The sequence below is a fragment of the Limanda limanda genome, chromosome 19, assembly GCF_963576545.1.
Source record: "Limanda limanda chromosome 19, fLimLim1.1, whole genome shotgun sequence".
NCBI lineage: Eukaryota > Metazoa > Chordata > Actinopteri > Pleuronectiformes > Pleuronectidae > Limanda > Limanda limanda.
Window position 1 is genome coordinate 11,194,459 of NC_083654.1, and position 69,363 is coordinate 11,263,821.

Genomic DNA, 69,363 nt, shown 5'->3' on the forward strand with positions numbered 1-69,363 from the left:
ACTTGTCACACATGTTTTATAAATTCCTCGGGAAAGGGTATGCCAAGTTATGTGTGATTTTTGGTCATGTGATACATTCAATATCAATAGAAATTGAATAAACAGAAACCAGTGCTCTGTAGCAGCGGCGAGGTGGCCTCTGTAGTCTGTGTACCTAATTAACATTTCATGTACATTCTTAGAAATAGTCCAGCAGTGGTTGGCAGAAAGGAAAGGAATTTCAGTTTCCTTTTGTATAAAAAACATTGGCGATAAAATCTTCACATGCAGATAAACCAGGTAGGATGAACACAACGTTTTCTAACTGTGAAAGTTTTTTATAAAAAGACCTGAACACAACATCCAGCAGATACACAATAAAAAATTGACAGTAGGTTGTAGAACGGTTTCAGGAGGACTCAGGAATAACATCGATGAAGTAGCTCCAGAACGTTAACGCAGGCCAAACAGACAGCACAATAAAAACTGGCAGGTATATAACTAATTCCACATTATTTGACATTTGTTAAATTTGAATATATTCCTGCTTAATTCTAGAGGATAAACGTCTCAGCCTCAGACAGGGAGGGAAGTCAGAGAGTGTCAATTGTCCTTTCCAGGGATTTATTGACAGAGACGAAAATAGAACAATTTCACCGAACGTCTCCATTAATGCACATGCACACACCCTCACACAGATAACGTAACAGGTCGCTCTCCAAGTGTCAAAGGTCACACAGGAAGGGAAGTTTACTCAGTCTCCACTTCCCCCTTCATTCCCCCCCCCCACTCCGCCCCACTCTCTCTTTACTTCCCTCCTTCAGTCCCTCTCCCTTGGTTTCCATATTGATTTACTCGACGTCCCGTGGTCACATTCTTGTGGCGAAGGTTTCCGGCTGAAAACCGCTGACATTTACCTCACAGTCACAACACGGCTCATTTAAGCCCCACAAAATGATGCGAGCTTTTAAAGTGCAGGCCTGCGCCCGTGAAAGTTAAAGGACCATTGCAAACATTGAGAGCATGTTATGGTGCGGTGAACCCCTTTGTGTGTGTGCGTGTGTGTTTCCTTTCCTCTTTTTCCTTACAACTTCTCCGTTCCTCAATTGGTCCTTGTTTCTATGGCGACTCGGATCCAAAGAAGGATGTCATTGAGGAGAAAGACTGAAAGCAAAATTGGAAGGAAACGAGACTAATTCGCATAGGTAAATATGCACACACACACACACACATACACACACACACACACACACACACACACACACACACACACACACACACACACATACACACACACACACACACACATACAGACACACACACACATACAGAGTCGTGTCTCTATGTCTTCAGAGGACATTACATTAACTTACAATAATGTCCTTTTCCACTACTTGCTTACCCTAAACCTAACGTAGACCTTTATCTTAAAATTCAACAATTTACGTTATGGGGACTTGCTTTTGTCCCCTTAAGGAAGACAAGTGTGCTTAATGTGACTGTTATCGGATTAAAGTCCCCACAACCTGCGTAATACCTTGACACACACACACACACAACACAGCTGAAGGCAGGATGAGACCACCTGTGGAGAGGAAGGTGGGGACCTAAAGGCTACACCCTGCCCTCACCCAGTGGTGCTGGAAGGAAGGAACCCAAATTTACCAACATGGGTGGGAGGCATCACACTCACACACACACACTCTTTCTCTCATGCGACGCAGGTGAGCACATTTGGGAGGGGCTCTGCACAGCGGGACCACCGGCAGAGAGGCTTAGGGGGATGTGTGGTGACAGTGGTGCAGTGGTGAGATAACTAGCAGGGTTCTTCTTTGCACACTTAGCCTTTATAAAAGGCCTTTTATTCAACTGAATCATGATAAACAACATAAACACTGACATCAATATTGAATAATGACTTCCTCTCCTTAAAGCTGTGAACGCATGTACGTAATTTAAGAATTTGAGTCACCGATCCAGTTTTTTACTGTCAGAAGAATGTGAGGTAATAGACCTCAAATGTCACTGGGACACCCACCAGTGCAGACTGGGATTGTGTTCAGCCTCATAACAAAGGGCTAATGTGTGAAATAGATTTCTCATTATCTCATTTCCCTCTTCTCCCCCCGATTAGTGACTCGCTCCTGACTCCTAACTGGCTGTTTGACTGAGGGAGTTAATGTGTTCAACAGCCAGCTGTCCCTCAAATAACACACTCAATAATTCATATTGCTGGGCACACAGCACCACTCACTCACACACACACATGTGTGTGCGTTTGTTAATGCGCAGGTTAGTCCAACACTTTTTGTGCAAGGAAGTGGCAACATAAGTGCTGACCAGACTTGGATAAAGCTTGCGTAGGAGGCTATAAAAGAATGTGTGTGTGTGTGTGTGTGTGTGTGTGTGTGTGTGTGTGTGTGTGCAAAGTAATCGGGGCTGGGCATGTGTATGTGTGTGTTTGTGTGCGTCCTCTTTACTAATGGATATCCGATCTCTCATGTGTTGAGCCAGCAGAAGTAGAGCAGTAGATCCATCATGTCAGATCGGCGTCACAATCACAGGCCGACCTTCACTCGCACACACACCAGTAATTTCCTGCAAAACATTTAGACTCAAATATAAATGCATAGATACTAAGAGAGTTTGAAAAATTAAGAATAACGGGTGGGCGGGGTTTTGTGGCAGTACTTAAACATTAAGATTTGCAAACTTCTTTGTTTTCCACTGAGCGTTAACTTCAGCTTGGCCAAGCAGTGTCTCGCTCCCACTGCTCCACAACTCATCTGCATCTTTTGGTCAGAAAGACATTGGAGACAAAATATGTCGGCTTGGTCTGTGGGAAATGTTTTGTCTTCAAATCTATTGACAAACAATTGATAAGTTAATTAGAAATATAATTAGATAATCACCAATCAGAATAATTGTTAGTTGCAGCCATAAACCGTAGATAAAGACGACATGACAGCTCTCTAAATGTGAAGCTAAACGTTTTTCAATCTTCATCTGGTGGCCAGATACAGTATAGATCATACATCCCATCTCCATGTTAACAGATGGGACATGGAGCGGAAAAGAAGTATTTTCTCAAAAAAGGTTTCTATCATTTAAGGAGCTTCTTATCACACCGATGTTTGTCCAACTGTTCATTTCTGCACTAAGTTTGTTTTTAATTACTTATGTGATGCTCTATAGACAGGTTGAAACGTCATGATTGACAGCTGAGACTGACTCACCATTGGTCTAGTGGGTGCATCGGTGGGACTTCGGTTTTTACCTGACCGCTACTGCACAGATGCCCAAGATGGCGGCGTTCATACCTTGGATATTTTAGCTCCATTTGTGGAAAGTGGGAGGAAGCAGAGTTTTGTCCTCGATCTTTATTTACAATCTACCTTTGCAGCCCCGGCTGATTACAATTCATCTCAAAGCAATATTCAGGGATGTGTCTCCACAAAGCCTTTATGTAAGGATCCCCTGACATTTCCTCTAGTGCCACTTTGATGATGACATTTGACCTTATGACCCTGGGATATGTTATCCAAAGCCCCTCGGATGTGGTAAACCAGGCCATGCTGTTATTTAAAAGCTTATTTAAAACATGCATGCATGCTTTACTTCGATCCGTTCCATTTAGCTGGAGTGCCATGTTGAAAACGGGCTCACCTCCTGGGTTGCTCTCCCATGTGAGCACACAGTACACACACACAGTGAGTTCACGCTCCAGCACACCCGCTGCTCAGCTGGAGTGCGAGTCTTATGAAAGTCGGAGGAGAACAGAAACAAGGCTGAGGTTCGCCGTCTTTCCTTTTCTGCTCTGCTGCTTTAACAGGCGATGGCTCCCCTCCTCACCCGACATCCCCTCCCTGCTCTCCCCCCCGTCCACCCCCACAAGAGCCTGATGATGTGCAGGCTCCACAGAGCAGCACTTTGAAACGATATCATTACCATTTCAAAAGAACCTGCTGCTGCTGCCTCGTGGACCTCAGGATACGAGCCGTGGCATGTTGGCTGGAGCGGGACGTTGTTTGCCACAAACTGCATCACCACCTTACATCTCTCCATCCAAATGACAGCCAACGAGTGCATGTTGCTCTTTCCCCGGGTAAACCGGTTGTATCAATTAGGGATAAGGCGCTGGTGCGGTGTGAGCGTGTGGTGTTGAAGGGTTTCCTTTGATGCGTCAGTGTTTCAAACAGAAGCCCTGTTTCTGCTGCTGTCAGTTTCAAAGCAGACAGGGACTGGATAACAGGCAGGGTGAAGAGGATGAAGAGGATGAAGAGTAGAAACACTTTGGAGGTCACTATTTATCTATTGGGAGTTGTCCACATGCACGGTCTGGGAAGGGAGGGGTGGGGGGGGATTTGTCAGCCCCATCACAACAGCTTGAGGTTCTCATTTAAATACTGCCAAACCCCAAACACACACACACACAGACTTAAGTGCCCAGCGGATCCTGCTGCAACATTAATATCCTCATTTATCCTCTTATGCACAAATGTCAACCTTTGTCAGCCTCCCCCTCTCTGCCCTCCTCACCTTCACATCACTACCTTTCCCTCCAGCTTCACACTCCCTTTTGTGTTTGCTTCCGTTCTGTCAATCCCATTCATTCCTCCACCCCTACCTACATATACCCTTTTCCCCCCGTCTGCATTCCCCTCACTCTTTTCACTCTGCTTTCTGCAATTCATTCTATCCAGCTTATCCCCCCCCCTCCTCCTTCTCTTCTCTTCCCCGAGTCCTGCACAGATATTGCACAATTTCTCCACCATATCTGCTTCTCTCTTGTTTTGTTTCATTGCTTTTTTTTTCCCCACCCTTCCTATTTCTTTCTCTCTCTGCTCGGGGATCCTCAAGTGACATCACCAGTCCTACAGTTACCATGGTTTCGGGAGAAAGGGACCATAATAACTGTTTGGAATCAAATAGAAAGGCTTGGTACTGTTATATGAAAAACACACACAAATAAGAGAGGGATCAAGACTTCCAAAGGAATTGCTTTTTATTACAGGATTCAGATACAGTTTACAAGTGTAGGTGTGGATGTGAAATGTGTGCGTGTTGTGTCGGTCAGGTCAGTGCTAACGACGGGTCTGTGTGAATGAACAAGTTCTCGTCGTACAGGTCTTCTTCAAGTTCGGCCTCTTCGGTGAAGTAGGTGGGGAAAGGAGGGTCGAGCAGAGTGGAGCTCCTGTTGGGCAGTATTGTGTCTCTGATCTAAAAATACACAAACACACACTTAGAGTAAATGCAATGAGGACACAATTGTCTTAATTAGAGCTGAAACAGTAAAGCAAATGTAATCACTTTAATAGTCCCTGAGAGTGAGAATGCATTTTACAGGTGTGTAAATGTGAGGGTTTATTGTCGTCCTCCGTTTTCTCGCTGTGGGAAATGTCACCTTCGAGGCTGGAAAATGTGTCACCGGCATCTGCCTCAATTTCCAGGAGTTTTTTTGGGAGGTTCTCCAACTTTGTCATGTCCCCATTTAGAGGAAGAAGATAATTCATGCAGCGCTGTGTCCAACAATTTCTGCAACTTTCCAAAACTGCCAATCTGACATTCACACCCATTCCACGACTGGCAAGCTGTGTGGAGCTGACAAACAGCTTTTCACGTAACCTTTATTAACAGATTTGGAGTGTGAATATGTAGAATTTGTAGAATCTGTAGGCGGGGGGGAGACACGATTTTGGAGCCGGAAGTCTTCTGGTTTCCGTTTCTAGTGTGGCCGATCGTGTTTGAACAAGTTTTTCGCTGCAAAACAGTGCTTGTGGACACACATGGACCATAATGAATTGGCACATTGCTTTTTTAATTGTCGCCTGGACCTAAAACACCTACGAAAAGTATCGCTGTTTTTTTCTTTAGTGTGAAGACTTGTTTGACGTGTGATAAAAGAAACGAACGGAAGACAGAGTCTGCATTCCCCAAAGTATTGGCAGAGCCTAATTCATCTTAACACAATAGCTGCACTGCTCTTATATTAGAACTGCCTTTACCATCAATCAGGACTGGAATCTGCACTGCAATCACATCTTTAATCAATGATTAACAACTCTGAGCCACTAAAACAAGCCATTTTATTGGAAGAAAAAGTTTAGTGTTTGTTTAGTGGTTCCACATTAATCACATTGGTTCTCTGCGTGCCCTCCTCCCTCCTCCCTGGTCAATGCTCCTGGTACCGGGCTAAATAATTAATTGATTTACCACCAAAACAATCAACACTTTAATCAATAATATAAATTGTTATTAGTTGCAGCCTCCGTCATAAATTTAATAAATAAAACATAGCTGTTCCTCATCAGCAGAAAGGACATTACGGCTCTACAGGATAATAAAACCAACTATAATAAAGAAACATTATAAACCTGCATGTGACCTCTCTAGGGTGCGTGTGTGTAAGACAGCTGAGCCGGTGAAATGCAATGCACATTTGTATTCATTATCGCGTGTCGGCAAAACAAATAATAGGCTGTGTGTATCTTCGCACACACACACACACAAGAGATGAGCACAACATGCTGAGTGTGAAGATGGATGCTGTGGATGTTACTAACATCATTAAAGTGCGCGCTTTCATTGCCGCACAGAGTAACACAGAAACACACACACACACACACATTGCTGATGCAGCACAGTGTCATTGAAGATGGATCACACCGTCTTGCAGGTGTGACGGTGTTTAACAGGTGCAAGGTCACTGGTCTCCATCAAGAAACTAAGCACGCTGAGGTTGACTTTCGACTTCAGTATGTTTGCCTCTTCAATTTGTGTGTGTGTGTGTGTGTGCGTGCATGATTTTTTTTTTACCTTCAGTAAGCAGTTTCTGTGGCCGGGGACGGAGCCGTTAACGTACAGCACATTGAACTTGGTATTGACCCTCCATATCTGAAGGGAGAGGGATGGAGAGGAGGAGGAAGAGATAATATTGACATGAATTACGTGTCAAGGGCACAAAAGTTCGAAGCCACAACTCTGCATGTGTCCTTGTGAGTGTTTGTACCTTCAGTCCGAAAGCTGTGACGAAGATGTTCCCCATTCGGCCGGGCATCTTCTTCCCTTTGAAAACCTTGGCTGGATCCTAGATAAAGAACGAACACACACACACACGCATTACTTCATTATGGGAAGCAATCTGTTCATGTCTAGATCGTGGGTGAGCTTCTTACACAGTAAGAATGTGTGTGTGTGTGTGTGTGTGTGTGTGTGTCTGTGTGTCTGTGTGTGTGTGTGTGTGTGTGTGTGTGTGTGTGTGTGTGTCTTACCCCTCCAGGCCCAGAAGCTCCAGGTCTACGGTGAGTTTTGGTTTGGCCGTGGGTTGCTGGCTGACCCTTGAAGCCATATCGCTTCATTACACCTTGAAAACCTTTACCAATGCTACACACAAACACAAGAAAAATACTATTTACAGGTTGCATTCAAATATGTTTACTAGTGGCCTCAGAGGATAATGTTATAAAAACTGATCTTTCTTGGGCACCCAGTAGGAAAAGAAGCCAACAACAGAGGAGGGATCGCTGGCAGAGCAGAAACTTACGATTTGGCCGTGACGTCCACGTACTGGCCTGGACGGAAATGTGCTGCATACAGAGGAGTGCCTGAACACACAACACAAGAATTTATAGAAACATTTGTAACATCATTACTAAAGCGCATACCTCCGAAAAAAACAGATAACAATAATAACAATATTAATACTAATAATCCCATTATGAAACCACAGTCAAATTAAATAGATCCAGAGTAGTATTTGGATCTACACTAAAATTGCACACAATCACAGACATCAGAAACCAAAACATGTTTGATTTTTTCCTAAAGATCCATGAATTATTCTCGGAGAAATCAACAAGATGGATCCGTCCCCATCCCTCCACAAACTTTCATGGAAATCTGTTTAGAAGTTGTGCGTAACAAAAACACGAAAATGTAACCTATTTGGCATAGATTCTAATGTGTGACGTGTATACCTGGCTTGATGAGGGCGTTGTCTGTGACTTTAAAGGTGACCACTTTCTGTTTGGGTGGCACTCCTGCATTCCTACACATCTCCATTTCTGCTTCGGATCTCTGTCAGACAAGATGATGGAAACAAATAACTCTCAAGGGAGGGAAAGTGATATACGAAGTAGAAGCACTGAGCAGCAGCTGGACTTTGACATTTGAAAATCAACCATACGACAGTGACAGGCTATAAGCGAGTGGAACACACGCTCACAGACGCGTGCGCTTCGCAGCGAGTGTGTCTGACATTTGCTTTAACGCGGCTCGCTCTCATCTCAGTCCCAAAGTCCCTCGAAAGTCTCCTTCTTCCCTTCTGTTGCCTGAAAATCAGTCTGCCAAAGCTCCTCACTCTGACCATCTCTGCCTCTGACTGAGGGGTAAAACAGCTGAGTGAGAGATTCAAAACAACTTCGCCAACGACAAGTTAAACCTTGACTCTGATCCGTCAAGCATCCGTCAAGACTCAATGAATAAATTACACTTTTATTCAATCCTTCTTCTTTTGATTTTTTTTATCTCAGAAGGATGAATGTGACATTTGAAGAGGGAAATATCGCCTCGTACATACTAAAGAGGAGATTTAGTTAAAAAACACTTCTTTAAACACCGTCTTCAGAGGTTCAGAGTGATCCGAGGAATTGAAATGCTCACAGTCACCTCACTTTTCAGTGTGTCACTTCTGATAAGCATCTGAAGCCAGAATGAGACCCTCGGGCTTATTACTATCATGACAGATTTTCTTTTAATGAAGTCAATATGGGAAATAGCAGCTATCTAAAGCCATTTATTTTGACACCTGAGATGAAACGTAGTTACTGATGCCGAGTGGGCGAGTATAACTTCCTGAATTATGGATCTGTATTTACTAAAGGTCTTTGCACTGAGAGGCCTGACATGAGCTCATTCCTGCAGGGAAATGACACAATCTCTCTGTAACATTTGCACATTTGATTTTTTCCCCTCAAAGATAAGGAACTGTAGCCAGGACTGAGATGAGCTGAGATGTGTGAGGTGTGTACAGAATGACGAGGCAGCATTTTGATGAAATCATCAATCATCTATGCACAGCACGCATCCTTCAAGCATAAGACATTTTGAAGTGTTCGGCACCAGCTGACGATTTGTGGCTGCTCTGTTAAGTGTGGTATGATGAATTCTCAAATGTTACGATTCAGTGCGAATTCAACACTGCACAACTTTTGCAATCAAAGAAAGAGACTTTATGAAAGTTTAAAACATCCGAGTTAGGTCAGGTTTTAATTTCTATTTAGTCTTCAGAACTTTCAGATTTTCAAATGAAGCTGTGCAACATTTAATAGAAAAGATAAAACTTTATGTTAACAAATTAAATATACATGAATGTGGAAACAATTAAATCTAGCGGTGCTGCATTTAATAAATTGGAGTTTTCGAGTGGCTCATTTTGTATGTCTGCAGTTTGGTGGTGAACGGGTTGTGTGCAGTGGGATTTCAATTGTTTTCCATGAGAGCAGCGGCAGTGAATCAAAAAGTGAAAAGGAAAGGACAATTGAATAATAAGCTCTGTAAAGCCAAACAGAGCTGCCAATTTAAATGATTATGATCTGGTTCATTGATAAATATGGCTGACACAGTTTTCACACAGTCTTTTGATAAGCTGTATTATAAAAAATATATTATAGGTGATTTAAAGTCGACTAAGCCTAAAAAACTGTCCCAAATAAAAGCAGGTAGTAGCTCTGAGCTTAAGTCAGATAATGTCACACATCCAAGTTCACAGCTGAGATTAAAACTTAATGTGTTTTTCAATCATTTTAACGTGATTTTCTTACGTGGAACGGTGATACGTTTTTCCCTCCTACAATGAGAGCGGCCGTGTTTCCGTCATATTCTTCTTTGGACAAAAAATTCAAAACATGACAGTCCATCACCTGAAACAAAAAGAATTTCGGGATTTAACGATCAGAAAGATGAACAGTGTTTCATTTAAGTTGTCACCTCTTGAGAAGTTATAATAGAGTAAGGCAATAAGTAAATATAATTAAGTTCCTCATGTAAAACATTTTAATATCAGTCCACAGGGTAACTTAGGAGAACAATAAATCCCTTGTGACACACTAACAACAGTCTTGTACTTATTCACTGCACAATTTCGCTTCAGATATAACCCAAGTGTTCCAAAAATACTGAAAAGTAATTTGAATATTCTAACTTTCAGACAGACGGTTGCTGTATCAGCTTCAAAGAAAAAAAATAGTCTAAATGCTTCAAAGGTGAATCAGCAGATGTGGATGAGACTATGTGAGGCCTTGAGTTTGATATTAATCATTTTAACTAAAAATGTCTGACTGAAATTTTTCTGAAATTAAAGTTTGTTATGCTACGGACTAGATTATGTCATTATCATTAAAAAGTAGTCTGGACGCACACAGCCACTGCTCGCTTTTAATATACTTTGCTGACAGACTAGCAAATGAGATGAAAACGTGATCTGAATAAACTTGGCTTCAAATATCTCCTGTTAACACCTTGTTGTACGAGAGCCGTAGCTTTTTGACGAGCACTGTGGTATTCCAAATGTACGATGCGAGCAAGGCGAAGTGCTCCATGTTTGTTATTCTTCCTTCACACTCTACAGAGCAATCCAATTAATTCCACTGCTGTTATTGCACTGTTGGTTATTTCACTACGAGGACAAACATAACACACATTTTTTTTCCCAGAGGAATGCCTGCAGCTATTTTGATGCAAAAGCTACGTCTCAAAAGAAAACACGACAGGTGTGCGTGTCTGTGTGTCACCTGTAGCATCGTGACGACATGTCTTTCTCCTGTTTTGGTCCAGATAGGAGCCATCCCCAACTTCGAGGCCACTAGCCCAACTCGTCGACTCCCTGGGAAGAGGAGCAGATGAAAAGACAGCTTTAGAGCACGTCAACAGCAAGTAGCAGTACACACAGTGAGTGTTACACTGACCCTCTGTCCATTGGTGCTGCTGCCAGGGCTCATCTTTGAGTGGGTTCAGCTTTTCTGCCGTCTGTCTTTTGTATTCCTCCGCAACACTCTTCCTCATGTACTCCTGGTTGTCCTCTGTGAGGTTTTCCTCAAACCATGTTGTGGTCTTCACTGTCCTGATGCAAGACACAGTGTGGACAGGACTGCGACAGAAAAGAAAAATCAAGTTATCAGGTAATTTGCAAACAACACGATCGCTTATACACAGCCACACACACACGACTGAGTCCAATCAATTCGAGAGCACCACACTGCATAATTACATTTTTTTTGTTTAACTTATTTTAGGGCTGTGACTAACGATTATTGCTCGTTGTCAACTAAAGTTTTAATCCGATTTATAACCTCGACAGTAAATTTCAAAAACAGCCCAAGGTGATGATGCTTAATTCCACTGATTATGTTAAACAGATTCTATTAACAGTAATATTTATATTTGAAAGCCTGGCTGGGTACTTTTGCACAATGATTTAAAAGACTGATCAATTCGATAGAGAGCTAAATTAAACAGTTTTTACTTAATATTCATATTTTCCTTTCAGCATATAAAGCAATTTAGTGCTATTCTTAAATATTCAGGCTCAACATAGTTTGAATTGATCTTAATTTATGGCTGCTTTATTGACCACAGCATTACATCTCAGTCTCCTGGAGTCAGCCCAGTGAGTGACGAGTAGGAAGATGGAAGAGATGTGCTGCTTTCATGACCAATTACAGGGCAGAATGAACCCTAGTGGCCTTCAGTCATGTCTGGTTGTCCAGATCTGCTTATAGTCGGATATTAATCCATTATAAATACATGACTCTGAATGGGAGTGAAGAGTGCTTCATCAGCTGTCATCCTATAACAGCATGCATTGTTAACATTGAATATTCAATTTAAAACATTTAACATCCTTATGTTTTCATAACAATGAAACACACAAACGTAGAAAACATGAAAGCTATTAAATTGTGATCTCTATTAGCTATTAAGAGGTCAAGCCGAGAATTGTGAACTAGCTGTAGCTACAAGTAACGTTACAATTCCAACGTGAGAATTACAGCAATAGTTCAATAAGATGCTCGAATGAAAATTACACAGACAATAGTGAATTAAGATGAAAGACGCAGCAGCTGGTTGATCACAACAGCCCGGTCTGTGTGAGCTACATGCTGGAGCTCACTGCAGCTACATGAACGCTACTAGCCTGTTAGCATTAGCCACCTTTCAGCCGCCGTTCGGAGAGAGACGAGACGAGTTCCTCGCTGGAGAAGAAACCGGCAGCTCCACGCCGCCATCACGCTCCGTCGTCCTCACACGTTGACACCAGAATCACAGAGGAGCAATAAGCGAGAGGACACCGGCTCTCACAACTCCAGCACAGCCATGCCTTCTGTTTCGTCCTGTTCCAAATGTCACCCTGGAAGCTTCCGGTACATGAGCAAAATAGTTCCGCAGCACTGAGGCACAAGCCAAAGGTTCCGCACCACCACCACTTTTAATATTCAGCAAATAGTTTGTCTTAAAACGTTAACCTCAACAAAGCATTGACACAAAATATTACGTTTACACATTTACCATAATATTAACATTAATGGCGGCTAACCATAATCTACTATACACGAACGATAATGAATGCTAAGTTCTTAACCTTGGAGACATCAGTTGACCTTATGTTCACTTGTCGGGAGCTTTCAGTCACATGACGTGATCTGCATCAACCAAGTGGTTGCTCCATTTATGTAAACAAAGTAAATAATAAAAATAAAATTATATATATTAGTAAAAATGAATTTTAATGTTAATTCAACCCGAATTTAAAAAAGTAAGTCGCAGTGATTTAGGTCTCCTGGATCAAACAACAATTTTATATTATTATTATTATTAGTAGTAGTAGTAGTTTGTAGTAGTAGTAGTAGTAGTGGTAGGGGTAATAATATAAAAAGGTGATGAGAATAATATTAGATTTGAGAGGAGAACAGAAGAGTTTTCATAACCATTCTAAAATTGACCCCCTCCATGTTTTGAAGTAACTCTTGTGAAGTGTGTGGGCTCTGATTGAGGACGCAGACTGGTGCTACGGACTTCAGGAGGTTCATGTGCTGAATACTGATCTGACCGTCAGGGGCTGAGCCACGTATGGCGAGTACTCTCAGGACGGCCAAACTTTGGTTCGACCTAATTAACTATATAAAGATTAGTGCAATAATTTATTCTTGCATTTTAATGTCCGTGTGAGGGACAGCTAGAGGGAGAGAGAGAAAGAGAGAGAGAGAGAGAGAGAGAGAGAGAGAGAGAGAGAGAGAGAGAGAGAGAGAGAGAGAGAGAGAGAGAGAGAGAGAGAGAGAGATTGTGCAGAAAGTGTTATTTGTGTGTGCGTGGCAGATTGGTGACACACTCACACACTTACACACAAGAACCAGAACACGCCCAAGTGAGAAACCAACGTGTCTTTATTATAATCAACATGCAGAATACAGAAGTTTTTGCTCACAGATGAGTCTCTACCACGCACGCTTGTCTACCCTCCCAGAACTCTTTACAATGTAAGAAGGTTAATAAGAAATTATTACAATAATTCAGTTGTTCATTTCCATTTAGCAAAATGTCAAACAGATCTGTAGAAAAGAACCCGAAACACCCAAGTCGAGTTTGAATGTCACTGGAATGACAGAGATACTTTATTTCATAACTAGCAAGAGGATACTGCAGACAGGATATTAGAAGGAGCTAAATTATGCATGCATTTATGCAGTACACTAACAGCGACGCTACCATTCCCATAATAAGATTTGCAATGCTAATTCTAAGCTTTTAGGGCTATGCAGTCACACACTTTGGTTCATCTACTCACAGATCTTTTGGTCTATATGTACTTGCTAGTTATCGGAATAAGGTAAGAGTGTCATTTCTTTGGGCGGGCTACGGGTTGAGTCTGCATGCTGGCTCAGAAGACTGCTCTTATTTCTATAAAGATCGTTCAGATATACAGTAGAGAGTAATTATTTCCCAGGTGATGCCATGGCCACACATGCAACAGTCATCAATGGAGGAGTTCAAATTATTTCACCAGAACAATCTAATTCTCTGAGCTAGACTACTGTATGTAGTATGTAGTACGCCTGTGTGAGCTTGTTCATGTGTGTATGTGTACTTGTGCTTTTGCATGTGTATATATACTATACAGTAAATAAATGTATATTTCTATGTATATATGATATACAGTATACTGTATATGTGTAGTTAGGTGTATGTATGCATGCAGTCCATTGTCAGGGGCTGAACGTTCTTGTGGACTCATAGTCTGACATACACTTGGGTGTGATGCCTTTCGCGTTGTAGTAATCCACCACCTGGTTGGGGACTTCTGCCAAAACGCTCTTAGCCAGGGCAGCTGGGGAGGCCTGGAAATACAGATATAGACAGAGAAGGATGAGGAGCAGGGTCACAAACACATACACACACACAAACACACACACACATCACTGGCCATGCGTGGACAGCTCTCGGACACCAGAATTTGCTGTTGAGCCGGATGCTGTCAAAGGCCCAGACCAGTGAGACTGATGTGATCAGACAAGCTGATTTGACAACCTCCAAACATCCCTGCTTTCACCTTTTTGTCCTTTGCTTCCATCGCTTGGTTACGAGACACTGGTCACCGGATGTTACCGAAAATAAATACATCACATTCTCTCTAAGGATTAATTAAACAATGTATGAAGGCCCATACTTAACACTTCCAAATGCAGATGAGTAATATGCATTATACATCTGTGTAGTTAATGCTGTATGAGTTGATTTAAATTTACATTACAGGATGGGTCAGGAAAAAAAACGAACAAATAATGGTGCGAATCTGGATCAGTGGGGAGATCCAGACATTTTGATCTATCTTTTATTCTTTAATATTGCAAGAAAAGGCTTTTTTCCCCTATATAGATAATAGAATAGTTGATTTCTTGAAATTTGCATTGTTTTCCAAGGGATTAATTCATGGATGTTGATGAAAAATAAAAATCTGGCAGATTTAGGAGACTGATATCTTTGAGTGTGTGTAATTTGGTGCAGTTTCATTTGATTTAAGGGTCTCTGTGGAGGTATGTGCGCCACTCTGTGCCCCTGTAGTAGATCTTTTTAAAACTACTTTGAATGCAACTCTAGTTTTGGTGCGCTGTCAACAGTCTGTGATAACTTAAAACTAAATAAAAATGAACCCACACACACATAACTATGCACACACACACACACACACACATCGGCCACTCGTCTTCATGCACACATATGCTACCACACCACACACACATCCAAATCTGAGTCTGTCATACTCTGTCTCACATAATTGCCCGAGACAATGCATCATCAAAGTGCACCCACCACCCAGCCCTCCGCCGCTCTCCTCCTCTCATTTCCACCCTTCCTCCCGCTCCCTCTCCTCCGCTGCTATCTACCTGTTATCCCCCCCCCCCCGCTCTGCCTGTCACACAGCAGCTCCGTCCTGCTAATCCCTTCTGAAAAGAAACGACAGAGCAGAAAATCACCTCTCCACCTCTGTCACACATTCCCTCTCTCCCTTTTGTCTTTAGCTCCGGTCTCCTGTTGACCTCCCTCCACCACCGCCGGGCCCGTCTTCCTCTCTCTATTGCTTCCTCCCCTCTGTCCCTTCAGTTTTATTCTTCACTTCTCCTCTCTGCCTGTTTCTTAATGTACTTTTGGCCAGTTTCTTCTCCTCCCTGCGTTTGCTGAAGTCTCTCCCTCTCTCTCCTTCTGTTTATCTGGGATGATTTCTCAATCTGCCGGAGACCAAACTCACCATAACAGACCCAGCCAAACAGACTTTGTCAAAGCCAGGCGAGATTAATGCCACCAGAGGCACACGCACATGCGAGACACACACGTTCCACACTTGTGTAGAGAGCTGGTGTGTGTGTTGATGAGCACACAAAGCTTATGATGCCAACACGCTCACACTTGTCAACATCTGAACACTGCACTTCTTACCAGCCCTCCCAATGCAAGTGTACCACACACACAGACACACACACACACACACACACACACACACACACACACACACACACACACACACACACACACACACACACACACACACACACACACACACACACACACACAGCCCATGTTGAAGTGGATTCATTTCTTCTCAGCATTAAATGCTTCAGCTAGTTCGCCTCCAGCAGAGTCACAGCAGTTTATGACAATATTTATTTGACATCACATGACTAATGTAGGCGTTAAACAGCATTAGTTGGTTGATTGCAGTGGTATTTGGATTAGATTTACATGTTTACAAGTTGTGGCTTTTGTTAAACAGCTGAACAGCCACCATAAGCTACTGGTACAAAACTCGTGAGTTTATTGAACTGAGGCACATTTCATTACCTCTTTTACTACTTCTACTTTTTCTATCACCTAAATTAAGGAGGTTGTATATTTGTCTTTGTTTGTTTGTCTGTTAGTCAATAGGATGATACACATCAGTCAGGGAAGACCTTTGGTTTGGATCTGGATCAGTGGGCAGATCCAGGGTTTTTTCCATGTTCATTGATTTCTCTCAGAATGATTCATGGATCTGGATGTAAAAAAGAGGCACATTTAGGGGACGGATATTTATGAGCATGTGGAATAAGGTGCAGATCCAAATAAAACTGTGGATCTAGTGAATTTAAATGTGGTTTTATAAAGGGAACTGTCGGGCCCTGGTGAATGCTCTCTACTGAGTGACATTTCTCATTTGTAAGAGGAGGCTTGTGTTACTTCTTTTTTCCACAATAACGTCTAATCCCTTTAGCAGCAGGTTTGAAAAATCATGTGAAAGTTTTGATGTAAAGTATCCATCGGGAACTTCAGGGTCTGCCCAATATCATTATTTTCCTGGTTTAAAATCTTCTTATAAGCCTCCATGGATCCTCCTCACATTTATTATGCTCTTCAATGTTGTTATTCAGCTTGAGAAAAGCTGCAAGGATTACGGTAAACAGTCAGGAATCCATTACAGGTGCTGGATGTAAGGAAGTAGCTACACAAAGCACAAAAGCAGCTGAAAAAGATCATCTATTCTGTTGAATACTTAATTCTGTGGTCCCCAATTTGGACATGTCTAAATGTAACCCCCCTGGGAATAAGCCCTTTCAACTCTTTGTGATTTATAGATACAAGACTTTCCACCCCTCCACACTCCCTCCACCCTTTTTCTCCACCCACGTGTTTGAAGTCCTTGAACGGGACGAACTGGACGATGTCGCGGAGCACTGGCTCGCCCTTGGGTGAGCGCAGGATGCCGTCGTCCCCGTCCAGTATCTGCATGTCCGTGAAGTCCGCGTTGCCGACGCCGACGATGATGACGGACATGGGCAGGTGGGAGGCGTGCACGATGGCCTCCCGCGTGTCCGCCATGTCGGTGATGACGCCGTCGGTCAGGATCAGCAGGATGAAGTATTCCTGCGGGGATGGGGGGTGAGGAGAGGGGAGGACGTGAGGAGGTGAAGAATGGACGTTCGCTGAATTTCATTTTTTAAAAGTGACTTCTTGTTAGGGAACTGATTTGAATAAAACTCATTCGAATCCGCCAGAGACCCTAAGACAGGTGGGGGACATGAAGGCTGCTCTCAAACCTAGGACTTGAATGAAATTAATATCAATCATTTCCGTCCCTATTTTCAGTTCCTCTTTTTTCCCTCTTCTTTCTCTTCTAGCATTTCACCCCTACCTCTGATGTGCTTTTTTTGTCTTTTCCTCTTTCCTTCGTCCCACTCTCTTTGACCTGTGCAAACACCAACTGTCACAACAACAAGAACAAAAATGCCCCAAACTTTCTTCTGTTAACTTTCTCATTCCCTCTCTCACCATGGCCTCTTTGGTGTGCATCTCCTCGGAGGCGGACGAGGCCACTTTCTGGATGATTGGGGCGATGTTGGTGGGCCCGTACAGCTGGATCTTGGGAAGGCAATTCTGGTAGGCCTCCACGACGCCTTGGATCCCTGCAACACACATAGCAGGTTCACCCGCTGCTTGTTTTATTTGTCTCCCTCTCTGTTTACCTGTGTATTACCCTGCTCTAACCTCGCAGAGTCAAAGTTCTCGTACTTGCAAAAGTGTCTGCTAAAGCAAATCAGATTCGGCGCGTGGGATCGAGGCGACGGGGCACTTTCTTTCTTTTTTCAAAAAGCATTCCCTTGTAGTCCGCACAAGCACGAGACGGCAGACACACACTGCACCGCGACGGGAACGCGGCGATGTGGGGAAGAGGAGTGCAGGAGCCCATTTCACACATACAGATTAGTGTTGTTTTTCCTCTGAATTGTAGAGCTTGAAATGCTTCCTGCAGCATAGTGACAAATCTCCCAGCTTCATTTATGTATGTGTGTGTGTGTGTGTGTGTGTGTGTGTGTGTGTGTGTGTGTGTGTGTGTGTGTGTGTGTGTGTGTGTGTGTGTGTGTGTGTGTGTGTGAGACAGTTTGGAGGAAACAGAGGATGGAGACAGAAACAGAGGGAGAAATATAGGACTGACAGTGTCTGAGATGAGAAACGTGCGGCAGCCATACTGTAGGACTGTTTCTTTCCTGTGACATATTAGTGTGCATGTTGGGCATGTTTGTACCTGTGTGTGTGTGTGTGTGTGTGTGTGTGTGTGTGTGTGTGTGTGTGTGTGTGTGTGTGTGTGTGTGTGTGTGTGTGTGTGTGTGTGTGTGTGTGTGTGTGTGTGTGTGTGTGTGTGTGTGTGTGTGTGTGTGTGTGTGTGTGTGTGTGGGTGTGTGTGGGCTCACCAGCACATTCAGGATTGTCCTCATCGAAGTTCACGGCGAAATCGTGTGAAACCTTCACATGAAGCAGAAAGAACACGGGGGCTTTTTTAACAAACCCGGCCAACCAACCACTCAGCACAACATGTTCAGTCCAATTTACAGGTTGACAGATGCGTTCTCCTCTCACCATGATCAAAAGCAAACGGTGACTCTAAAAGAGCTCCCGATCTTTAAACTAGCCAGAGCAACAGCCCCCTTCTGCTGCAAACACACACACACGTACACACAAACACACACACACACATTCCCAGTGTCCTACCTTGAAGTCAGGTGGTATCAGAGCTCCGAAGCCGAACGCTGGGAACATCTTATCACTGGAGAAAGAACGAGACAAATGATTCACTAATAAGGCTGGAGAGGAAAAGACAAATAATGGACGAAAAACACTTTAATGCATTAAGCACATTGAAAATCCTTTATTCATCAAAGGCGTTGGTCCTCAGAGGGGAAATATTGTGCGTTTATGTACTTGAAAGTGTGTGGATGCGTGTGTGTGTCAGCATTAGCTAAATGATGATGGATGTCTACCTGTCATAGTCTTGGCAGATCTCCCCCACAGCCACCAGAGCTTTGAGGTACTCGTTGGGCTGGTAGGGGTGGATGTAGTGAAGGGAGCAGCTGTTTCTGGGATCCCCATTGGATGCTGTGAAGTCTATTGCCACCTGCGACAGAAACACACACACACACACACACACGTACAGTATACGCTCTCATCGCACGACTGAGCAAGGATAGACAACGACATGCTGCTGCATGTGAATATTAAAGAGGTTATATGAGACAAAACTCACTGTGAACTGAATTTGACAGCCGCCCATGATGTATTCCAGGAAGGAATACATTTTGATGATCTGTCAGGGAGAAATATTGAAATTTGGTGTCATGAAAATTCACCGGATGATTGTTTTTCTTTTCCCACGGAGTAATTTGAAAACTGACACATGAAAAATATACAGAAACACACAATAAATACAATGAAGACCCATATGCACATACTGTATACAATACATTCATATCCTCACATATATACTGTATCTATAAATAGTGATCGGTAGGAAGTTCTATTTAATGCTGCAATAAGCGAATCAAATCAATCTTGCACCTACAAGGATTTGCTGTAGTATGTTCGTGCATAGGCATAAATAATAAATTAGAACAATAGTAATGTGAATATTATAAACACTGCCTAGATCTAGCTTTTCAAACATGAACAACTAAAATGTTTTTTCCGTTTAAATAATTGTAAATTTAACATCTTTAGATTTTGGATTGCTAAACATGCACGTGTGACGGGCACTTTTCATTATTATTTGCATTATTCAGACTAAACAATAATCAGCTATTATAATATAAATTAATTGAGAGATTATTCATTTCGAAAATTTTCGTTGCAGACTCAGAAAACACAAAAAGGGAGACACTGCAGAAAGTTCAAAGCACCTGACTGATATTGGGTCACTTTACCTTACAGTGGTTGAGCATGACAACACCAGAGTTTCTGTAATTCTTCTTCTTCATCTGGTATTTGGGGTTGATGCACTCCCATTGAAGCTTTTGGCAAAAACACACATTGATTATGTTAAATTTTTTTCACTGTGGGTGTGGTGAGCATAAGAAAATATTACAATTATATATGTATTAAAGGCACAAGGTGAATGGAAATGCCTGCACACTGACTCCAGACCACCATTTATCTCCAATATGAATAATGTAGAGAAAGCTAAATATGAATTAAAACATTTCTTCTCAAATATAATGTATTTATTCCAAAGCTTTTTATTAATATATGTCCATAGACTTTGACCCTTACATATATGCATTTCATATCAGAATTTGTTGAAAACATGGTACATATTGTATAGGTGGAAATTTTCAGCGGGAATGTTTCTAGTGTTTTTTCTTATGTTCAATTGTATAGATGTATTTTTGGGCTTGTCCATACAGCACCTTTCTCTGGGACTGACTTCATTGTGTGCTTATACAATGGTTCCTGATTTTGAGATGTTTATCACACTGGGTCAGTGAGTTGGCAGAAAGACTAAGACCGACTAAGTTGGAAATAAGTTTCTAAGACGGACCTCGGAAATTGGGTGAAAGGGAAGAACTCCAATAATTTTGGTGCTGATACAGGAATTTGTATTTCAGTTAATCATTGCGAGATAGGGCGGCGTTTGACATTTACACCAAAATACCAGGGAATGATTCACGGATCTTTACGGAAAACAATCAAGCATCCTGAGAGCACTGATCAAGTGCGTTTGATTTGGTCTGGCTTGATTGAATTAAAGGCGACTGTTGGACCTTGGCGGAGGTATCCTCTCTTTTGAGGGCCCTTTTTCAATAAATCTGTGCTGAGGAGTCAGTGTGTGGATTGCGTTTCAACCATGTGGCTTGACATGACTCTGTGTTTACACGCTTACCTGCTTTCCCTCCTGCTCCGCCCTCATCTCCTTAAACGTGGTCTGATACTCCCCGATAAAGTCATGTTTCCCATTAGAGTCCCAGTCCCAAACTGTGCACTGGAACAGCCACAAAGAGACACACACACACATTCTTTCAGTTAGAGTGCAACTGCCTCCCTGTCAGCCAAACGCACACACACACACACACACACACACACCCAAACATACGGGCTTACAGGCATGCAGGGAAATGCCATGCTGAATGATTGATAAGGCGGTGTTGGTGGGGGGGCAAAGGAGTGGTGAAATATTAATCTGAGGATGTTGAGAGGGATGCGGCTTAAGAGACAGCTTTGTGTGTGTACTGTGTGTGCGTGTGTTAAAACGTAATAGTTTGTTTCTCTCAAAGGACCGACAAGACAAGATAAATGGCCCCAATCACTGGTGAAACGGCGAGGGTCAGTGGGCCAGGTCCTAGCACATGACAAAGAAACAATCCTACAATCTCAGCGTGAGATATAGGGCCCCAATATCTGGGCCGTCAACCACAGTACGATCAATAATATTCAATAAAGCTGGTCGATATTAATACAAACACACACACAAAGGCGTCTACTTTTAACTCAGATATAATTGCTACGAAGGAGTCATTTTGCTGTAGTGCTTTGTGACCTTCTCGCCTTAAGTCACCTCCAGGACAAGTAATCAGAAACAATCCAGCAACACTCGACTGAAAAACACGGGGCTGCAGTAATCCCCTTATTTCCTTCTCCTGCCACTTCAGCTTTCAAGTGCCTTGACCTGAAGAGTTGTATGTGTGTGTGTGTGTGTGTGTGTGTGTCTGTGAGTGAGATCAGTTGTGAATTGTTTCTGTTTCATTGACAGTAGTTTTTCCGGGTGAGGGATCGAACCCTTGCTCTTCGCAGTCCTGCTTCATTTTCAAGTTGCTGAGTGCCGTGCGAGAGTGTGATGAAAAAATAAAGAGCCTCCGTCGTTCCATTCACTGAATACTAACTGTTGTATGGAGAAAGAGAGAGAGGGGGAGAGAGGGAGAGAGAGAGGAGAGAGAGAGAGAGAGAGAGAGAGAGAGAGAGAGAGAGAGAGAGAGAGAGAGAGAGAGAGAGAGAGAGAGAGAGAGAGAGAGAGAGAGATATGGAGGAATAGAGGGAAAGGTAGAGGGGTAGATAAACAGAAAGAGTGGAGAGAGATAGCCAGGCTCTGCAGAGGTGGGTGTATGCATTTATGCATTGGTCAGTTAAGAGGCAGGTGAAAGGAGGAAGGGGTCTGAATGGAAATCTCTGCCCTGACGTTTCTCACTATAGCTCAGATGCTTCAAACAGGTAGCCCTGGAAACCATAGCTAATGGCGTGCATGTGTGTGTGTGTGCATGTGTGTGTGTGTGTGCATGTGTGTGTGTGTGTGTGTGTGAGCCCTTTCTCCTGCTGTCAGGAGCCATGCGGAGTTAAGACGCCTCTGAATATTTAATGAACGAGCTCATGTTTATTCATGGCAAGAATAACTGTTCACAGCTGATGTGTGACCACCGCTTTCGCACATATGCACACACACACACACACACACACACACACACACACACACACACACACACACACACACACACACACACACACACACACACACACACACACACACATACACACACACACACACACACACACACACAGATAGAGATCTTCTCCGGCAAGTAAAGGTGAGAGTCTTGGTCTGACCATTGAGCTCTGTAATAGCCGTCTGGCTCTTTAAATAACACCAGTGAAATCAGTAAAAGAGCACATGAGCTGAACTGGACCTGTTTCGAGGACTGGGGCCACTTGGTGATTTATTAACACAGTTTGGTTCTGCTGTGAATACCTTTGAGTGTAAATCTCATCATTTGTATGCTGGGCAAAAAGCAGAACATCTTGCTGTGGAACACATGCAGGCCCTCGGGTACTGTTTGCCCTCGGCCCCTCTAAATGTCTGCCGTTTGTCACTGGTGGAACTTGAATAATAAAGCGAGCGGTGGCCATGTTTTTTTTTTGCTGTACTCAGATTATGACGTATAATGCTCACACTTAAATAAAATGATGTTGTCTTCATTCTGCCTTGCTAAAAGAAGGTTTGACTCACCTTTAGCTCCCTGTCGTGGTCGCCGCTGCAGAGCGTGTTCAAGGAAACTTTGAAGGATTTCCAAACCGGGCTCAGGTTGTTCATGACTGTCTGCACACCAAGCACAGTAAATGCTAATCACAGATCGGAAGTCGTCAACAACATTAAAATGTTTGCCTGTGCTTGTCATTACCTCAGTTCTGTGCACGAGCGACTCAGTGCCATCGTCATTCACCCTGAAAATCTCCAGGAAGGGGTCCGACTTGCTGAAGAAATCCTTCAGAGAGGAAACACATGCATGTCAGGCATCGCCTCAGATCTGCCCTTTGATCGTCATAAATCATGAATGCACTAACAGAATCATTAGTTCACCCCTTTTCCCCTCCTTTCTTCCTTTTAGATTCCACCCGTCTCTTTCCTGTCCTCTCCAATTTATCTGCCCCTCCTCTGCTTTCTTCCATCTTTCCCCTAAGGCGCAACTTGTTTGGATTAGTCATCCGTGGCCGTGTGTGTGTGTGAAAGCTGAAAATTAATAAAGTTATCTATGTGTGTGTGTGTGTGTGTGTGTGGCAGAAAGGGTGAGATAGGGTGTTAATGTGGGAGAGGGGTGCCCACCTATCTCAGCAGGCCTCCTCTAATGCCAGATTGTACTTCTGTGTATTGTACAGTCACAGACTCACTTACACAGACCTACAAACACACACACACACACGCACACACACACACACACACACACACACACACACACACACACACACACACACACACACCCACACACACACAAACACACACACAGTCACACCTCTACATATTAATTCCTCTGAAACGTGAGGAACAACCAGAACTTTTCGATCGTTTTCAAGCGGTTGCACACACACCTTGTCGTCGAGCTTACGAGCGCTGAAGGAGAGTTCCACGTAATCATCGTTTCCAGACAACTCCTCCGCTGTCACCTTTACAGAGGGGGGGGGGGAGAAAGAATCAGAAGAGGAGGAGGAGTAGGAAGAGGGGGAGGAGGGGGAGGCAGAGGGAGAGAGAGAGAGGGAGAGAGAGGGTTAGACACAGAGGAAGAAGAGAGGTGAGAGAAAATGAGAAATGAGGAACAGAACAGATTGCACATGTAACACTATATGAAATTAATTAGTGAATGTGTAAGTGCAGGAGGTGGTGCAGGTGTGATTTGCAAGTGTGAGTGGGTCGGCTGCCTCTGGAAACAGATGACATTTACTAGTTAACATCCCCCCTTCCTTCATCCCTTCATTCTCCTTCCCTCATCCTTACCCACGTCCCTTCATGCTCTCTTCCCTCCTTCCAGCATCCCCCTATCCTCCTTCACTCATCCTTACCCTTATCCATTATTCCTTCTTCCTCCATCCCAACCCACACCTTCCTCCTCCTTCCCTCATCCCCTACTTCATCCTCTCTCCTCACCCATTCATTCTACTTCTCCCAGCCCTACCCACACCTTCATCCATCTTCCCTCACTCACATTGCATTCATCCCATTTCCTCACCCATTCATTCTCCTTTCTACATCCCTACAACTTCATCCTCCTTCCCTCATCCCTACTCACATATCCTTCCTAATCCCTTCCCTCGTCCATTCATCCTCCTTCCCTCATCCCAGTCCTCATTTCTTCATCCTCCAACTCTCATCCCCCTCTCATTCCTCCAGTTTGGTGCACACCTCTTGCATGTCTCATTCTAGTACTGTCTGAGAGGGAACATAATACTCTCAGGTAGAAAGCAGCTGAGATGGAACCCCTGCACTGAGTCTCCCTCTGCCCAGTCACCAGTGCATCCTCCCAGACCAGCCAATCAACCTCCTTTCCTTAAAGTCCATTTATGTTTCCTCTGCACCCAATACATCAATTTCCATCCAAACCTTTGAATCCCACATTGTTGTAGTGCGCTCCTTGCTACTGAATGTCTTACTGTTATAGACGACTTTCCCGAAGTGTTTCCCTGTTTCAGTAGAGCTTTGGTCAGTTTCCTCTGTGAGACGATCTGGAGGGAACAGAAACACAGAAACAAGCTCAGACATTCTCATGTTCAGCTCTAAGTGTCGTCCTGGTGTTACCCAGCCCTTCTTGTTAAAGCTTTCCCACTTACACATCCAGTGGACATAATAAATGCAGGATAGTGGAGTCACCTTTCACACTATCTGTCAAATGTAATTTTCTCTGCTGCTCTATCCTTGGCTTAATCTGCCAGTGAAATATGCGCCTCTCTCCTTTTTTATTTACCAACCAGGTGCTGTAAAAGGGATAAGAGGGCAATAATGTCCACTGGGAGTCACCCACACAAACAAACAAAACAAAACAATAAGGTAAAGGCACCTGGAGGCTGCAGAGCAACGTGTTTCTCTCCGTGAAATCTTTAGTGTTAGCAACGCTTTCTAATTACAGGAAGACGTTTGAGTTGTTGTTAACACCCAGAAGGCAAAAGTGGCACACAATGCTGCGAACATCAACACTTCAACAAGCTGTTTGTGTTTTATTTTGAGGAACACATGTATGTGACTGTGAACTGAGAATCAAATCTAAATTCAAGAGAGAACAGTTGCCTTAACTCCAACAAGATACATCACTTACTCATAGATATCAGTCCCCTAAATATCCCAGGTTTAAAAACAATCTATATCCAGGAATGATATCCTGGAAAATTGGTCATAAGGTCAAAAAAAATTAAAAAGCTCTCTCATAATGTTAAAGAGAGTGAAAAAAAAGAAATCTTGGATCCACAACAAGAGTTAATGAGTTATTTCCTGGCCCAAAGCACATGCTTCCACCAAATTCCCTGGTAATACATCTTGTATTTTTTTCATAATCCTGCTGACTACCGAACAAACACGGACAAAAACTCAACCTCCTTGGGGGGAGGTAATAACACTGACAAAGTATCACCTTGTGGTTATGTTTAAATGGATATGAAAAATGTATAAGCCCCTTGTGATTCCAGCTTACACAGGTAATACTATCCTTCATTTACAGTCATGTTTATGTCCACCTGGTACCTTTTTATACAATATTTACTCTCCCTTTTCCACCAACTCTTAAAGGAAATGTCTGGCTCTTTCTCTAAGAAAAGCTCAGATTTCTACCTAGCTTTGTCCACTGGGTTATTTGGAGCTGCCGCCTGCTGCTATCCAATACAACTCTGATAATATTAATGCTCCGTTTTGGTCTCCACCACCTTTTGAGTAAAAGTCTGGCTCTTTCTCCGAGAATTTATGTTATTTCTACTTCCCTATGTCCGTCTTCTGTTTGTTGCTAGTCAGGTATTCGCACAGGGTCGTTGGAACTGCTTCCTGCTGCTTTCCGAAACAATGCTGACAAGAGCAGTGAGAGTGCACAGGAACCGAACTGTACAGGAAGGGAACATCTAAATGCTGAGCTGAGGGGCTCCAGACCCGAGGTGAACTGCAGAGTCGGGCGATAGAGTCACTCTCTGCGTGTGCATCACACTTTTCACATTAAAGTAGTCATGTTGTCTATTTAAAAAATATTGATTATAGCAACTTAATACCTCAGTGACAAACCCCCCTGTGTCAAGGCCTCCTTCTGGCTACATTTCTGTTATGACGGGTTTGCCTTTGTACATAGAGGAAAGATCCAAACACCAAAACCTGTAGTATGTAACATTTTAGTGTGGAACATCTTTGCACAAAATATTCCGCTCTCCGTCTCAAATTTCACTGAACTGATTTCTATGAACAGATGTGTTACTGATTCTTTCAGAAATCCTCTTCTGGTGCGTTGGCCGCTTTTATTCCCACTTCAGTAAAACCTCGCAGGCTCTCGCCTCCATAAATCCTCTTCCGTGTCACTTATCTCACTTCTCCCCAACTATTATTAATCCACCAGCTTTGTGTTGCTGATAGCGTCGCTGACAATGAGAAGGGGATTCCAGTGGAAACAAACATTAATTCCTCTCTGTGGCAGACGAGGACGAGAAAGCTGTTGGACCCCGATTTTCTTCCATTAGATATGACATAAGAAGGTAATTTCCTAAAATCAAATCACTTGTTAATTGGTGCCACTGCAATTCCAGTTCATTTAAAGGCGAAATATTGGATATTTAAGTGAAGCAAAACTTTAAATATTGACTGCGACTACATTACTTCACCATTGAGAGGTACTGCAATGCCGTTAAGTGTGCTACAGGGCAATATGTATTAGCATATACGCACATATAAGTGCTTTGAAAACACAGTCTATTGCACCCAAAGAGTTTGGTGTAACTAAGGACTCAAGGACAAAGAAAACACACTGTGAATGCAGATGAAAGAAGCGAAGGATTTCATCAGTTTAGCCTAAAGTCGTTTCTCACCCAGATAAAAGTATTTAATACATTTGTTGTAAGCTCTCAGTGAACTATATAATTGATTAAATCTTAAACTCAAAGCGCACAGGCTGTATTTGCATATGGGTCTGACACAGATTGCCATGCTCTACACTTAAACTGTAGTGATATACTGGTCTCTATCTACCGCCTGCAAACAGACTCACCAATGCACATAAATGCACTCCTGTCATGCATTCACCTCTATACAAGTATATGCTAACATCATACACACTACTTCTTGTGGTGATCTCACTCTTACATGTGTTCACAGGTGCAGCCCACACGAAGTGAAAACTGGAAACGCACACACGCGCCACTTGGCTTGTGCAGTGAAGTGCTTAACATGCCATTTCATATTCAGTCATGTTAACCTGACTTCGAGTGGATTTCTGTTTTATTGAACGGAAGAGGGAGGCGGTAAAAGCAGAGAGCCTCTGTCAGGCGCTGACCTGTCCTAAGGTGCACTCCATGGATCCCAGGAAGTCAGCATCACGGAGGCCGTTGTTGCCGGAGCTGATGTCGTGGAGTTCAAAGCGAAGCCTCTGCACCTCCTCGAAGTAGTAATCCACCAGAAAGATCTTGGAGAAGACGGGGCCGCTGCTGCTGCGGATCACCTCTGTACGGTCCACCTGCAAACGCACACGAGCACAGGTACAGCATGGGAACACAAAAAGTTTCAAGTTAACGTCTCCGAGGGGAGAAATTTGTGTTTCTTGCAAATACAGATACGCAAATAATCTTATGAACTGTTTTGCCTGGATTTACTGTCGATCTAGTGTAAATAATCCATCACAATGTTTATTACGTATACATCTCATGGCTGTTTGGCAAAGTTTTTTTTACAGCAGGATTTAGTCAATTAAAAAAAGCATTACTCATAAGTGGAAAGACTAATTAAAAATGAAGCCCCTTTTAAGACCCATTAAGCATTGAAGCTACTTTAGTCCTAATCCTGACTTTAATGTCTATATGTGTCAGTTTTATTAATTGTATAGTCTAATTAAGAATAAATGATGGGATATTTTACATGGGCATCTATTTGTTGACTCATTATTTTCTTATTTCCTAATATTACAAAAACAAAATCCTTTGTCCGCTCCCTGATCCTGATCCACACTAAAATGTAATGGTTTCTTTCCTGACCCCATATTGCATCCTTCCAGTTCAGTAGTTTTTGTGTACTCTTGCTTACAAACACAAATCTAACCAAAAAACAGAACAGCATATGTTTTATGTTAATTTTGTATATTTGTTGTATAGTCAGGGTCTGGCTCTGACAGTGTTTCAGAAAACTTTGCTATTTCAATGTTTGCAGTTTCACTTGATATTTCGCTTTGAAAGTCCTTCCAAAGTGAACTGAAGAATGAAGATTTCATTCGACTTCCAACAAACTGCCGGTCCACATCGATTCGGGAGCTCTTCAGACTTTTCAGCAACGCGGCAATTACCACAAGTGGCCATTATCACATTGTATACACTTGTCAATTTGAGAACTGGGATTATAGATTATTCTTGATAGCTCATAAACAATCACAGAAGCTCTTTGACCAAACAAAGAAGCAACAGTAGTTGTAACATTGATCTCGCATTTTCTTCTCTCTAAGTGGCTGATGCAGAACGGAATAGAAAGGCTAGCAAAAGTGTATCTCAACACCAACAGCAGCGACTGTGTCCTTTTTACAGTTGATAACCCCACACAGTCACACACACACACACAGACTCACACACCACTAGCACACTAGACTTGACGTACCCTCACAGATTTGGCATTTTTCTGACAGTTACCGCAATTGGCTGGCATCTCATTAGAGAAAAAAGAATCATGTACACATCAACAAACATGCACACACGCACAAGCACACACACATATGCTTACACACATTTACCAGCGGCTTGAACAGTCTCTCAAAAGCATTATCCAATTAAGAGTCTCTGTATCTGATGGGCAGTGATAACATTTGTCCAGTCCCACACTCCCACAAAGGGGCTTATCGTAATTCACACACTCATTTTTATACCCACACACACACACACACACAAACACACACACACACACACACACACACACACACAGAGACACACACAGAGTACTCTGTGCAAACTTGCCTTTTGTGAAGTCTCCAAATGCAGAATAATACTGCACTACTTTCTCAATGTTTGTGTGCGTGCGTGTGTATTACAGAGTGTATATATAAGTGACTTGCGTCTTATTGCTCGGCTGTAATAGTGGGTCACTGCAACAGCGAGTGTGTGAGGATGTGCGTGCGTGGGCGTGTATCTACATATTTAAAAGGACGACAGGGCTCTCAGCATATGTCTGTCCCCCCCCAGATAAATGAAAAAGAAATAGGGGCCGAGGGAAATAACAAGTCTTCTTTAAAATGTATTACTCATTCCCTCACGCTGTGTTCTGATATTTCAGCTCGTACATGTGTTACTGCCACCGCTGAGGCTTCAGTGGGAATGAGATTTGTCGTGTATAGGAGGTTGTAACTATAGTCCCTGAAAAAGCAGTCAAGTCAAAAGAGAGGAACACAATTTTTCCAGCTGAACAATGTACTCCAGGACGATTGTATGAATTTGAAACAATTTCCTAAAAATTCCATGATTCCAGAGAGAGCATCTTGGTGCTCTCATTACTTTCAGTTGAAAAGCTGAGGTGAGCACTTTCCATTTCGTCCAGTCGCTGCATCAGTCAACAAAAGTTTGCACAAAACACCTTTCTGATTTCGTCTGCCGTCCCTGACAATGAGCATTCATAATTCATAAGGAGCGAACGCAGCCTGTAATTTGCTGCGAGAGGGTTAGCGACACAATCACAGCTCCGCGGCTCGGCGTCCTTGATTAGAAATAATAATTTAGTCGAGCATGAATTCAATGATGTGTTTGAACTATTTCAGGTAGAAGGACAATTTCAAGAGCGTGTGGAGGAATTCATAAGGAGCCGTGCGAAACAGAATCTAAAGGCGGGTGAAAATAGTTCTTCAACCCGACTGGTACAGCAGGTCGTGGAGAAGTGGTGTAGAGTGTGAAAATGTCCTTGAAAACTCTGTAGTTGAAGGAAAAAAAAAGATTACTTATTTAATCACTTACTAAGAATCGGTTTGACTCACAGAGAAATAAAATGTCAACTGCAAGTTTATGAAAAAAAGCTAATTTGTAGGCTATAAATGTGACACAAGCTTAGGAATCGATGAAATCTAGAGATCTATCAATGTCAATCAATGTAACAAGCTGCCTTCGACAGGAAGCCCCCGTTAGTGTCTCGAGTTCTCGTTCAGATTCTCTCCCATCCATCATTTAGATTGAACCCTTTTAGGGTCACTGGGGCAGAGGCAGGTTACAGCCGGCACTGTGAGATCTATCCCGGGGCGTCAGGATGTCTAATGGCCTCAGGATGTTTCACTGGTTTAACTGGTGTTCAAAAGGACACGTCTTGCTGATGTCGCCAGTAAACCTTCGTCTTGTTATTGTAAATCCTTTTCTGAACTGGAGACACATCCACATCCCGTCCCATTGCCGTACCTCAAACCACTGCCCGTGCGACTGCATCTTCAGCACCACGCAGGGGTCGGGCTTGGAGAGGGCATCGCGGTCCGAGATCCCCCGGCAGGCGACTCGGAGCTCCACTTTAGCCAGGCACGGAGAGCTGATGAAGCCCAGCGTGGCCTCTGCAGACTCATAGATGTTACTCATGCTGAACACACAATCACACACTGAGGAGAAGAGATGGAGAGAGAAGAGGAGAAGGGATTAGTACGTATATCTATAGAACGATAGAACGATAGATAGACAGAGAGATGAGCAGACGCAGTAGACCTGACTAAGCAGGCAGCGCTCACACTGTTCAAGGTCATCTACAGAATATCAGACAAGGTCCCCAAATACACAACAATACACACACGTCCTGACAGTATGAACAAGAACATCCACAATTACGCGCGTACCCATCTTAATGCATTTCTGTACATGAATGTACATACAGATTGACACACACATGCACACATTGCCCTGTATATGCTGAGTAACCAACAAAGGCTTCTCCTGATTTCTCCTCAGGTTTCCACAGGGTGTATAGGGTTCGCAGTCCCGAAATAGAAAACTGTCAAGCATCTAATCACTGCGACACCGTCGTTTTTCACTCGCAGGAAAATGACCCATTAACTGAATGCAGCCGAAAGGTATCTGCTGTTGATCATTTGTTCAAGGTGAGTGTTCTCGTATTCCAACTGCACAGAGTCCGGGCGATTACTCCCAGTGTAACTGCTTGATATGTCAGCTTAAAGCAAGGGAAGAAGTTGGCTGTACACTTATATACATGGGGCAAGTTATGGCAATATTACTTAATAGGTAACATTGGATAACTATCTTGATTTTAAAGGCCCTATAGTTGTTTTTTCTGTTTTTTTTTACTAATTAAACTCTTTCTCTAGGGACACGTGCAGATTCAGCTTGATTGACGTCTCCCTCATGTTCCTTTCAGCTACATTGCACCTGTTTAAATAACTTTGTAGTTCTCAGTAACATATGGGTCTTGTCTCCTCAAGTAATTCCAAACATGTAACCACCCACGTCCCAGAACTAATCACCACTGCACAAGTGCTGGAAACGCCCTCCTGATGTGCAGGGCCATTAAAGGAATAGTTTGCCATGTATCAGGAAATACGCTTATTTGCTCTCTTGCCAATTTGACAGATGAATATCACTCTCACTTTTAATAAACATGAGCCCAACAGCCAACAGACCGTTAGCTAAGCAATTAGTACAGGAATCCATTGGAAAGAGCAAACCAGGCTCTGCCCAAAGGAATCTGAATCAGCCGAGCGGCACCTCAAACACTCACTAATTAACTTTTGAGCATTTATCTTGTGCTAAATGATTAAATGTTTATTTATCTTAATGTCAAGTTATTCCTGTAACTGTTGAGCTGCAGTTGTACCCTCAATAATATACCTTTCCAGCTTAAGCACTTTATTCAGAGGCTTTAGTCTGTAAAGCTAGATCAAGTTGACGATGAAACAGCTGTACTATTAAGAACACTGCGTGGCTGCATGTATAATTCATCTCAAAATGCACGGACGCATTATCCCAGTCCATAATGTACATGAAGCACTCGGCGCAAACCTATGGGTAGCCTGGGGTCCAGTAGGACCAAACTAAAGGATAACCGCAGGTCTCATGTGCTAGATGGTACAAACTGAATATTAATGCAGTGGTCTAGTAGTATCATCCTTAGGGAGCAAAGCTCTTGGAATTGGGTCTGACTCTGACCTGAATCTCTCTCTTTCTCTCTCTCTCTCCCTCTTTCTTTCATTCTTTCTTTATTTCTTTCTCTCTCTCTCTCTCTCTCTCTCTCTCGCTAACCATCCTCCATAATTCATGTCCCTTGAGTGTGTGTTGGCTTGTGATAATTATTTTTAGCCGAGCACCATGAATGGCCTGTACACAGACAAATGTATGCCGACAGAGCCACGGGGCAGGTGTGTGACAGAGACCTGTGTGTGGGTGGGAGGAAGTTAGTTGTGTTTGGCATGGTGGTGGTGGCACATTACCGCATGTCATTTGTGGGTTTGTGTTTATGTGTGTGTGTGTGTGTGACGGAGAAGACAGAGTGTGTGCGGGAAGCAGCAGATGCCTGTCTGTTCCGGTTGACAGAAGATGACACTGATAGTGATGGGGGATGTGGAAGACACAGCCACTGTACTGTGGCAGAACAGGGTGCAGAATCTGCCTTCACAACACAGGAGAGCATCAGCTGTCACAGGCGCTGCACATTGCCAGAGGTGACAATGAATTTTGATATCACACCGTGTCACAAAATGTGGTTTTGCACAAGTTTGCAACTGGTCTCTCTACCGTAGTCCTAGTCAAATGCATTGCGATGAGGACATTTGCATCCCAGTTGTGGCTTAGATTTGTCGTTTCTTTCCCAGTGTGGACACATTTACAAACTTTGGGATTATTTGCATATCTCAAACATTTACCAAGAACTATGAAAACTAGTGTCTCTCTGAACTGCTGTGGAAAGCAGCAACCATCACAAACAAGGAGTGCAAATTGCTGGTTGGGTGGCTCAATGCCTTGCAACAAAGCGGCCCGCGCTTGTGAAATTGGCGTGTAAATCTAAATAATGCCTCCAAACAAAAACCAAAATAGCGCTGATTGATTGCTTGGCGGAGTGAGACGTCTTGAAATCATTTCAAGGCTCCTCGCTGTCAGCTTTTATTTTTTTTCACTCTGTGACAATCAATCACGGCTCAGGGCTCCATGGTCAGGATCCCTGACTTGTGTGTTTGTGTGTGCACATGTGTGTCCTTCAACCTTCACCTGGGCACATGTGTGGACCGTGACAGATGTGGCATTAATGATTCAGCCACAGGAAGGTCCATGACACTGTACACTGTGACTGCTTGGTCACATATTGATTATCAGAAAAGGTGCTGGAGTAACACTGCCCTGCAGCCACAGCAAATACAGGCCCCCTAATAAGGTGAGGAACTAAGTGGCATATCGTGCAATCAGACATATAGATTACTAATCATAACAGGTGACAGCAATCCGCTCAGCCGGACTCATCGCATAAGAGGCGGCTGCAGGTCTGAGAAGAGACAAGAGGGGAGTATCAGAAGTGAAGCAGCCTGGTGCTGTGTGAACTCAGTGTTATTAGAGCTGGCAGAGAGGGAGACAAGTGAGAGTGGTGGGGGGGAAACAGAGGTTGAGATAGAGGGAGAGAGAGGGAAGGATTAGAGGGCTGGAGTGAGGGAAGACAAGCAAGTGTGGCAGAGGGGAGAGAGAGAAGGACATAGAATAGAGCGGATCTCCTCTTCAAATAAAGCTTATCTTGTCTTATTGCACTCCAGCAGAATCAAATTAAAGCAGACGCTTTCTAAGAGTTCTTTCCCCCAAATAAAGAATCTGACAAGTCCCTGTGGATTACTGTACAATCACATGTGTCTGCCTGCTAATAAAAAAGGGATATTCTCTAGTTTGATGTCCTCTAATTCACCCAGCTACTAACACACAAGAAGCTGCCTATAGTTACACCTTCTATACTCCAGCTTCAGGCTATATACAAGCATCTGATGCCATCACACAGCATTTACAAGACAGACAAAATATGTAATATCTGGAGGATCCCACAGGCACCGGGGTGAGACATGCACCTGCACCCGGGCTGCGCTCCTCCACTGCAGGGAGAGAACTCACCTCAACGACCTGGAGGGGAAAGGATCCGAGCGGAGCCGAGTAACTTCACCGCCGTTCACTGGACAATCACGGGCAACTGCGCGCCCCCCGTACCCATCTCCCTCTCCTCACTCTCTCTGTGTGGCCTCGTGTAGTCTCTCTCTCCCTCCCTCTCTCACACCGCAGAGCTCGGCCGGGGTTGTGCGGCTGTCAGGGCGCGCGGGGGGATGCTTTTTCTAATTCCCGCGGGGTCCGAGCGCGGAGGATACGCTCCGTGCTCCTGGGTTGACTCCGGGTGAAAGGCGGGGAGGAGGAGGAGGACGCTTCTCCACTTAGCTGGAGTTTGTCACATCCCGCTGGCTGCACCGGGGGCCGCGGGGGGAGCGAGCGCGGCGGCGGCGGCACCAGGGACCGTGCGTAAAGGCGCGGTGCGTCTGCGCCATCTCGCGGCTGTCAAGGTGAACTGGCAAGCGTGAAGAAGAAGAAGAAGAAGAAGAAGTGACCCCCCCCCCTCCCTCGGCTTTGATTGGTTCGTCTCAGTGGTTTTATAACAACCGACGACCGCACATCTGAGACCCAAGATTCAAGGTTCACGCTGAGTGCAATAGATTCCCAGCTTCACATGAATTAATTGTATTCTATCTATCTATCTATCTATCTATCTATCTATCTATCTATCTATCTATCTATCTATCTATCTATCTATCTATCTATCTATCTATCTATCTATCTATCTATCTATCTATCTATCTATCTATCTATCTATCTATCTATCTATCTATCTATCTATCTATCTATCTATCTATCTATCTATCTATCTATCTATCTATCTATCTATCTATCTATCTATCTATCTATCTATCTATCTATCTATCTATCTATCTATCTATCTATCTAACTATCTATCTATCTATCTATCTATATATCCATCAACTACCTACCTACCTACCTATCTATCTATCTATCTATCTATCTATCTATCTATCTATCTATCTATCTATCTATCTATCTATCTATCTATCTATCTATCTATCTATCTATCTATCTATCTATCTATCTATCTATCTATCTATCTATCCATCCATCCATCCATCCATCCATCCTTCTATCTATCTATCTATCTATCTATCTATCTATCTATCTATCTATCTATCTATCTATCTATCTATCTATCTATCTATCTATCTATCTATCTATCTATCTATCTATCTATCTATCTATCTATCTATCTATCTTTTTTATATCTATCTATCTGGAGTCAATCCAAATTAAACCATATTGTTTTTTTGATCAAATATTAGGTATGCTCTATACGCTACTAATTCCAACTCTGGAGGCATTGGTATATTTCACATGAATTTATTGCATTCTATCTATCTATCTATCTATCTATCTATCTATCTATCTATCTATCTATCTATCTATCTATCTATCTATCTATCTATCTATCTATCTATCTATCTATCTATCTATCTATCTATCTATCTATCTATCTATCTATCTATCTATCTATCTATCTATCTATCTATCTGTCTGTCTGTCTGTCTGTCTGTCTGTCTGTCTGTCTGTCTGTCTGTCTGTCTGTCTGTCTGTCTGTCTGTCTGTCTGTCTGTCTGTCTGTCTGTCTGTCTGTCTGTCTGTCTGTCTGTCTGTCTGTCTGTCTGTCTGTCTGTCTGTCTGTCTGTCTGTCTGTCTGTCTGTCTGTCTGTCTGTCTGTCTGTCTATCCGTCTATCCATCTATCTATCTATCTATCTATCTATCTATCTATCTATCTATCTATCTATCTATCTATCTATCTATCTATCTATCTATCTATCTATCTATCTATCTATCTATCTATCTATCTATCTATCTATCTATCTATCTATCTATCTATCTATCTATCTATCTATCTATCTATCTATCTATCTATCTATCTGTCTGTCTGTCTGTCTGTCTGTCTGTCTGTCTGTCTGTCTGTCTGTCTGTCTATCCATCTATCTGAAGTCAATCCAAATTAAACCATATTGTTTTTTTGATCAAATATTAAGTTTAGCTCTATACGCTACTAATTCCAACTCTGGAAGCATTGGTATATTTGTCTTTATGCAAGATATTTATATTGATATGTGTTTATTTCTTCGGGGGGTAGGGGGCAGGGTGCTTTGAATATGTTTTAATGTTTTGTATCTGGACTCTGACTCTCTGATTTTGTATCTAAGTGCTATTTTCTATTGTTTGCTTTTTATAATGTATTCTAATCATGGATAGTTTGCCGTTTTTATTGGGTCTAGTGTTTAATCATGGGGTTGTTATACAGTTAGCTTGGAAGGTATGAATTATTCGTAGATATTTGGAATTATATAAAATGGGTAATTTTATTTTATTTAAGGAGAGACAAGGGAATTTTGACTTTTTTTTATTCTGGTATTTTATTATCTTGTTCAGCCTGTTTTAAAGTTCTCTGGCTGGCTACATCTAATGTAGCTTATGCAAATACAAGGCTAGTTCATTTGAAGTGCATCTAATTCTTACATGGTTTTACAGCTTTATCTCAATCCCAGGCTTAGGGCCCAGTGCCATGTTATTCACAAATAAAATCATTGAATTGGCAGGCAGCGTATTAAAGAGGATTTCTTTTGTAGGAAACGGATTTCGGTGGCTTTTTTTTAAAAGTACCTTTATCCTGATAATTTATTCAGATAAATGGACCAGGACAAATATATTGTAATAGCCAAAGTCTAGCAGACTCACTATTATATAGGATATCAGTCACAATTTCTTATAAACCACCCTGCAGCCTGCACATACATCATGGATTGATGTTTGTTTTTGTTTATGTCCATGTATAAAGGACTTTAAAAAATGTGATACAAAATTTCTTAGGAAATGAGAGGGAGAATTGGCTCAAACCACAGGCACTTGAAAAGTGGCACACAATTACAGGAAATAGGCAACAGCATTGAATATACAAATGATGTGTCTGGAATATCTACATTCAACACACATTGGCTGACCCAGGGATGGGGCCAGGGGGGTATTCATGGGGGCACTGGCCCCAGCTGAAATCTGACTGGACGCTGAAGTGCACCTGTCCTGTGAGTAGACCTTAAAACCTAGTCACAATAAATGTGACAATTTGATAAGAATTATTATTTTCTAAGCTTATTTTCGAAACAATTTTTCAAAATATATTCAATGCGCGATGTCGACCAACCTGGATCAAATGTGAACGAGAAGAAAGTGGTGGAGGCTGTGACCATTGTGGAGACACCGATCATGGTCGGAGTTGTGGGATACGACAACACTCGCTGTGGCGTGCGTTCCTTCAAGACCGTCTTCTCCATACACGTCAGTGGTGAATTCAAGCGTCGGCTCTACGAGAACTGGAACAAGTCCAAGATGAAGGCTTCCACCACATTCTGCGGGTTTGCTCAAAGCTACAGAGCAAACAGAAGTAAACAAGGAATAAGTTAAAGGGATAGTTCACCCACCGAAAAATGTAAATTCATTCATCATCTACTCACCACTATGATGGTGGAGGGATGGGTGAAGTGTTTGAGTCCACAAAACACTTTTAGAGTTTCAGGTTTGAACAGCATTGTTGCCCAAACCAACACTTCTTCAAACGTAAAAACACAACAGAAAAGAAAACCTTCCATAATGCTCCTGTGGTCCCGACTATCAAAAAGACGAATCAAAAAGACAGAGAAGGGAGATGATGAGTTCACCTACAAAAAGAAAGAGTCGACTTACTGGTACGCAACACTGAATGTTCTTTTCATGTTCTCTGCTCAGCTTTGACTTTGTGTGTGCTACGTTATGCAATTGTTTTTCCTTTACATCACTTGTTCTGGCATCATTTTAATTAAAGACCGCAAACCTATTTCTGCAGCTCTACAGAGATAAACTCACCATCAGTATATGACTACACAGCGTCATTTACACCATATATCTTTAGCCTAAGTGTCCTCTGTTATCCTCCTCTGGAACCATGTTCACATGAACTCAAACACTACACTCACCCCTCCAACGACATAGTGTTGAGTAGATAATAAGTGAATTGTCATTTTCTGCTGAACTATCCCTCTTAATGTGCACCGTCCGGAATCCGAATCTGTGCATGTATTTTGACTAGTATTTTGGCCCCTATGTGTGAATTGGGGCCCCTTCATGGCCCCTGATCTGGAGGAACCCTAGATCCGCCACTGAGTGAAAAAAAACCCCACAAACATAGTACTTTGGCAACCTAGTACCTCATAAATCTACAACACAAGTATATACCTAGTTAATGTATAATAAACATGACACAATGATGATGTGTGGTGACGTGTGATCCGTCCCTGTGCGGATGAGCTCATGGAGCAGTGAGTCCGGCTCTGTGCGGGACGTCGGACCACGCCCCGGCCGAGGCGTGCTCTCTGTGGCTCGGTGCACCAGGCTAGATGCTAGGCTAGCTCCACGGCTGCTACATCCGGGCGCTCCGACTCGCTGTTTCCAAGCCCTGCGAAGATGGCGACGTCAGGGAGGAGTGCGTTATTATCCTCCACCTCAGCCGGACCTAAGAGCTCACTGGAGAGCTCCAACCCGGAGGAGGATGACGGGCAGGATCTCTGGTGGGCGATGCGGGATTTGTTCTAAATACTGCGGGTCGGCTGCGAGCGGGGCGCTGGGGCGGTGTGTAGCCGCGGAGGGTCTATTGTGCTGCGGGGATGAGGATGGGTTTGACAGCTAGCGGGCTAGCGGGGCTGTAGCTTAGCATCAGCACCACACTGCCTCGGCTCCGGTGACACAGCAGCAGCAGCAGCACTAGCCTCGTTAGCTGCTGCTGCCACTCGGTTGATTGTTTTGTTTGTTAATGGACGAACGGTCAGGTCGTGTTTGTAACGGGGCTCGTCTGTCCGCAGGTCCACCATCCTGAGTGAGGTGTCAACCCATTCAAGATCGAAGCTACCGTCTGGGAAAAATGTCCTGGTCATGGGTAGGTATCTGTCTGTCTGTGTGTGTGTCTGTGTGTGACTGTGGGGGGTTGGCTAGTAGGCATCGTCAGCCGGGGATCGTGTCACCCTGCTGGGTAGCTGAGCTAGCATGCTCCCCCGGGCTGGTGCTGCTTTTGTGTCCGAATAGGGAGCAGGCGCATCGGCTAGCAGAGGGAGGGAGGGGGGGACAGGTGTATTTGTTTTCTAGGCACACACACACGCAACCACACACACAAACAAAGACACACTACATCATCATCATCATCTTCTGAGACAGTCGGGCCCCTCTGAAGCACTGCAAGTCATTCTAGCATCCAGCCATGCTAGCAGCAGCGGCAGCAACTAGGTGCAGGTGATGCTGAGGAGACGAGACAAACCATCGCTCTGTTGTGTGAACGAGGAGGGGGGGGGGGGGGGCAAGCGGCCATTGAAGCTGAGAGACGGTGCCTCCCTGTCTCGTGCACAAACACACACACACACACACACAACGTCTACACATCCGCCCGGGATAATCCGCAGCCTGCCACCCATTCCAGCTAATCGGCGAGTCGGGTGCCATTAGTTTGTAATGCAGTCCACGACAACATCCCACTGAGCTCCTGCTGCACAGAGTCCACACTGTCTGTGGGTTCATGGGACGCAGCTCAAGAAAGGATGCAGCTTGTGGCCTCCACAGTAAAAAGAGGAGTGCTGTCTGAGGTTAGCAGTAATACTGGGACAAATGCAATACTCAATATGCAAGGAGATGCATAATATATGAGGGCTACATGCTTTGTTTATGGTCACAAGGACAGAAATTATAAATGCATTTTTGCTCATTGGTGTCATTTCTCAAGCAGAAACGTCAAACATGTCCCTGTTGCAGCTGCTCTGTCTCACGTGACAGGAAACTGAATATATTTTATATGTTGGACAGCTCAGACAAAATGATTTATTTTAAATTCTCACCTTACGCTTAAGGAAACTGAGAAGCTCTCACTGTATAACACAAATAATGCATACATATACAGAGTGATCAGTGGATAAAACAACCTTATTTTTCAGCCCTATTTTTGTCCAATTCAATTTTTGCGTGGTGGATATTTATTAACCCTGCATTTATAAACATTTTAGTGTATAAACTAGTCCAGTTTATAGAATGATAGAGGAAAACAGAAGTGCAGAAGTGGTGTTATGTGTTGACTGAGTTTGCCACTTAACATGCTTTTGCCAAATTCTTCATGCTTTGCACATTTACAATATATAAAATGAATTCTTCAATGGTTGAAATACTGAACTGCAATTTTATTATTCTCTTTTATCATAGCAGGGAGGCATGATTGATCCACTCTATGTTATTGACTGATTTTCTGTGCGTGTTCTTTTAGGTGAGGTGGGATCGGGGAAGACCACCTTGGTTGCAAAACTACAGGGGGTCGAAGAATTCATGAAAGGGCGTGGCCTGGAATACCTCTACTTCAGTGTCCATGACGACGACATTGATGGTAACCCGTGACCACAAACAGTACAATTCTCTTTGCATCACAACAGAGTAAATAGAGAAATGGCTGTTACAGAACTGTGTATTTACCCTAAATGTGTTTTCTTTGCGTTTAGATCAAACCAGGTGTAACGCCTGGGTGTTAGATGGCGACCTTTACCACAAAGGTCTGCAGGGAGTTGCCGTTCCAGTGGACTCCATCAGCAACACGTTGCTGCTGATAACGGTTGACATGTCACGGCCGTGGAACGCCCTCGACTCTCTCCAGAAGTGGGCTTCCGTCGCTAGGGAACACGTCGACAAACTCCGGGTCGCCCCGGAAACGCTGCGGGAGCTGGAGCACAGACGTGAGTGATACTGACAGCCGTCAGAGTAACTGGTAGATTAAGTATCAAACCAAGTACAACACAGACTTTGCAAGAGCTATGAAAAATAAGTTCTCAGATAAGCAGCTTATTTATCAAAGAATTTAAAACTACAAGACCACACCCTTGGGTTTTGTCTTAGGAGGGCCAGCTAATGCTACTTAACATTGCTTGTGTTCATTGCGCTCATTGTGTTGTTTGTGTGTGTGAAGTTGTAAAACAGTTCCAGGAGTACACAGAGCCCGGCAGTGGGGAGGATGGGACCCCGCAGAGGAGGAGTGATGAGGAGGAGAGTGTGCTGCTGCCGTTAGGAGAAAACACACTCACACACAACCTGGGCATTCCAGTGGTGGTGGTCTGCACCAAGGTACACATATTTACTGCTATAACCATTGCCTTAACATACTATAGCTTTTTAAAGACGAAAAAACATGATCCTGTACTGTATTAGTATCTAATAGAAATCATCTAGTGTCGCACATTTACCTCTGATGCCTCCTTCCCCATTACCAGTGTGACGCTATCAGCACTTTGGAAAAGGAGCACGACTACAGAGATGAACACTTGGACTTCATCCAGTCCCACGTCAGGAGCTTTTGTCTCCAGTGTATCCTTCACCAAATCAACAATGTTTCACAGCTGCTTCTTTGAGCTGGTGTGACCTATACAATGCATAAACCTAAAAAAGAATACAGTCACGCAGATTTAAAATACAGTATGTATGTATGTACTGGTTGTTTAATGGGGCAGCTGACTATGCCAATAGTCAGAAATTTGGATCAGGTGAATTTTGATAAAGGTCACCGATCACCCAGTTGAAATTGTTTTTCAAAAATAATTTCTTCAGTCAATGCTGAGAAGAAACTTTATAACATCTTCAGTTGTTATTGTTTTTAAAATGAGTGACGCTTGTACACTGCCTTAGCTAGTCTCTGTAAATTCAGAATTTAGTCTAAGCCAGAATCTGTTTTTCTCTTACTAAATCTGTCACTAAAGATCTTTTATCACTGTGGCGTTGGTAGGCTCTCATTTTTAAAGCTCCCGTAATTAGAAATTGCGATGTTGAAGGTTTCCTTGACCGTGGTGTCAGACGGTGCATCTCTGGTTTACACGTCAGTGAAGGAGATGAAGAACTTGGACATCCTCTACAAATATCTGGTCCACAGACTCTACGGCTTTCCCTTCCACAGCCCTGCACAAGTGGTGGAAAGAGATGCCGTCTTCATGTAGGTGTTTGTGTGTGTGTGTGTGTGTCCGTCCGTCGAAGGTATATAGAGCCATTTGTATTTTGGTTTGTAACTCTCTGTGTCCTCTGCCAGTCCATCAGGTTGGGACAATGAGAAAAAGATTGCCATACTTCACGAGAACTTCCAGACAGTAAAATCAGAAGACAGCTTTGAGGAAGTAGTAGTGAAACCACCAGTCAGAAAGGTACGGGCTTCCGCTGAACATAACATAACTTGAAAAACTTCCTTTACCCAAACTAATGATATCATACACCATGTACAGCCAGTGCAGTAACCTTGACCCAATACACCTGCAGAGGTCATGACACATTTATCCAATCTAATTGATTTGCTCTAGTAGAGCTTTTAAGAAAAGGTGGATGTGAAGAAGACTCTATGGAAAATGCTTGTTTTTCCTCCCCTCTCATTAGATTGTGCACGAAAAGGAAATCCAAGCAGAAGACGACCAAGTATTCCTGGTAAAACTGCAGGTCAGAAAACCTTTCAGTTGTGTTAATGCCAGTCGGTTTGCTGCTTGTGGGAGCTGACTTGGGAGTCTTGATATGCCAATTATGTACTAATTGGAGTGAGTGTGTGTATTGTGCTCTAATTTGCAGTCGCTGCTCGCCAAACAGCCGGCGCCGACAGCAGGGCGTCCTGTGGTGAGAGTCCCTTTTTATTCTACTTTTGGCTCATAAGATAAAGTAAACCTCCCTCCAGTGTCGATATGTGTGACATACTCTGTCGTTTGCAGGATACTACGAGCAGAGCACCCACCGGTTCTCCCAGGACGAGTAATCGCTCGGCGGCGGCCAACGTAGCGAACACCATGCCACAGTCAGGTTCGCCATTCCGTCACTGCACAGAACCATACATCACCACTGTTCTGTCGTTGCTTAGTTTAGTTTATTTTACACCACATAAATACAAAATACATAAATGATATTTAAATACATTTGCACATGTCGGATCGGGTGGGAATTGGTAAAAATGTGACGATTCAATAGTATTGCGATATTTGGGCCACGATTCAATAGTATTGCGGTTCTGCGATATATTGCGATACTGCAAGTATTGCGATTCGATTCTGCGATATATTGCGATTCATGTCCCCCATATTATTCAAAGGCATTACAAAAAATGAGGAAAATAAGACTGCTCAACTCACTTCAAATGTCACATTTAATTCTGTGAACAACATTGTCTTCTACACATTAACTGAAGTGCAAAAACTAAGACAGGGTAGTGCAAAAACTTTGTCCTTGAACATTCAGGACACAGGACCTTTGTAATTATTTTCTGAATAGGAGAACTCTCACATGAACGCTGAGCTCCCAGCACATAACTTACAATTATTTAAATACAATACAGTTACATCAAGCAGACATAATAGAGTAACATAAACCTGAGAATAATCATATGAATAAGAGTAACCTAGAACTTCAATCACATTGAGAAAAATAAACAAATGTGTACTACTAGAGTCCAGTCGAGTTGGCTGCAAGGTCATGACCCAAAATGTTAAATTCATTTGGGAATATTGGCATTTTTGTTCAGAAAAAGGAGTTGGTCAACATGCTCGGATGTTAAAGTGCTCCTCTGGGCCGTTACTATATCTCCTGCAGTGGAGAACATCCTTTCCGCTTGCACACTAGGTATCTTTTAAACTCTGAAACTCTCCTCGTTATGCTTTGCCAGCCAGGGGCTGTTACATATATGCTAGTAAATAAAGTATATAAAAAAAATATTGCAATACTTTGTGCTACAGTATTGATATAATCGCGGGTGCAAAATATCGCGATACTGAACAGAATCGATTTTTTTCCCCCACCACTAATGTCGGATGTGGTAGAAATCAGTAATGGCTTATATGAAAAACCTCACCCCCGAATAACCCAAAACAGGTCATATATAAAAGAGAAAAGTTAATTTATCGAATAAACCGTTTCTGCAGCAACAATGTTTTGCACTTGTTGTGTGTCCGTATACATGTGTGTTTATTAGCTCTGCTTCTTTGATCCTGCAGGTCAGACCAGTGAGGGTGTGTTGGCCAACTTCTTTAACAGTCTACTGACAAAGAAGGCAGGGACAGGGGGTCCCGGGACGCCGGGTGGTGGCAACAACACTCCAGGAACCGTACGCAAGTCAGGTGAGAACACACACACAGGCCCTTTAGCACATGTTGTTACAGAGCTCTGGTTCTATAGGATAGAGCAAAACGGCTTTTTTGTTATCATTTTTTCATTTATTATCATTCATCCTTCATCTTCTGTTTGGTTTTCACCTCCTCTGTCTCCCATAACACACATGAACACATGGAGAAATTAAATGATCTGAATGAATGGATCAGACACACACTTCACACACCATTCATCATTTCTAAACCTGTTTTTAATATTGTGACTCGATTTTGTTACACTCATCGTCAATGCTGTGGATTTCCTCCATTAACATCATCCATAATGTGTGTGTGTGTATGTGCACTAGTAAGAGGATGCTGGCCACGTTAAGGTGTGTGAGAGAGAGATACTCTTCATTTGTTACTGCTTGTGTATGTCACTTCATTCCCAGACGCATCCATTCATCCCTCTCCCGTCCCCTCCCACCCCGAGCCTCCAACTTACTCCAGCACCTGAGAAGGAACAAAGCTGGGATCAATCCTCCTGTATCACAAAATACTAGGACAAGAACTGGCCTGAGGACTATAAATGATGTTTGTTTGTTTGTATATACTGATGCAATATGCAGATAAAGAAAATCAACTGCTGATAGTTTAAGTCAGAAACTTATGCTGAAGACTAACATATTGGTGCAGGAGATGATCCCACTGTTATTTTTAATTACATTAAATGTGCCTCCATTTTGTTTTCAGAAAAGCTGTTTGTTCTTTTTAATTTAAAATGTTTTTTATTGTATCTACTTGCTAACAGGTGTTTGCAAATGACATTATAGTCGTTTCTCAGGGTCTTGTAGAACAGACAGGCATGTTGAAAATGACAAGTCGATCCAGCTCATAACAGTTGTATTGGTCTCCTTTAAGTGGCCAGATCTGCCACTTAAGTGGTGATAGAAGATGCCAGTTATCACCATAATGATTCCTACATTTCGTCCCTGATCTTTCCCCTTCTCATACACCACCTCCGTTTAACTCCCCTTTATTTGAATTGTTTATTGATCTTTTCGTTTGGCATGTTGCATTGCATTTCTTGTAACTAACATCTGTCATGAGCATTACACCTGGTTGTTAATAAGGCTGGGCAGTAATGGGGAAAGTTATGATCCATTCAATCATATTGGCTATAGAAATGTGTACAACCCGTTACGCAGTTTCTGAGAACTACAAAAAGCAGCATTAGAGACATGATAATACAAACATTTCATTAACAAGTTATTCTAAGGCTGATGTTTCCATTTTGCCATTTCTTCTGCAAAACAGCAGATGTAGTCTTTCGGTTCACCTGTACCAAATTCCCAAAACTCATAGATATCGTTTCCCTAAATATGTTTGATCATGGTCCTTGTATCATTCCCTGGAAAATTGGTGAAAATGTCCAAAACGCCAAATCTCACTATGTTAAATTAAGCACAAAAGAAATCCTGTATGGTCCCTTTGTCTGGATCTGAACCAAACTTTAATGGGGTCTTTCATGTTTTAAATTTTGTGGAAATCTGTTAAGTAGTTCATGACAAAACATGGGAGCAAAACATAAGCACCTGTACATCGTTACACAACATCGACTTTAATCAATTATTCACATTTCACCTAGATCTTATTTTAACCATGTGTTCAAAGTGCTTTTTGCATCGTGCCGTAATGACTCTGATGCACCGGATAAAAGAGTATTGCCCTCTTAGTTACTTTCCTCTGAGATGTTGTACTAATTTCAATGTCCCTCTATATCTGCCCACACTTGATGCAGGTTCCAAGCTGGGCCTGAGCGACGTACAGGCAGAACTCGACCGCATATCCAGCCGGGAGACTGACTCAGACTTACCCAATGCCAACGACACCCCTGCCACCGACGGCCAGGACACATGAAGACTAACACGTTTCACCCTGCTCTCCTCCTCCTCCCCCTCAGTCACCCTTCACCTCCCGTGTCTTTCCTCCCTCCAGCCTCGGCACCTTCTCCATTACAAAGTTGTGGCGGAGAAGAAAGGAAGTAGGGGATTCGGAGGGATGGGCATATCGGGTTTTTTCTCCCCCATCCTCTTTTACTTTCTCCCCAAGATGAAGACCTCACCCTCTCTTCTGCCTGCATCTTCCTATGCACCTCATTCTCCTTTCCCATCCTTCTTCTCTTCTCTTCTCTTCTCTTCTCTTCTCTTCTCTTCTCTTCTCTTCTCTTCTCTTCTCTTCTCTTCTCTTCTCTTCTCTTCTCGTCTCTTCTCTTCCTGGCTGTTAAACTGAGGGCGAGTATTTGTTACTGTTACGACTGTCTGTTACATGAGAGTGAATGGCTATGGGGGACCAATGGGATGGTGGTGTGGAGGTTGGGATGGGAAGAAGTGAGGGGCGGGCTGGACAAGATTGATTGCAAGAATGAAAGCAATTTATCCATCCATTTATTGTGATGGTACAGTTAGTGTTTTTACTGTAGGAACTGCTGAAGAGCGCATGTTGAAGAAACTGCACTTAGGTACTATAGGGATGATTGTGTGGTTGTGTGTATCATGTGTGTGGGACAGTCACGCTTGGCCAGAGGAAGAGATTGAGAACTAAAAAATATGCCTGTAACAAAATTGCAAACAGTCTTTTTGTTTTTTAGATGAAGGGACAAACATACCAGTATTTGTGTGTGTGTGTGTGCTTGTGTGAGTGAATGAGAGAGAATGAATGAATCGTATTAAGAAAGTTAAGTTAATTCAACCTAGACCTGTATTGTTTGGCTGTTTGCATTTCAACAAAGAGGCAAAAAAACAAACAACTTCATGACTATGCTCTTACACTACAGCCTCTTAAAAACTGTGCACACTCTATTATTACAGCAGCCATGTCTGTTGGACTACGCAAACCAAACCTGACAAATAAAATATACCACAAAATCAAAGTTCACCCTGGAGCACTCGTCCTGTGTAGACGGCACCAAAGGTCCATCATGGCACCCAGTTCTACGATTGGTCAAACTTCCCCTTGTGGTAAATGTACTGCTCAAACCTGTAGATAACAGCCGGTGCACTGACTAGATTAGTGGGTGGGTGGGTAGCTGAGCTTTATTTGTACAGAAAGAAGCACTAGTGATTCAGTTCCATAGTAACTGGGGGCAGGTTTGTGGGTGGGCAAAAGGGGGTCAGAACACGGGAGGGTCACATTAAGAATGTACAGTCATTGTCTCGCTGATTGGTCCTGTTATTTCAGAGCTCTGTGTTGGCGTTTGTATAATCAGATCTGTTAACCAGTCAAATAAAAAGGTGTATTTATTCGGATTCATCCACCCAGCCTCTCTTGGTTTCATTCCTCCTCTACTCGCTCTATAAAAAAAAAAAGGGACTAATTACAGATGGATGAAAACAGGCTGCGGCTGAGGATCCTCCAGCTGGATGACTTGGGCTTGAGTCCTTGTTGGTAAGCATCCACCTGCTGAAGTGCCGTGTGCAAAACACTGAATTGGCAGCAGGACAATTTGAAGTCATTTCCGTTTGGAGCGTCTGATATGCTAAATGTATCCAAAGAGCAGACTGCAGATGATAAAGGTAGTTGAAATACAGCAAGCAGGTGGTGTTGAGGTGAAAATGAGCTGGGAACACTTTCTTCTTCCTCAGGCAGAACAAAATGCTAATGCTGGGTACTACACTGAAGTAGCAGAGTAAAAACTAGAATGGCACTCAGTGGAGCGCATACCTCAGGCCCAACATTCCCCTCAGATTCATGCAAGCTGCACCAAAGATAAAAAACTCATAGATATAAATCTCCTTAACATCCCTTATTTTTCCCCCTCAAGTTCCATGAATTATTCTCTGGGAAAATCAGTGCAAAATAAAAAAAAAGAAGGAATGTTTAATATCATCAAAAAATTACCCATGTCCCATTATTCAGACATGGACTCTGGAAAATGGCCAAACAATTAGGTTCAGACACTATCCAGAATTTTCTTTCACATATCAAGAGCAAAACAGGAGATTGTTCGAGTCAGGCGGCTTCACCACAACAAGGAAAACTCCAAAGATCGTCCAGAGCAGCTGACTTGGACTCTCACATTTGCTCTTAAAAATATCTGGGAAATGTCTAGACTCCAGTGCATGTCTGAAATCAGCTCATCCCTGCTGTAGTTTTTGCATAATTCTGCTGACAAGCAAGCAAAACCATAGGGGATAAAACTACCTGCTTGGAAAACACATTAAATGTTATTATTAATAAAAAAAATTGTTTGTGAAGATTCTCAGTTGTCCAGTTCATGGTTATTCAAAATGGGCTGGATGAAGGTAACTGACTTGAAGATGTGTCACCGCTCTTCTTTTTTTGGTGGAGACTGTGTGGTTTTGATTCAATGAAATTATCGCTTTTGAATCATTTTTATGTTTTTCCTCCATTGTTGGTGAGGGCATACTCACCAGCACCAAAATAACTTGCATTGATGAGCCTCACCATGAAAGCATTTACCTCAGGGCGATTGCATTGTAAGTTGTAACCTTTTTTTTTTATCCTATGTGGACTCTGGCTGTTGAATTGGCTATTTATCATCTCAAACTGCCCTGAGCAAGAGAGGCATCAATATATCACATCTTTAGGTATGAAAAATGTAAGTTATAGGACCATCTCTTAGATTCAATAACTAACTATATGTATAAAATGTTACATGTGATTTGCAGACATACAGTAGTTGTTCTGCATTTTGTCTTTTATTATATTGTCTTGTTCTGCTAATTGTCTTCTTTTGTCCATGCTGTTTCTGTCAGAGGGAAACAGTGGATTACTCTCAAATTATTTGATTCTGAGCCTTTGATGTTAGTCCCAATTACTTGCTAAAAAGCAGTTGCTGAAATAAATGAAATCAACTTTAATATATTTTGTAAACCTGTGCAAATATCTTTTAGTAGCCCTCTGCATGTGTTTGTCACACTTTCATATGAAGTAGAAAATGTTTCATCTGGTACAATAAATGATCATAAGTCTCCTTGCACAATATGCTCTCTAATCACACTACAGACTTTGACCTTTTCTGGCCTATTGCATGTGTGAGGCGCATGAACACGCACTATACTGTGCGTGGGAACTATTTTCTGTTTTGATCCATATCGGAGCTTATCAATACATTTTCTTTCAGTGAAACCATATTAACAAGTCAAATTATTCCTTTCTATCAGTTATTTGTGGCGGGTGTTTGTGTAATGCGGCTGAAGAACAGTGGATACTCAAGTACACACATGCAGTGTAAGTGAATGTTTTACACATCAAACTGGTTATTCTGGCATCTGCACTGCAATGAGATAACAACTTGCCTATCAATAGATGCACACAACAAAAACACATGAGTATTTCTGAGTTTACTGCAGCTTTTTATTAGTTAGTGGACTTTAGTTACTCACAGTTGTATCGATTCGTTCGAGTGATGATAACAACTATCAAATGCCATTAATACAAGAATCATGTTGTTGTGGCCCTGGCATGTTTTTCAACGTTTTTAAGTTGGACAATTTATATATTTTATGGAATAAAATTATGGGTTGTATATACAGCATAATAAAATAATATTTCCTACTACATGGCATAGTCGGTAGTCTATATATTTGTATTCTTCCTGCAGCTGATAGCTTGGAAATCAATTAAAATGTGAACTCTGTGGCTGCTTGTGAATACAGACTAGAGATGGTTGAGAAGCAATCCTCATTTTTGCCTGATGACGATCAAATTAACTTCGATCAATAAATGAATGATATAGTTCTGTTTGTGGTCCCGTGCAAACTGCATGTTAATGAAACCCCTTCGTTCCTCAGCAGCTCATGAATCACATTCCTGTCTAATGAATGCACCCCCCCCCCACCAGAGCAGCGAGTGCCACGCATCTTTTCGTGAAAAATCACACACAACTGAAGCGATCGGCTGCTGTTAATATCAAAACGTGTAAACGTGCAGATGCAGCAGTAGAAATAATAGTTCCGAATGCTCCAACTTTGTTTAAAATGGCGCCCTATTTTCTCTAGTGCGGCAGAATACCGTGTTTTCTCTCCCCCACGCCATCTTGGCGTTCGATCGCGCAGGCGGAAGCAGCATCTTCGGCGGCGCAGCAGCGGGTGTGGTTCGGACTCTCACGGGTGGTTCACCTAGCAGCTCGTTTTCAGCCGAGAGGAAAAGAGAACATCTCCCCGACAAGAACCACGGAGGAGCCGCTCGACTCTGGTAAGCACACCGCGTTCCCTGCGGACGCCGCACGACACGCAAGCATCGTGGTAATGTGTGGTTTTATCACCGAAAAGCCTCTTTTGCCGAGGGAGGGGGGCTCCGCTGGGGGGTTTCTGATCTGGCTGGTAGCACGGCAGGGTTTTTCTACGGTGGCGCTTGGATCTACTTTTCATACGTTTCTGGCTAGCCCCGGCTAATCGACCCAGAATTAAACATTTGTGAGGTTCGCTGTTGAACGTCGCGGATCCAGCGATGCTTTGACTTGTAGCTGCCACCTCCGCTAACACCGACCGCATCACGGGGCGAGTGTCGGGGATTGTGCTTCGGCGAGTGGGGCTCTGAACACTGTTTGTTTATGTTAGCTAGCGAGCTAACTAGCGGAGAAGGGTTGGGGCTAGCTACGCACGTTATGCTAGCTGCTCAAGGTAAAGCTAGCCAACCTGTTAGCTAGGATGGCTAACCCCATGCTAGCGCTTTTCGGTGTTGAATCATATGTCATAAAAAAAAACAACAACCCTCGGTGGATGTAACCTTTGTGGCGAGGGAGTTGGGTTTTTCACGGGCGGCTCGGGAGTCGGAGGCACCCGGAGAGGAGGAGTCATGGAAGTGACTGCGGGGCGGCGAAGGGGGGGGGGAGAGTTCCTCTGGTTGGAAACCCAAGCTGCGGGGTCGGAACTTGGCCGTGGTGTGGGGGGGAGGGGGAGAAAATATGCCTTTGATGTTCTTTGCTGCTGAATGGTGAATTGTGTTCGTGCGGGGCCTGGAAATACCCACCGCCCTGCTCGCTCTCTCCCTCCCTCTCCCTCTCTCTCTCTCTGGCTGGAGGTGGAGGCTTCGGTATTTCCCCCCTCACGGTTACGTTAGCTGGAGCCAAACAAGCTCAGGTAGCGGCAGCAGCAGAACGCTTTATTACCGGGACCACGTAGGAAGAAGGAAAAAAAACTGCACCAACGAAAACCGGCCACTTTGGCAAAGAAAAAGAAAAAGTCGAGACCGAGTTGTCTCACTTCTCCTGTGGACTTGTTTTTCTTTTCACAGACATATCTGCTGTGCGGGCTGAGGGCAGACGAGAACAATGGCTACCCAGTGTGAGTATGAAAAACTTCGCGATCGTCTCCTTTACTGTGGATTAGTTTTGGTGTCAACTCAAATATTAGCCTTCAGAGTTTTATTTTTTATGACCGTGCGTGAGCAAGTAAAAATTCCGTGAGCCTCGAGGCCCTGTGGAAAATAAAAGGAAAATGGGAGCCAGGTGAGCACATGTCACAGTAAACCCCAAGTGATTGTAATCCGATATCTTTGATGTGCAAGTTTTTCTTTACATAGAGGAAACTTGTTTGGGGATAGTGAGTTTAATTAATGTTTACATTTTTTTAATTTAAGTTATAGAAGAATGCAAAGTTTTCGTTTGCTCTTTTGTTCCGTTCAAACTGTTCTGGTGGGACTTCATTCTCACTCTAATTTCATGGGTCCCTCCATTTTCCTGTTGCCTAACAACCACCTTTTTAATAAATCAATAAATTAGGTAAATTCCTGCATCTCCTTTCATCAATAACTTTTTACATTTCATAATATTTCAGGAGATTATTAAAGCCTCAAAGAATAGGGGTAAAAAAAACATCTGGATAAAAGTCAGAAATGAAGTCAAACAATACTCTATTATTCCTCATGTTTCACCCTTTTATTTTGCAGCTGATCTGATGGAGCTGGACATGGCAATGGGAGACAGTAAGATTGCTGTGAGCCAGTGGCAGCAGCAGTCCTACCTGGATTCAGGAATCCAGTCTGGCGTTACCACCAGTGCACCATCTCTCAGTGGCAAGGGGAACCCTGATGCCGAGGAGGACGATCCAAGTCTCTATGATTGGGAATTCAACCCACCCTTCACTCCCGAGACCCCAGGTACCTGAGATACTTATACATATCATTATATTTGCAGCATCATAGATCCTGTGGGAAAAGCACAGAGGACAGAATCTGTGGTAAATATCTGTAATTTCCAAATGTTGTCTTCTTTTCAGACATTGAGGGTTATGCCATGACTCGGGCCCAGCGTGTACGCGCTGCCATGTTCCCTGAGACCTTGGAGGAGGGCATTCAGATCCCACCCACCCAGCTGGATGCTGCCCACCCCACAGCAGTGCAGCGCCTTGCAGAGCCCTCTCAGATGCTGAAACATGCTGTCGTCAACCTCATTAACTATCAAGATGATGCTGAGCTGGCCACTCGTGCCATCCCAGAGCTGACTAAACTGCTCAACGATGAGGACCAGGTATGTGTAGAAATTTGCGAATTGTCTCATTAACACAAATTATCCAAAACGTCAAAGTGAGACCTGCCGAGTAACTCATGGACCCCTAAACACATTTTCTCTCTGTCTTAGGTTGTTGTGAATAAAGCAGCTGTGATGGTGCACCAGTTGTCAAAGAAGGAGGCGTCGCGGCATGCCCTGATGCGCTCGCCACAAATGGTATCGGCTGTTGTCCGTGCCATGCAGAACACTGGTGATGTGGAGACAGCTCGCTGCTCTGCTGGCACCTTGCACAACTTGTCCCACCACCGTGAGGGGCTGCTTGCAATCTTCAAGTCTGGAGGCATCCCTGCCCTAGTCAAGATGCTTGGGTGAGACACTGGAGAAATAGCAGGACTAATTCTCCTGAATATATTACAGGAACCAGTCAATGTGCTTTCACTTGACTGGATTAAAATAGGTGAAAGTCTTTTCTGTGTAAGAAATCCAAACTAATACAATGTAACAGCCTTGAAATTCACTACATCCCACTAGCTAATAACTTCTAAGATGTTTGCTTTAATTGATCATAAGTTGATTAATCAATGCTTTGATACAACGTCCAGCATTATGCTCGAATAACCAACTCCTTCACCGACCAGCTTACAGCACAAAGAACAGAATACCTATTTTAAAACTGTTGTCTTTCCACTTTATTTTATTCTTTGTAGTCACCTTTACAAACCAATGCACGCACAGCCAAAACAGTTATCCTTTTGGCAAGTCGGGACTTGTTGGATGTCGCATGTGTGTTTGAATTTCCACCTGGACTCACATTACTACACTTCAAACGCAGAGAGTGTATGAGCTGCTACCTGATCTCCAAATAAGTTTGAATGCAACTTAGGTTGCTCACCTGAGGCGTAATTTGACCCTGTAAGTGTAGTAATTGTTTACATTGTAATGTCACTTAAAAGATCTCATCACATTTATTGATACGTTTCTTTGTTGTGCTTTGAGAGCGCCTAAGTCTTTTTTTCTAAATGTCAGTTGTTCCTTGATTGATTGTGCAGATGTGGAGTACAGGAAATGCAGCGGCTTAGTTCGCCAAAGTATTCATTTAAAGATGTATATACAGTGGTTTTATATCTGGTCAGATGAGCAATTCATTTCTTGAGGACACTATGGTAATGTCTTTGATCTGTTGTTTACAGGTTTCATCATTTGTCTCAAATTTAACTTGGCACTGTTGAAATCCTGATGTCAAAAAAAGAAAGGGTTCAGTATTTTTAGCTGTTAAAGGTCATCATGCATTCTCATCTCAACAGTAAAAGTAGTTTAAAAGCACTGTAAGTTATTGGGCAACATTTTTTATGTGCTATATTTGGATTTGACAACGCTGTTTCTTAAGAATTGAAATAAGCTGATGTGGAAGGGCTACCAACCAGATAGAAGTACCCCCGTTTCTCTGAGGACCAAATGTCTCAACTTCAAGCTGATTTTAATCCAACACTTTATGTGAAATCCGAGTTCAGCCAGAGTGTAACGGCCCTGCTGCACTCATGCATGGGTGTTTGGGTATTCGTTTAACATTCTTAGCTGATTGTGACCGAGCAAGCCTGTTATCTTCAACACCTCTTGATTGGGGGGGGAAAGGTTGTCTCGTCAAAAACACTGCAGCCTTATCATCAAGCAAGTATATGGTGTCAAAAAATGATTGACTGTCACTCGCTGAGCTGAGTCTTGACAGAAACTGATTGTATCTTGTATTTAAGCCCAGTGTAGGAAAACATCTACTCTGTGTTTACTGGTCATGTTTTTATCAGAAATACTAGTTTTATAAGGTGATTTAACATTCTCGTTATTTTTTTAATTTTTCCAGCTCGCCAGTTGACAGCGTGTTGTTCTACGCCATTACCACGCTCCACAACCTGTTGTTGCATCAGGAAGGGGCCAAGATGGCAGTGCGTCTTGCTGGAGGACTGCAGAAGATGGTGGCCCTGTTGGCCAACACCAACGTCAAGTTCCTGGCCATCACTACTGACTGCCTGCAGATTCTGGCATATGGCAACCAGGAAAGCAAGGTATTGAAACACTTATTTAAGATTTCTTTTAAATTCACCATGTTTGGTATCCCCCTAACGTGTCTGCTTTAAGTACTTGGCTGTTTGTTACCTATACAAACAAACATGTCTTGATTTTTCTTTTTGTTTGTTTAGCTGATCATTCTGGCCAGCGGTGGCCCCCAAGCCCTGGTCAACATCATGAGAACATTCACATATGAGAAACTGCTGTGGACCACGAGCAGAGTGCTCAAGGTGCTCTCTGTTTGCTCAAGCAACAAGCCTGCCATCGTCGAGGCTGGTACGTCAGAAATAAAATGCAAATACTTACATGCAGTCACCTTCCTCCTACAGAAAACTGAGGATGTATAACAGATTTTGTACTTTGTAGATTTTGCGAATGTGATAAAAGTGCTCCGATGTAATTGTTTGGACTTTGTGTGTAGGTGGCATGCAGGCCCTGGGGCTTCACCTGACAGACCCCAGCCAGCGTCTGGTCCAGAACTGCCTCTGGACTTTGAGGAATCTTTCAGATGCTGCCACTAAACAGGTACATTATGAGTTAATGTGTGTGTCACAAACACTAACAACATATGATGCACAGGTTCAGTGTTTGCAAGTGCTCATTTATCAATGTGTCAAAATGACAATGCATGCAATGTTCTTGTTTCTGATCCTGCTGCCCCATCCTCTGCCCTCATCAGGAGGCAATGGAGGGTCTCCTGGGGACCCTGGTCCAGCTGCTGGGCAGTGATGACATCAATGTTGTGACCTGTGCTGCTGGCATCCTCTCCAACCTGACCTGCAACAACTACAGTAACAAACTTATGGTCTGCCAGGTAAGTTTTAGGGTTAATATCTGTTGTATGTCGTTTGTGTTTTGATTAAACGTTTTGGTCTAGTTTATTTTTTTAATAACTTATGATCCGATTGACCTCATCTCTTCAGGTTGGTGGAATTGAGGCTCTGGTACGAACAGTGCTTCGGGCTGGCGACAGGGAGGACATCACAGAGCCAGCAGTCTGTGCCCTTCGCCACCTGACCTCCCGCCACCAGGATGCTGAGATGGCCCAGAACGCTGTGCGCCTTCATTACGGCTTGCCTGTGGTGGTCAAACTCTTGCACCCTCCATCCCATTGGCCACTAATCAAGGTCAGTTCCCATCTCAGTTTCTCTACACCTGCACTTTTCCCCACAGACAAACTATAAAGTATAATCAACTTTCTATATTCTGATGTCATTGGATATATTTTCACCCAACATGTGCAATTTTTCTCCTATCTAGGCCACAGTTGGTCTGATCCGGAACCTTGCTCTGTGCCCAGCCAACCACAGTGCTCTGCGGGAGCAGGGAGCCATCCCCCGCCTGGTCCAACTGCTCGTCAGGGCTCATCAGGACACCCAGAGGCGCACCAGCATGGGAGGCAACCAGCAGCAGTTTGTGGTACGGAACCAGGCCAACAATCCCTCAGATTGTCTTTATTTGTACATTCAGAACTGACTTATTTTTTTCCTCACATATTGCAGGAGGGTGTGCGTATGGAAGAAATCGTGGAAGGCTGCACGGGAGCTCTGCACATCCTTGCCCGGGACGTCCACAACAGAATTGTCATCAGAGGGCTCAACACCATTCCACTCTTTGTCCAGGTAAAACTAAACCCTCAAATGTTAAATCATACAGGCCAAAAAAACTACATATAAATGTCATTGAATTATTTTAACTATGTATTTTGTCTAAATCCGATTCTGCCTCTTGCAGTTACTTTACTCTCCAGTGGAGAATATCCAGCGTGTGGCAGCAGGTGTTCTGTGTGAACTGGCACAGGACAAAGAAGCTGCTGAGGCAATTGAAGCTGAAGGAGCCACTGCACCGCTCACTGAGCTGCTGCACTCCCGCAATGAGGGCGTTGGTGAGTAAACTCTCACAAATACAGACTACATACATTTCAGATTGTCTGAGCAAGTTACTTTACTTGTGTTGTGGTGCATTTTCTCCTTCAGCAACCTACGCTGCAGCTGTCCTGTTCCGCATGTCTGAGGACAAGCCCCAGGACTACAAGAAACGTCTGTCGGTGGAGCTGACCAGCTCTTTGTTCAGAACTGAGCCTATGGCATGGAATGAGGTACACATAATAATTTATAATCAAACTCCTACAGCCAGGGACAACATGTATTTCATATCAGGTTCGGAGTATAGTGTTGGTCTGTGGTCTAGGGCAACAAAAGTACAGTGAAGTTCTCAAAACAAAATCAAGACTCTGATGTTCTAGGAGGCTATTGCCCCCAGTACAACATATTGCAAAAATAATCAATAGTGTCTTCACACTGAAAAAGTAACCACAATAGTAATATCAAAATTGTATCGTACCTACAGTATAGAATTGGTGAATAAAGCTGAGACAAAGACCTTCACCCCTACATATATGTTGAATTCTAACCGATTATACTCATCACTCTTTTGCCTTTTTATAGACTGGAGACCTGGGACTGGATATGGGAGCTCAGGGGGACCCTCTGGCTTACAGGCAGGATGGTAAATGGCTTTGTTTTTTAAATATCTAATAAAATCCCTACTGTAGCTCTCACCTATTGTTTATGTGATTCATATGTGTATGTATTTTGCAGCAGTTATTAAGGTTTTTGTTTGTTTCAGATGTAGCCTACAGGGCCTACCCAGCAGCCTACGGCCAGGACAGCCTGCTAGACCCAATGATGGAGGGCTCCGACTACCATGCTGATACTCTACCCGACCTGGGCCACCACACTGACCCGCTGCCGGACCTCGGCCACTCCCAGGACCTGATGGACAGCAACCAGCTGGCCTGGTTTGACACTGACCTGTAGGATTGGTGAGACAGACTTCCACAAAACTCTTGTATAACTAGTTCACAGTGAAAACAAGTATCTATTTGAATGGCAGCACATTGACTTCATATTTCCGACCTGTGTTCTTTTGCAGTTGTATTCTGATAGAACCTGCATTGTGATTGGCCTCTATTGTCAGAAGCAGCATTATGATTGGCCTGTAGAGTTGTTGAAGGTAAAGAGAGGAATAAGGGGACTTGGAAAGTGCCTGACACAAGAAAAAACAAAGAAGATGGTTGCCATGGGAATGTTAAAGCAAGTTGAAACAGGGGTAAGAAAGAAAGGGTTAAAGTATCAGAGATGTGGAATCGCACAATGGAGGTCTTGGAGCAGGTTACCTATATGGATGAGTGCACATGAGGTGGATCTTAAGTTTGAAACACATGTTTTAGCCTTGCCTGTATTCTTATCAGTTTTTGTTTCTATTTTTCTTATTCTATTTTTTTATTTCTTTTTGTATTACTCATTCTCTGTTATGGTACTGACCCAGCTTGCCTTCACACTAGCCATCTTCATTTCTCTTGCTAATCATTTGTAATTTTTTTTAACGTATATTACATGTAGTGTTAAGTTATAGTGATATTATACAATGTTCCTTTGGTTTATGGCCGAATGTGTAGAACACTAATAATCAGTTGAATTGTACTCTGACTTCAAGTGTAACATTGTGTAGTTTTTTTTATAATCTCAGAAATGGAGAAATATGCATTCTTAATATGTGCTTGTTTAAGCATAAAATATGTCAGTGTCACAAATGTTCTAAAGAGGGGTATGGGATAAATTGAGGGAGGGTTGGGGATAAATCTAGAAGTGTTTTATATACAGTATCACTGGTAGGTTAACAACTATTTTGTATGCTATCATTGGATGTCTGATAGAAAAGTCTTTAACGCTCTCATTGGTGGTCTAATAAAACCCAGTTTTATGTGCTGTCAAGGGGTAGCTAGGTTGACGAAAAACAGTTGTAGTCCTGCTGTTCTTATTTTGGAGACGAGGTTATGACACGGCTGAACAATAAAATGGCATTTTATTTCATTTAGTCTCTGTCCTGTGTCTTCTGTTCATACGGTTGATGTCATGCAAACATTTTTAAAGGATTATGAGAGGAAAAACAAACTTGTATAATGGATTAAAAAAACGAGCTAAGAATGAAACTTGCCAATCCAAAGGCTGAGTGTTTGTTAAAGGAAGTTCAAGTTGTAATAAACAAATCTTTGCTTTCCTGTTAACAGGGTTCCTGCGGCGTCTTAAAGTGTAAAATTCAATAATCAGAATTTTAATTACATACAGTACTTTAATACATTTAACCCTAACCTTTTTTTTATTATTAACTCAATGTTAACAAAATAAGATTTTTAGGAGATTTTTGAGAAATGTTTTGGTGGCTTGCAAACTTTGTAATGTCTGTGTGTTGTAGTTCGTTGTAATAAAACTACAAACATCACCTTGGATCTCTAAATTGGTTTGGATGGATACATGCTGCTTCTGTAGTTTGAGATATAACGTCACGTTTTGAGGGTCATTCTCAACTAGGGGACTTCACTTATCTTCAATTATGGGTACGTTTAAGAAGTCTGGGATATAGCTTGAAATAGATCTTAAGTTTAATTCATTAAAAGCTTTGAACGGTTTTAAAAAGTCTCAAGTATAACATTAATACCTGTAGAACTCCTGTGTTGAGTACCATTGGTTGAGAGCTGACATGAAGATTGAGCTTCCTTGATGTTGACAATGAAACAATTAGTTTAACTTTTTGCGTTATGAGAAATGGTTACAAGTGTAGTCCTGAATTCAAAATGTACCATTAGTGTAAAAAGATTAAGTGGTAAAAACTCCAGCAATAGTTTCAGCATATTGAACAACTTTAAACCAAAATGCAACCACTCAAATCTATTAGAGATCTTAGGTTACCTGTTACGATTTCATGCAGCTAATAAAACCTATGTAAAATAAAAAACGTTTTTCAAAGAATAAACCTGTGGTCTCCAAACTATTTGATGACTGACGTCACACAGCAGCGTCTGTGCATGTGGTCATGTTCACATTCAGATATCTTGAGTTAACAGCTCCGTCAGAAAGCTGACAAAAAATACAACCAAGATAAGGGAGAGGTCAAACTTTTTCTTTCCACTGCCATTAATCCTCATCAGTTTATCTGGTGTTCCTGTAAAGGAAGCAGTTGCTCATATTAGCTACCTCTGCAGCAGCTACAACAGTAACATGCTTACACACTGATGCTATGATGATTCAAAGATTTAGCAGTAAGATTGAGCAGACCTGTACTGTTACTTTAATATTGTTAATGCTATTCTATTCATATTTGTGAGCCTCTGTGTATGTGATGGGTTATAATATTTGACAGTAGGGAGAACAGAGTACAACAATATCCACATACTAAAAAAGTAGTTGTTAAAGGTCCAGTGTGTAAGATTTAACTGAAAGGGATCTATTGGCAGATTTGATTATAACATAATTCAATATATTTTCAGAAGGGGGCCCTTTGTATTTAAATACTTTATATTTGCATCTGAAGCAGGTCCTCTCTACGGAGGCCGCCATGTTTTTTAGATAAGCACAAACTGGACAAACTAAACACCTTTTGAGTTTTTATGAAAACTGAAGACTACCACAGGTTCTCTTTCATGTTTGGAATGGGAGGGTGAGTTGTGGGGTATTCAGCTGCAATGTGCAACATCACCACTAGATATCATTAAATTCTACACACTGAACCTTTAATGTTTAGACTCTCAGCATCTTTGAAAAGCCCTTTTCAAAAGATTCAGTTGGACATTAAAGGTGATAGTGTGTATTCCATGTTAAAGAGGACCTTTTCATCATGAGTTAAAAAGCTCTGAGCCCTCGGGTGTGGTCGTGTACATGAGAACAGAACCAGTCAAGTGGCTCATCTGGATGTTCAATAGCTTTGTAATCGGTGTTTTTAGTCGTATCTACTATGCTGATATCTGCAGGATTAACTGATGCACTGTAGATTTACTGGCTTCAAATCAGCTGGATTCAATGTTGCGTTGCAACACTGACACTGTTGTTTATACTGTGTGAGATCTTTTTTCAAATGTCAAGGACTAAACTGCCCAAATTCAGACATTTTACAAAGAAAGTGTTTCTTTCACTCTTTATCTTATCTTTAACTGCATCAGTGAGCTATTTAAGATTAAAAGTCATGCTGAAGATTTTAAATGAACATGAAAAATGATGACCAACAGATATACAAAGTGATCAACATCAGATCCTCGGGGTTTGGTATATTTGCCCGATGCTAGTTGTGTATTTAGAAGTGATGAACTTGACTGTTTTGGTTCCTGTCTGTCTCATTTTGATTCACGGCCACACAACATGTTGTCCTGAAAATCCACTCAATGCTACTTGCTCAGCGTTAATGCCAGACAAATATGGCAACTGGCTGAAAACAGAGGAGCATTCAGGAGAACAAAACAGCTAAAGGAAGATAATCTCAGATGCACATTCACCAGGAGATCTTTATTTTTTAAGGAAACATTTCACATCATGATAGGAACATCAAACAAATGTGCGGTTTTACAGCAATTGCACATCAAATCTGACTCACAATTTGAGTTGAACTTTTATCTCTAGAAATAGTATTTATTTCTAAAGATACCACATTTAAACATGAAAAATGTCCACATCCTCATAAATATAAGTTCCCTAAATTGGCCTTTTTTATTCATCAATATCCCTCAAATATTGTCTGAGAAAGCAGAAATATTTGGATAGGACCCAGATCTTACCTGACCTGGCACACAATGTTAAATAAAGCTAGATTCAACCTGGTGTTTACTAGCTGATGGATGGTGATTCTCCTGTGGAGCTCAGATGAGGTGAGAATCACTGGAATGTGGCTGAAGACTTCTCCAGTTTAAAAGCTTTAAGTTGGTTGTATCTGACACATTCTAGTGTTTGTCACCTCATTCACAGCCTCTGTCTGTGGGAGAGTGATATTCTTGTTAGTGAAGCAGCAGCACACTGGTTTAATTTACAACATATTCACTATTTATTCTTTACATTGCCCTCTGTAAAAAATATTAAAAAAACTTTGAATATTTCTTGATCAATTTAAAACAGCCGACAAACAATAGGAGAATTATCCGACCATGTAAGGATCCAATATTTACATATTTAATTGTTGGTTCATCAAATCAATATTAATGTTTATATGCCACCGGTTGGAATATCAGAAAGTATCCGATTTTTGTGTTGTATCATGTTTTTCAGTTCCTTCTATATTTGATTTTTGTCTGGGTTTTAATAAATATATAATAAATAACTAAAGTAAAAGATAATGAGTTGTGCAATGCTTCAAAACTAATTTGGACTAAGTGCCTCCAGCTCCAAACTTATACAGGAAATTTTAATTCAATATTTAAATGATTTTATTTTCATTAATGAAAAGAAAAGAAAACATAACAAACACAATAACTTTAATGTTGTAGTATTATGAACAAAGATGAACTCTCAGAGCATCCACACAGATATGCTGATGATGTTTTGGAAATGGTTTCCCTCATCACTGGCTCCACCTCCAGCACTAACAGCTCATCTGCACATGAAAGCTCCTCATTAACCTGGGTGCACACCCTCTAATGTCCTATTGTCCAGACAGTACATATATCCAGGGCTGACCTCTGCAGGTCCACATCTTCACTTAGACACACTGTTCACAGCACAACTCTGAGCTGAGACTCTCCAACCCAGAAGATGCAAGTGAACAGGACCCAGAAGTTTGGAGCTGAGCTACATCAGCGAGGTTTGTTCAGGAAGAGCACCACCTACCTGGCTAAGATCGCTGTCGTCCTCCAAAGTGCTCCAGGCAAGATGCTCACTTTCACTCAGGTAAGAATCCAACATTGATCATTATGTGTAGATGCTGAAATGTGAAACACAAAATGTTGCTTGAAATCTAAACTTCAATCTGATGTTTCGCAGTTGATGGAAAGGCTGGCCCCACTCATCTGTGAAGACAGGAAATCTGTTGAGAACAACATCAGAGTCTGTTTGTCAACACACTCATGTTTTGTCAAGGTACGTGTTGTATTCCAGAATAATAATAAGTATTCTGATAATGTTATCAAATTAAAGAATAAACCTTGTCTGTGAAAAGTATTGACCCAGTTGTGTTTTGTTCTCAGATTCCTGTGGTCCCAGATTCATTCCACAGTAAGAGGAACTACTGGAAACTGGACCCCGGTCAGATCACAGCAAAGATGGTGCGTCGTCACTTTAAAGGAATCCTACAGCTCTTCCCTGAGTTGGCCTGCAAAGTGGAACCAGAGGACAGGAGCAGCAGAGCATTGAAGCACTGCTCAGATCTCCACTCTCCTGAAGCTGCAGGCTGCAAACCTGCTCAGATCACTCGGGAGACAAAGTTCAGCAGTCCTTTCTCCATCGAGTCCCTCCTGAAGAGAGATGCTCCCCCGGCTCGTCCCTCCAGACCCTCTCCTCTCTCCAGTGGGCCGGTCAGAGCCGAGCAGCAGATCAGACAAGTCAGGACCAAGAGGAGCCTCAGCTGGGACTCTGAGGAGCATCTCCTCCTCCAGGATCCAGCTGGAAGTTCCCTCATCTGCTCAACAGGGGGCAGCACACACCACGAACTCGCTGCTAAGAGGATGTATATAAGCACAGAGTCTTCATTCCCCACATACACAAGAGCTGCTCCTTATTTCAGCAGCCCAAACGGCAGTTACATCACTTACTCTCTACCAGCATTTACCCATGATGCCCTCTGTTTCTGGCTGTGATGTGTTTCAGACCTTTCATGTCATCTTTCTGCAGCACTTGTTTTCAATAAAATGATGAAAATAAATTCTGTGACTATCTATTGTAAAAGTGAAAAATAAGATGGGGAACAACTCACACCTACCAGGCAAAACCCATCTCTGGGTGATCATTCATTGTCACCATTGTTACCATATGTCCTTATAAGCTCATATTAACCAAGCACAAAGAAAGCACGAGAACTCTACACTTTCCATTAAAACTCATAAAAGATCACACTAAAATTTACATTGGACAATTCTAATAAACAACCAAAGAGACCTTCAGTGAGTCAATGATCGTTTTCCACAGTAAACCTGCAGCTGAAATTGACAGTGACTGTAGTGAATTAAGTGACGAACACTGGAATGTTGGTGATTAAACAAGAGCAATACTTTTAATTGATGTTTTCAGAACATTCCAGGGATGTTCATCTGCTCACTCAGATTCAGAAAAGCACTTTACTGAAACACAGCCAACAAGTGTGAGATAATAAACAGTGTTGACCAATCTTTTTGGAATACAAACCTGTAGGTATGGGTCTTAAACTGTTTAACACTGATAATTACATTTGGTATAAACACAAGAGTGGCAAGTCACCTGATGTGTCAAGATTTTGAAAACCCACATTATTCCAGTTTCAATTGAAATCAGCAAATTGTGGAAGATGTACAGTCCGCTGCTGCGCTTGAGGTAAATATATATTTTTTAAATTAAATAAAAAAAAAAAAAAAAAAAGTATAATAACAAAAAGCCAATTAATTTGCCTGAAAAAAATAAATAATAACCAGGATTGCTCAACCCTTGAAAATACCAACTATAAAATACAAAAGACTAAACTGTCCAGTGCAAAAACCAACGATCATGTTATTTCCTTTGAAAACAGGTCAAGGATCATGACTTAATTATGCCAACTCTCTATTGGAAGGAAGTGTTCCAGAAAGCTGTCATGTCAGGTCTAACACACATCACAGCTAGAAACAGGGAGCATCATGGGTTAATGTGATGTAACTGCTGTGTGGGCTGCTGAAACCAGGAGCAGCACTTGTATATTTATAACTTTCTAAGTCAACATGATTGACATGTGAAATAGTTATACTGTGTACTGAGTCATTTAATCAAATTATACTTCTTTTTTTTAAATTCTTAAATGGAAATAAAAAATCATTGTTACATCAGAATTTACTGCCTTTGCTACTCAGGACCCTTAAATACAGTTTTGAGGTATTTTACAACTTCTATGTGTCATCATGTATATCTTCTAATTATTTTAAACTGGAAAATGTCTGTAAATGTTGTATATACATGATTATTGGATCTAAAGGGACACATCAGCATTTTTCCACATTACAAGAATAAAAGTGTTTTCAGATCCTTCAGCCTGAAAATATTTAATAAGTATAAAAAATTGACATTTGCTGACGTTCAACCCAGTGGCACGTAAAGCTTCAACTGTGAATTGTCCAACAGTTAAAGATTGTGGAACTTCATCACTTTCATGTTATGAGTATTTCCCAAAGGAGGTGATTGTTGCTGACCCATCATCAAACTGCTCCTCTAAATTGGATTCAAGTTGAGTACTTCTTTCCGTTGCTTCGCACTTTCAGTCGCACATTCTTCATCAAATATCGGCTCCTTGCCTGGTCGGATGTAGCTCCTGTTATCTTGAGGCACTTTTAAATGTATCAAATTATATTTTGGAATATTTGTTAGAAAGATGATGGAAAGAGAAAATAGTGAATATGTTGTAGATTAGACCCGTGTGCTGCTGCCTCACAAACAAGTAAATCACTCTTCCACAGACAGAGGCTGTGAATGAGGCGACAAACACCGGAATGTGTCAGATACAACAAACTTAAAGCTTTTAAACTGGAGAAGTCTTCAGCCACATTCCAGGGATTATCACCTCATCTGAGCTTTACAAAATTTACACTTAGTGGACTAAACAGATACCAGGAGCATTACACTAACACACATTAAAATATTTTTCATTACACTGCTTTAGTTTGAGCCGTTTAAAGACAACATATGTGCATTTATTTAAACCAGTATCTCAGACCAAAACAAATGCAACACAAAACCGAGCAAAGTTGTTGTCTATACAGTCTATGTGTGTTAATGCCCAGTGAAATTGCCACTTTAACACATAACCAGAAACACAACTGAATGAAGTTACACCCTGTGTACCGGAGAAGTGCCAAAAACCAAAACAATCCATCCAGCTGTTGTGCGGACAGAGATGGACGTGTCACATCTCATCCACGGGTCGGTGCTCCTGTCAGCTTCCGTGCCGTCATGTGAGAGACACTTCTGTTGGCGTACGTTGGTTTTAAAACTTATTTTGGGCATTTCACTCTGACAGCCCTGTGGGAGAAGGCAGCACGTCCGCCCAGGTGTCATGTTTATATCACTGAGCTGCAGAGGCCGCTCAGGATGCCATCACATCATCTTTTACATAGAATATAGTTGTGGGCTTATATAATACAAATTAAAATCTTGTATATATCAACAGTGATTAAAATGTAAAATATTTATCCTGTGTACTGAGCTATTTAACCAAATAATTTGCTTAGTAAATTGTCTCTCGTGAATCTGGATCTAATGAGTCTGGTGACCATTTTTTTTAAATCTTTTGTCAAATTCACAAGTTAATATTCAGAAGTTATTGCAAACATAATCACTACATGCTAATTTTTGCACAAATTACTGGTTGTCAAAGATGTTAGTAAATTGGAATTTCGCTATCCAGCTGAGAAATCATTTCAGCTAAAGGTCAGGTATCAAATGCTTGAATCCCCTCTTGTGAGTTGGTTCTAATGTTTATTCTTAGGAGTTTATCTTTTTCTCCAAAGTGCTTCCTCATTGTGGCAACTAAAGGGTTCCTGTTGATAATGTACAGACGTTATAAAATATCGTTTTTGAAAATATAAATAACATTCCAATGTAGTCCAGTTAATTTCCTGAGCAAAACCCCAAATCCTGTTAAGTCTGTAATGACCTCTTCAAGGATATATCTCCTTTCTGTTGATTTCTCTGAACTGATCCCGGAGCAGCTGAGCAACACACGTCAATCACAGACGAGTGAATTCAGCTGCTGCACTGTTTGGACAAAGTCCTGCAGAGTCACATCCATTCATCTGAGTAAAGGTGTTCTTGCACGAAAGCATCCAGCACAGGTAAGTTGGGCTCATGCATCTCAATGAGGATCACTGATGCAAATCATCTTTATCATTAATGTGGCCCAATTGACTTGAAAGCAGCGATGAGTGACCTGCAAACCGTTGGAATGTGATTCGATTTCTGACTGGAATGTGAGCTGTGTCTTTAAACTGTGTATTGTGACAAACTGTAAGAAGTAAAACACAAAATGTTTGTACTGCCTATAAACTGCAGGAGTAACTTTCAGATAAATATTTTCCACGTTATCACAGTGATAATTTAACTAAATCACAATATATTATTTTTTTATTATTTGCCTTGTGTCTGTTGAGGGCTTAAAATCAAACCAAGCTAAATTATTTTAAAATCCTACCTTTATAGACTCACTTGTATGATCTTTCAGTTATTTAATTGTGAGTGCTTATGTGCTCTATGTATATGATGTTAGTCTTCTGGGGTTTAATTTTAAGTTGAATTCAAAAGTTAGGGATGTTAAGGGGCAAATCAGAGTCCAGCATGTTCAGATATGCTGATGATGTTTTGGAAATGGTTTCCCTCATCACTGGCTCCACCTCTGTCACTAATGGCTCATCTGCACATGAAAGCTCCTCATTAACCTGTGGTGCACACCCTCTAATGTCCTATTGTCCAGACAGTACATATATCCAGGGCTGACCTCTGCAGGTCCACATCTTCACTCAGACACACTGTTCACAGCACAACTCTGAGCTGAGACTCTCCAACCAAGAAGATGCAGGAGAACAGGACCCAGAAGTTTGGAGCTGAGCTGCATCAGCGAGGTTTGTTCAGGAAGAGCACCACCTACCTGGCTAAGATCGCTGTCGTCCTCCAAGGTGCTCCAGGCAAGATGCTCACTTTCACTCAGGTAAGAAACCAACATCAGTCATTATGTGTAGATGCTGAAATGTGAAACACAAATTGTTGCTTCAAATCTAAACTTCAATCTGATGTTTCGCAGTTGATGGATAGGCTGGCCCCACTCATCTGTGAAGACAGGAAATCTGTTGAGAACAACATCAGAGTCTGTTTGTCAACACACTCGTGTTTTGTCAAGGTATGTGTTTTATTCCAGAATAATAATACGTTTTCTGATAATGTTATCAAATTAAAGAATAACCCCTTGTCTATGAAAAGTATTGACCCAGTTGTGTTATGTTTTCAGATTCCTGTGGTCCCAGATTCATTCCACAGTAAGAGGAACTACTGGAAACTGGACCCCGGTCAGATCACAGCAAAGATGGTGCGTCGTCACTTTAAAGGAATCCTGCAGCTCTTCCCTGAGTTGGCCTGCAAAGTGGAACCAGAGGACAGGAGCAGCAGAGCATCGAAGCACTGCTCAGATCTCCACTCTCCTGAAGCTGCTGCCTCAAAACCTGCTCAGATCACACGGGAGACAAAGTTCAGCAGTCCATTCTCCATCGAGTCCCTCCTGAAGAGAGATGCTCCCTCGGATCGTCCCTCCAGACCCTCTCCTCTCTCCAGTGGGCCGGTCCGAGCCGAGCAGCAGATCAGACAAGTCAGGACCAAGAGGAGCCTCAGCTGGGATTCTGAGGAGCATCTCCTCCTCCAGGCTCCAGCTGGAAGTTCCCTCATCTGCTCAACAGGGGGCAGCACACACCACGAACTCGCTGCTAAGAGGATGTATGTGGACACAGAACCTTCATTCCTCACGTACACAAGAGCTGCTCCTTATCTCAGCAGCCCACACGGCAGTTACATCACTTACTCTCTACCAGCATTTACCCATGATGCTATCTGTTTTCGTTTGTGACAGCGTGTTCCCTTCGTTAAAATTGCACTTTTGTGTGATTTTTAAATGTTTTCTAGTGGAACACTTAACGTGAACATTTTCTATTTGATCAGACACACCCCCTTTTTAATCACACAAGATCCATGAATGGTCTCATTGTGCCTTTATTAACGCTTTCATGTTTCAGGACTAATATCGTGATGTTTAAAAGAAGAAGCTACTATCGCCTGAAGTATCTTGTTCAACAGACTGTAAAATGTAAATTTTTTTTACGGATATTT

The 69,363-nt window shown here is 42.4% G+C and overlaps 4 protein-coding genes across 6 annotated transcripts; 2 read left to right on the forward strand and 2 right to left on the reverse strand.

The window, feature by feature from the left end:
- Positions 1-4,966: 4,966 nt before the first annotated feature.
- Positions 4,967-12,390, reverse strand: mrpl3 (mitochondrial ribosomal protein L3). Its single transcript, XM_061092653.1, has 10 exons — positions 12,190-12,390; positions 10,944-11,125; positions 10,770-10,861; positions 9,801-9,899; positions 7,956-8,055; positions 7,523-7,583; positions 7,251-7,362; positions 6,989-7,066; positions 6,796-6,873; positions 4,967-5,199 (listed from the first exon to the last, which is right to left on the reverse strand). The coding sequence occupies exons 1-10, from the start codon at positions 12,261-12,263 to the stop codon at positions 5,053-5,055; spliced, it is 1,023 nt and encodes a 340-aa protein (XP_060948636.1). The 5' UTR covers positions 12,264-12,390; the 3' UTR covers positions 4,967-5,052.
- Positions 12,391-13,400: 1,010 nt separating this feature from the next.
- Positions 13,401-35,152, reverse strand: cpne4b (copine IVb). 2 transcript variants are annotated; one of them, XM_061092708.1, is made up of 17 exons: positions 34,855-35,152; positions 31,174-31,364; positions 28,098-28,277; positions 25,237-25,308; positions 24,181-24,255; positions 23,496-23,579; positions 23,324-23,413; positions 21,212-21,310; positions 20,256-20,342; positions 19,583-19,642; positions 19,320-19,453; positions 19,051-19,105; positions 18,753-18,804; positions 17,833-17,966; positions 17,696-17,749; positions 17,191-17,427; positions 13,401-14,369 (listed from the first exon to the last, which is right to left on the reverse strand). In XM_061092708.1, the coding sequence occupies exons 2-17, from the start codon at positions 31,342-31,344 to the stop codon at positions 14,238-14,240; spliced, it is 1,716 nt and encodes a 571-aa protein (XP_060948691.1). In that variant the 5' UTR covers positions 31,345-31,364; positions 34,855-35,152; the 3' UTR covers positions 13,401-14,237. The 2 variants fall into 2 exon arrangements, with proteins under 2 accessions (XP_060948691.1, XP_060948692.1); XM_061092709.1 differs by lacking the exon at positions 17,696-17,749.
- Positions 35,153-39,259: 4,107 nt separating this feature from the next.
- On the forward strand, positions 39,260-48,298 carry dync1li1 (dynein, cytoplasmic 1, light intermediate chain 1). The gene is made up of 13 exons (XM_061093112.1): positions 39,260-39,429; positions 39,721-39,794; positions 41,160-41,276; positions 41,389-41,619; positions 41,850-42,004; positions 42,151-42,244; positions 42,728-42,863; positions 42,957-43,068; positions 43,295-43,354; positions 43,481-43,525; positions 43,618-43,705; positions 44,890-45,012; positions 46,784-48,298. Exons 1-13 carry the CDS (start codon positions 39,326-39,328, stop codon positions 46,900-46,902), a joined length of 1,458 nt encoding a protein of 485 aa, XP_060949095.1. The 5' UTR covers positions 39,260-39,325; the 3' UTR covers positions 46,903-48,298.
- A 2,767-nt stretch (positions 48,299-51,065) lies between these two features.
- On the forward strand, positions 51,066-59,401 carry LOC133025537 (catenin beta-1-like). 2 transcript variants are annotated; one of them, XM_061092222.1, is made up of 17 exons: positions 51,066-51,201; positions 52,243-52,292; positions 52,897-53,106; positions 53,226-53,476; positions 53,588-53,826; positions 55,317-55,518; positions 55,654-55,798; positions 55,944-56,047; positions 56,202-56,336; positions 56,446-56,649; positions 56,783-56,941; positions 57,025-57,144; positions 57,257-57,407; positions 57,499-57,620; positions 57,970-58,030; positions 58,151-58,346; positions 58,457-59,401. In XM_061092222.1, exons 2-16 carry the CDS (start codon positions 52,280-52,282, stop codon positions 58,339-58,341), a joined length of 2,307 nt encoding a protein of 768 aa, XP_060948205.1. In that variant the 5' UTR covers positions 51,066-51,201; positions 52,243-52,279; the 3' UTR covers positions 58,342-58,346; positions 58,457-59,401. The 2 variants fall into 2 exon arrangements, with proteins under 2 accessions (XP_060948205.1, XP_060948204.1); XM_061092221.1 differs by having other exon boundaries at positions 58,151-59,401.
- The last annotated feature ends 9,962 nt before the right edge of the window (positions 59,402-69,363 follow it).

Coding starts and splice junctions, on each gene's coding strand:
- LOC133025537 (XM_061092221.1), top strand. Junction 55,519..55,653: donor ATGGCAACCAGGAAAGCAAG/GTATTGAAACAC, acceptor TTGTTTGTTTAG/CTGATCATTCTGGCCAGCGG. Junction 58,031..58,150: donor TCTGGCTTACAGGCAGGATG/GTAAATGGCTTT, acceptor TGTTTGTTTCAG/ATGTAGCCTACAGGGCCTAC.
- dync1li1 (XM_061093112.1), top strand. CDS start 39,326: ATGGCGACGTCAGGGAGGAGTGCGTTATTATCCTCCACCTCAGCCGGA. Junction 43,355..43,480: donor TATTCCTGGTAAAACTGCAG/GTCAGAAAACCT, acceptor TCTAATTTGCAG/TCGCTGCTCGCCAAACAGCC. Junction 45,013..46,783: donor AGGAACCGTACGCAAGTCAG/GTGAGAACACAC, acceptor CACTTGATGCAG/GTTCCAAGCTGGGCCTGAGC.
- mrpl3 (XM_061092653.1), bottom strand. CDS start 12,263: ATGGCGGCGTGGAGCTGCCGGTTTCTTCTCCAGCGAGGAACTCGTCTC. Junction 11,126..12,189: donor CTCCGAACGGCGGCTGAAAG/GTGGCTAATGCT, acceptor TTTCTGTCGCAG/TCCTGTCCACACTGTGTCTT. Junction 7,363..7,522: donor GTGGACGTCACGGCCAAATC/GTAAGTTTCTGC, acceptor GTTTGTGTGTAG/CATTGGTAAAGGTTTTCAAG.
- cpne4b (XM_061092708.1), bottom strand. CDS start 31,344: ATGAGTAACATCTATGAGTCTGCAGAGGCCACGCTGGGCTTCATCAGC. Junction 19,454..19,582: donor GCTGTCAAATTCAGTTCACA/GTGAGTTTTGTC, acceptor TTTCTGTCGCAG/GTGGCAATAGACTTCACAGC. Junction 17,750..17,832: donor TGCACACCAAAGAGGCCATG/GTGAGAGAGGGA, acceptor GTGTTTGCACAG/GTCAAAGAGAGTGGGACGAA.